This window comes from Sceloporus undulatus, chromosome 8 (assembly GCF_019175285.1).
Source record: "Sceloporus undulatus isolate JIND9_A2432 ecotype Alabama chromosome 8, SceUnd_v1.1, whole genome shotgun sequence".
Classification (NCBI taxonomy): Eukaryota; Metazoa; Chordata; class Lepidosauria; order Squamata; family Phrynosomatidae; genus Sceloporus; species Sceloporus undulatus.
The window spans coordinates 18933631-18998177 of NC_056529.1; the positions used below are offsets into that span (position 1 = coordinate 18933631).

A 64547-nucleotide genomic window follows, 5' to 3' on the forward strand; every position below is an offset into this window, starting at 1 on the left:
ATTTCCTATATGTTTCTTCCTAAGCAATGCATCCATCCTTTAAGGATCTGGCCAGTACCAAAGACCCCCTTCAAACCAGAGTCTGGTTTCTAGGGGTTGTGGCGATGCTCAGCTCCAAAGCTGGACACTTGTCCTCCATGCCACCTTTAATTTATTTATTTTTAAATCCAAAATAATAATAATAATACTGACCAAACCTGTACAAAACAAACATCAATATAAATAAACACCACTCTATTTGCATCTGCAGATCTTACAGTTCACATCCGAGCTGTCATCTCTCACCAGGTTGTACGCTTCTCGGCATGCTTCCTATCGATTTTCGTGGCCATGGTTTCTCGCAGGAGGCGGTTTCCGGGGGGGGGGGGGGTTTCAGGTCAAAGCAATGAAATGACATGAAATGAAATAAAATACAATAAATAGCAAGGGTATATGATGGCAACGGTTGATGTTCCAGAGCACTGGACAGAAGAAGAGAGAGACCACACAGAGAGAGTCAAGAAAATCTGCAGTCTTCTGTTTATGGAAGCTCTAGCAAAGCCCAAAAAAAGCAAAAGCAAAAAAAGAGGATCCCAAGGAGATGTTGTTTTTTGTGCCGAGTTGGGTGTTGCAAGATCGAAAGCAGGAGGGCACTTGGGTCAACGATCCAAAGGAAAAGGGGTGGGTGTGGAAGGAAAGAAAGAAAGCAAGAAAGAGAAGGGCTAATAATGATGTAGGGCCTCCTCCCCTTCTCTTGCTGCTGCTGCTGTGCTGCAGTTGGTCAACACTCCCGCCTTGCTGAAGGATCAGTCACAACACAGAGAGCAGATCGGCTTAACTCCTTCGCTGCCTCTCCAAGGAAGGAGAAAGGCTCCGTCCCTTTCAAGGAGGAAGAGGCAAAGCAGGCTCTCTTTCTCTCTCCGTCACAAACTTCCCTTTTGCCATTTATTATACAGAAATAAATTAAAAATTCCACCCTCTCCTGTGGAAACCAGTGGTCTTTGCTTAGCCGCCCACTCCGGCTCTTTCTTCTCTGTTCTGCCCAGCATTGCTAGGATTTCTGTGGGATGAGGGCAATGGCTTTTGCTTTGCTCTCCTTGAAAAGGGGGGTGTCTCTGAAACACTGCCAGAGCCCATTGGGACAGTCAGGCAAAAGTCGATAGAACATGATAGAGAGCTGCTATCGATAAATGGTTGATCAGTCGATAGACAGATGGATAGATGATATCAATAAATGGTTGATGGTTGACAGGCAGATATAAGATGTGATATCGAAAATGGTTGATAGGTCCATAGCTAGATAGATGACAAATATAGATAATAATAATAGATAGATTTGATGAATGATGATGATGATGATAGATATAGACCATGGTTGATAGACATCAATAGATGATAGATAGATGACAGATATGACAGAGATATGTGATCAGATAATAGATACAAGATAGATAGATTTATATAGTTGATCGTTATAGATAGATGACAAATCATAACAGGTTGATAGATCATAGATCAATGCTAAATTTGGGAAATACAGATGGTTTGATCGCTAGATAGATACGCTAGCTCGATCGATCTCTAGATCGATAGATAGATAGATAGATGTTTCGTAGATATTAGATAGATGATCGATGATATTAATGGTTGATAGGACATGGGAAAGTTGAGATAGCATGATTATAGAAGGAATAGATAGACAGTAGATAGATAGATAGATAGATCTTATATCGATAAATGGTTGATAGGCCAATAGATAGACAGATGACAGAGACAGACAGACAGACAGGATACATGATGATGATGATATAGGCAGATGGTTGATAGATATAGATAGATGATGGTTAATATTTCAGGATACAGCCAAATGCAACACAAGTGTGGATTTGGGGTTGGTCCCTAATTGGAACTGGGAGGTGTGACTTTGGGGAGTCAGAATTCCCAGAATCCCTAGACAGTGAGGAATTCTGGGTGTTGCAGTTTTTAGAAGTAATATTTCTACTTTGTGACCTTCACAAAGGTTAAGTATCAGCCACTTGGGGAGTGTCGGGGTTTTTTTATACTCTTATATCAGCCCTGCTGCCTTTTGTTTGCATTATGTCAGTTCCATACTTCATACTGGTGTGTGTGTGTGATGTGGGTATCGACTTGGATTTTTGCCTGATTTTTCTCAGCGGTTCTTTGGTTGGAGTGGAGAAGTAACTATGACAACTTCCCAGCTGCTGGCCAAATGAGGCATGGCTTTTGGGAGGGCACTCTCTGCTCTTTTGCGCAAGCAAACTCACAAAAGTGGGGGAGTCCTTTGTTTATACAGCAACCCTGGAAGCCCAGTCTTACACTACATTTCCTTCCTGTGGTTTTTGCATCATGGGTTGTACATTGGGGAATGCTTCCACAAGGGTCAAAGGCCCAGATCAACTGTGCAACTCTCTCGGGACTCATTCCCACTTACATTTAAACCGGTTTGCGATTCGCCTTCGCTCCGTGTCGGTGAATCGATTCCAAAAGGTCCGTCGTTCTTACTATGAAAGCGGATCTTTTCATTATCCCCTTGTAATTGCTTCTTTTTGGGCACATTTGTCGTCCCCACAAGTTTGCACCATTTCAAAGTGCATGTCAATCATCTGTGTGTCACCGGCGATGTAAGCAGCAGCCTGGGCAACCCAGCTTGGGAAATAGATAGATAGATAGATAGATAGATAGATAGATAGATAGATAGATGATTCGAATCACTGTTTTTGTAACTACTTGCCTCACTATGAGCTGCCATTGGATCGCCCGGGTAATTGCAAGTACTGTAGTTGTAAAACCAATGAATCGAATCTTCTACCAATTTATTTTTGAAATTGTGCGCCCATAGGTCACACCACAAGCACAAAGGCAGCGCTGAGAGTGGAGGGAAATGGTGGATCTACCAAAAATTGAAGAGGGATGGAAAACACCCTCTGTCATTTGTCTTTTCCCTCCAGAATGATGCGATTCAGATCCATCGTTCCCACTTGTCAAACACGCTTCCGAATCGATTCTTTCCAAAAGTACCACCAAAGAACTAATGTTGGAAAAGAGCTTTTTTTTTGCGTTTACCTTGCTTCATCGCAATTGAAACCGAACACAGTAGGATCAGAACCAGTTTCAAATGGGAATGACGCTCCATATAACCTGATCAGCAATTTGCTTTAAATCATCATGGGAATGCAGCCATAGAAGCAGCATCAGAGACTAGAGTTGACCTGAATAATCTCTTCTATGATTCTGGTCTCTTGGGTGTATCTATACTACACTGTGAATATCAGTTTCCTCCCATTTTAAGTGTTGTGACCCCATCCTGCCAAATCCTTAGAGGTATTCAGAAGTCTCAGAATTGCAGTTCGGGGAGGATACTAGAGCTTTCCAGCATAGAAATCTAAGTACCTTCCCAAGCAATAACATCCCAGAAATCTATTGGATGGAGGCATGGCAGGTAGAGTGGTATCAAAGTTATATACACACACACGCATATATACATACAGTGAAGACACATTCAGAAGCAAGAATCACAGAGATGGAAAGATATGAACCCTGGAAGATTGTTTAGATCCACCCTTATCTTGTAACTATACAGTATTTTGAAATGTGAAGAAAGTAAGGAAAGCCCTGGCAGGTTGAAACGTGTTCCATGTTCCAGGTTCAGAGTTTCTTTCTGTCCTTCTTTCTTTAACTAACATAGGAGTTTATCATACGAAGGAGACCGGGAGTTTATCCCATGAATACCCTGGAAAAATCGCGTATTTACGCGAAACCATTTCACATGACGTTGCACAAAACCTGCCCTTAAAGTGGTCACAAAGAAGCATTAATGTGCATCTTTTTACTTTCAGGATTCCAGCGGCAACGCATTTCCGATATCGCTTTATTTGCACAATTGCATAGGATAATCATCCGTGCAATTACTTGCCATTTGCACTTTCACAGCTTCTGAGCACGGACCTTTGCACAGCCTATCCATAGACAACAAAATCTTAACCATGTTTGGAATAGGGACAAAAAGAATAAAAGGCGGAAGGTGCTATAAAAGGTTGATTGTCCGAGGAAGAAAAAAAAGCACCCAGTGCCTATGAACAAAGGTCTTTATTAAGAGCTGGATTTATTATACATTCATTCTAGGGCAGCAGTTGGGGAAATTATCTGCAGCAGGTTCTGGAATGTCCAAAGTCCAACTGCCCAACCCAATCCATATGTTTGCTTAGACGCAAATCGCAACGGAGATTATTTGGGCCAGTTTTCAGGTAAGTCCCGATCTTGAGAAATTTGCTTTTATGGACTATGACTTCCAGAATACTCTGGCCAGCATGTATTTCCAGGCAGTATAGCTCTTTATTGTAGTCCGACAAAGTAATTTGGGATTAACTGCCGTCTAACTGAGAAGGCTGGGTCTCTCACCGGAAGTATTTGCCTAGTGTGCATCACAAGAAACGTATTCAGGAATTTTCTCTTTGTATTGCACACAGGGTTGCCAGTTCAGGATCTTCCCAAAGGTTTCCGGGCCGAAATGTGAGACCTAGGCTGCATCTGTACTGCAGAAATAACCCAGATTGGCACGACTTTAACTGCCATGGCTCAATGCTATGGAATTCTGAGAAATGTAGTTTTGTGAGACCTGTCAGAGAGTGCTGATGCCACACAAAAATTCCCAGAATTCCACAGCACTGAGCCATGGCAGTTAAAGTGGTATCAATATGGATTATTTCTGCAGTGTGGATGCAGCCCTAGAGGTGGCTTGGGAGATGTTGGTAAACACAGTGCATTAAGCATCAACCAAAGTTACTCACAGCTGTAATTCAAACAAAAACATAGAGAGACACCACATATTTCCCTGTTTGGAAAAGAAGAGCAAAATCTTAGCTAAAGAGGCTCTTTCCAGATTAAGGTAAAATAAGGGCATTATTCTTTTTCACCTATTTAGAAGACAGATGCAGAGTAGAGGGTGAGCAAGAAAGAAGAAGCTAACAGAGGCCCACAACAGACTTCTGGTTTGCGGCAGCCTGGGGCCAATTTTAGGGTTCCGGAGCGTGCAGCATCCGCACTCTCTAGAACCTGAACACATATGGACAGCACCATCTTTATGTGGTGCCGTCTATACATGGCACGCATGCATGACGCAAGCATAGTGCCACGTCTCCACCTCCGGGCACTGCGCTTGTGGCGTGGACGTGTCACAGTGCACCAATGGTGCACTGATGATGTCGTTCCCGTGCTCCAAAAAGACCCCAGTTTTTCCGGCTTCTTTTTGGTTTGGAGGGATGCCGCACAGTTTGGCTGCTGCGGCATCCCTTCACGGGAAAACAGGCCACTGCCAGCCCGGACTTTCCCACAGGTATGTACCAGGCCTAAGTATACATATAGACCACTCCCCGAATAGTCTTTACAGACTACTGCAACAAATCATTTGAGCCTTGCAAACTGTAGCAAGTGACTGCTTTACTAGCTGAGCAGGAGATTTGCACAGAGCCCTTTCATTCTTGTGTAGGTTGCTGAAATAATGCAATTTGATACCATTTTGTTGTAGTGCTATCCTATGGAATCTTGGGATACACAGTTTTACAAGATCTTTAGCCTTCTCCGCTGAAGGGTGCTGGTGCTTCACAAACCACAAATGCCAAGATTGTGTAGGATGGAGCCATCGCGGTTAAAATGGTGTCAAAATTGCAATAATATCTACATGGTAGATGAACCCCTTGAGGTCTCTGGCTATCCTAGTTGCACATCATGGTGCTTGGGAGATGTCAATCTGGTTAAACGCTTGTGTGATCTGCACCACTCCTGCATTTTATAGCTGTGTGACATTCACTCAGAGGTATCTGGATGTGTAATAGGTCCGACGTGTTGCAACTCATTGTCTTCCTCTGGAGCAATTAAACCTTACACAACCCATCTCTCTCTTATTGCAACTATTTAGAATCTAAGGCTTTGTGCCTCTCTTTCTTTCTCTGTTGGCACTGGAATGAAATGGGGTCTGACCTTTGGCGCGGCTCCCATCTTCTCCTCCAACTCACACAGAAGCAACATTGTCTCAGTGGTGTAGTGGTTACAGCAGAGGCTGGAAGAGTTATTTTTCAGATGAGGGTCAAGATCTTGCATCACATCAGCATAGTGTAAATATGTGTCAGAGGAATAGGGGAGTTATGCAGCGCCACAACTGAACATCAACACAGCACGTTGCATGGCTTGCAATCTATTGTGCAACGGCAACCTATTTCCGAGCTACAGTTGGAAGATGCCACCAGCTGTCATAGTTACCTCTTTGAAAATTATAACCCCTAAGGGAACTTGGAATAGAAGTGAACGCATGGATCTTCACAGTCATGGATCACAATCGGAATTCCTGGCATGTGTCAGCATCATGCCATGACTTGCAATGCTTTGAGCTAGAAAGACTCAGAAGAGAAACAGCTGAATTGGTTAATATTCATATGCCAATCTATTAGCAAGAGGTATGAACAAAGATAACATCCTCACAGCACACTACATATATTACAGATACACTAAATATGCTGACACAAGAGCCCTGACTATTGCGCATATAACAAAAGGAAGCTTCTCAGAGAGTACGGAGCCCAGGGAAGCTTGACTTTTGGAAAGGAGGCTTATTGCTTTTACACATCAGCACCAGCTGACCATTGTAAACATATGAAAAACCTATTATCATCTCACCCAGCCTTAAGAAAATTTAGGGCAAGAGACGTGATTTGCAACTTTCTGGATCCTCATATACTATCTCACCCCCACAACTCTATAAATATGCTTTATACTTGGAGCCTTAATACCATTTGGTTTTGCATCTGAAAAGATGGATTTATATATGCATGAAAGCTCATACTAAAATAAAAACCAGTTGGGTTTTAAGGCACTGCCATGTTTATTATTTTTCTCTCCTTCCCTCCCTCTTTCCTTTTTATGTTGCAAGAGACTAATAGGGCTATTTTGAAACTTATTTGAATGAAAGACTTACAATCCTGTTTCAGAGACAGCTGTCTCCCTCTGCTGGCCTGGAAAGTATCTAACCGCTGTAGTAAACCCAGAATGAATGGATGACTAAAAATACAAAATTCAGAATCACCCAGACCATAACATTTCCAGTTTCTAGATATAGTTGTGAAAGTTGGACAGTGAAGAAAGCTGATAGAAAGAGGATCCGCTCATTTCAAATGTGGTGCTGGGTTGCGAAAAAAGACAGAAACAGGTTGAGTCTCCCTTATCCGAAATGCTTGGAACAGAAACGTTTTCAATATTTGCTGATGATGACCTTCAGATCGGACCCAAGTCTAAATATGAAATCCATTTATGTTTCATAAACACCTTATCAATGTAGTAGTACTTGTTGTTGGGCCTTGAAGTGTTTCCAATGTATGGCAACCAAGGCGCATGGGGTTTTCTTGGCAGGTTTGTTCAGAGCCACAGATGCTGGCGAAACGTCAGGAAACAAACTCTCCTAGATCTGGCCACATAGACCGAAAAAACTCACCAAAAAACATAGACATAAATCTGTATTGCAATCCACATGCGTACCCTCTCAGCTTTCCAACCGAGTAGCCTTTCCCTTGCAAGGCCCCTTCTTGCTTTTCCTCCTCTAAGTAGCCCTGAGCAGATTAATGCAACCATGGCTCTCGCAGACCCCTCTTGTCCTGTTGCAGCTTTCCAACAGGAGCTTTTTTCTTTTGGCTTGCACTGGCAGCTGGGTCTAACAAGAAAACACACACACACGACACACACCATGCAGTCCCACCCCCATCCGCTTCTTTATGCCCTCCTCTTTGCGCTCATTGGTCCTCTCCCTTTCCATCCAGCCTGCAGTTCCTGGCTTTTAAAAGACATGGCTGCTGCAGCTGGGAGGAGGAGAGGCATGCAATGCTCCGGAAAGGGCTCCTGCCGCTGCCTTGGCAGCATCACTCTCCACTTGGAGCCTTTGGTAAGGCACCTCCTTTGGCTCACCTGTGGCTCTTGATGCCTAGGGATGCCTCTGGCGGGGCATGATGGGAAACTCCCACATCCTCGCCCCTCTGTAGCATCTTACTCCATCCCCCCATAGCCTTTCCTCTCCGGTTGTTCATTTATATTTCATTTATCAGTTTATTTTTTCTTTGCGCAGGCATGTTGCCCCAAAGCAACACATTTATCCTTGTTTGGTATGTTTTCATTTAACATTTTGTTTTACCCTGCTTTTCTGCCTGCCTCCCGCCGGGCCCCCTAGCCATGGCTTCTGCTAGGTTCTGCGAAGCTTTCATCGCCAGGTCCCGGCTAGTTTTCGCTCCAAGGTTTTATTCCCCCCTTTCTTTCTGCCTCCATAGTCATGTTTGTGCTTAGCTTTCTGCAGAAACTTATAATTTACCCCTTTCCTTTCTGCCTCCATAGCCTGTATTCTGCTTAGCTTTCTGCTGAAAAACTAAAAGCATGAATTTTGTGCATGAAATGAAGTTGGTGTACATTGAACCACCAGAAAGCAAAGGTTTCACGTATCTCCTCCTTGCTTTCCGATGGGCCGGTGTGGTGTAAGGCTTTGGGCATTGGACTAGGACGCGGGGAGGCCAGGGTTCGAATTCTGGTCTCAGGCGGCAGAAACCCATGGGCAAGTCCACCTCTCGCCTCAGAAGATGGCAATAGCAAACTCCCTGCTGAAGAAACTTTCCACATAGATTTGCCTTAGTTTCTCCGTAAGTCAGAAACAATTTCAAGGCAAGCAACGCTGGAACTATCAGAAGAGCAAAGGTATCACATCTCAGACACCTGTGGGCAATACTGGATTTGAGAGTATATCAGAACTCTGGATAAGGATACGTGTACACTTAGGAGTTTATCACACGAAGGAGATCAGGCGTTTATGCCTGAATATCCCGGGGGAAAAACTGCGTAATTACGCAAACTATTTCCATGACATCGCACAAAACTTCCTAACGTGGTCACAAAGAAGCATTAACCACACATTTTTTACTTTCGGGATTCAGCAACAATGCATTTCGATACCTTTATGTGCGCAACGGGGTGGATACCATTTTGCAATTGTTCGCCATTTCCCGCTTTATTGCGGGATCTCTCTTTACTGCTGAAATTAGCCCCAGTGTGATAAAACTCCTTAGAGAGGATGCCCTGGTTTGGGTTATTTGGTTGTTTTCTCCTCCTTATGGAATGGTGCTTTCAAAAACCAGTTGCAAAGTTGCGGATTTCCTGATCTGCTTCTGTTCTCTTGGTGTCCCTGCATGAACTCCTAACCATGTACCCATTTCCTTCTGTGCGCAGAAAACACAACTTTCCTGCTGAAACAGCAGGAAACACACTTGTACAGGTTTCCGTGCACAGTGCAGAGGTGCAAGCATGACCTATCAGGCCCTTCCAACGTGGTTCTAGGCTATTGAGATCCTTGGCTTCCCCCGTATGAGTCTGCCCAAGCTTTTAATACCATCAGGGGACACTTTCGCTTATTACGCTGCATCCGCGCGTTGCAGAAATAATCCAGGGTTGACACCACTTAACTGCATGGCTTAGTGCTATGGAATCTGGGACACATAGCTCTCCCCACCACATTTGCTGTTATCCTTAGAATCTATACAGTCTTAGACGCGTAAAGGGTTCCAACCCTTGTAATATGCAATATGCAACTACAGCACTCCTGAGAGATGGCTTTCCAGCGTCTTAGATGGCCTTCTAACCTTTGGTGTTTATCACACTATGCTCTTAAAGAGGTACTATTCCGTGTGACTCCTCTAGCAGCCCCTGTTGCATGCTGGGATTGGCAGTTTTAAGGAGCTGAACTCCTGCCTGAGATTCTAAATACCACTCCTAAAACTGCCAATCCCAGCATGCAACAGGAGGCTGCTAGAGGAGTCACACTGGAATAGTAGCTCTTTAAGAGCATAGTGTGATAAACATCTCAGACAGTCTATTCTGCTGTCAGAGAGTTCTTACAATAAAGATGTTCTTCCTAACCTTTACTGTCGGTGGAATCTCTCCGATGCAGACATTTTGCACGTGCAAAGAACATATGAAAGGATTTTGCAATAAAATAAAATAATATAGAAGTCCTGAAATGTGAAAAATCCTCAAAAACTGCAAAACTTTTGTTATCTTGTCCAACAGCGGAGAACAGTCCTCTGAAGTAGAAAAGAGCATCTCAGTGAGTTTCATGGGTAGAACCTGATCTCCCAAATCTTAATCCAATGCTTCAACCCCAACACGAAACTATTTATTTGGCCTCCAGATCACAGCATTTCTGTTCTTTGGCTAATATGTTGCTGCTGATGTTTGCTTCTTTGTTCTCGTTCAAGGACCTGTACAATAATGGAGGGAACGAAACAAGCAAGAATTTCTCGCCCGCATAAGATAAGTGAATCCTCAAAGGTGCGGAGTTATTATAATATCACATTTTTGCATTTTTTAAAATGTTTGCTTGTTTCATACATTTGCTAAGCTGAAATCCTTCTTCATTACTTAGGGAGTTTATCGTGCCTCTTCTTAGTAACTTGGAATGAACAGCTACGTCACTTGTGGCATTTAATGGTTCCTAAACGACAGCAAAAAAAAGAAACACTTATCGCAGCACTCTTGCCCAGGAAAAGTATTGTGCATGAAATGGTCATTAAAAGATCATTCCAAAGGTTTTGCTGGTGTTTGATGCACACATTGCTGGACAGTTACCTATGAGAGGCCCAAATGCAATTAATAATAATAATAATAATAATAATAATAATAATAATAATAATAATTTATTTCCTTCCTGCCTCTCCTCAAGGAAAGGTACAACATATTAAAATACAAATGCAAATACAAATGCAAGACATGCACCCAACTGCCTCTTCATCTTGCATTCCCAAACCACTGCTATTCAGAAGCCAACATTTTGCTCATATCAGCCCCTGATTTCCTTTGTCTCTTTCTCCAAAATAGACCCCTGTCCATTAGAGGCATTCCCAAGACCCACATGAAAAATTGTGGGCTTTCTTCTCTGAACGTACATATGTGAACTACTGAATATACTCATGTATAAGTCTAGAAATCTTAGCCAAAAAATTGACCCAAAAGACCTGGGTCGACTTATCCACGGAGCAATGCAAGTACTGTACTTTAACTCTTATTTAAAAAGGAACCATGCCTTGGTGAAAAGCAAGAACATGATCTGTCTTGGAAGCATTGAACCCTCTCTACTCTCTCATCTATCCAGCCCTTAGTCTGAACACAAACAGTTATGACTGCTGGAACTTTGTTAGTCCTTCGCCATTGTTTCCTTTGCCTCATCCTTTAGGTCCTTTGTTGCATGCCCCTAAGCTTTACCCTCGTCTTATCCACGGGTCACATCAAAATCCATAACTTTGTGCCCAAAACCTGCCCTCGACTTATAGTCAAGTATATATGGTATGTCTTTGGGATTTCATTTCAAACTGCAAGGTAATCCCACGGGAAAACGGGAGTTAAACACGATTTCAAGTACATTCGAATTTAAACAAAACTTGCAAATTCAGGGAGTTTATCACACCGAATTGCTTCTAAAACAAAATAATGTGAAGTTAAACCGCAGTTAAAGCGGAGAAACGCGACAGCATTTTACTTCCAGGATGTTCCAAAGGTAAAAAGCTGCCATCTTTCTCCGCTTTAACTGTGGTTTAACTTTGCATTATTTCACGTTAACTGCGACGTCACGTGATAAACTTCAGGCATTTCCAGGTTTTCTTTGCTTTAAATCATGTTCAACTCCTGTTTTCCCACAGGATCACGCTACTGTGATAAATTCTGCACTAGAGAATGGCTGATCTTCGATTGTAGGGCTTTGCACCTACTTGCTTAGAAGTCTCTTTTGAGCTACGCAAGTGCTTTGACCTCTGTTCTTTATTGCAGGTGTACAAATGTGCTGATCACTCTAGTCTGGTTCTGCGGAGCTTGAACGAACAAAGGCATTGTGGCCTATTTTGCGACATTGTCCTGGTTGTGGATGAGCAAAGAGTCCCTGCCCATCGGAACATTTTAGCTGTCTGCAGTGACTATTTCAACTCCATGTTCACCATTGGCATGAGGGAGGCCTACCAGAAAGAAGTTGAGCTCTTTGGATCCTCCTACAGTGGCCTCAAAGCCATAGTGGACTTCCTTTATGGGTGTGACCTGTCCCTTGATGGTGGAAATATTGACTACATTTTGGAGACAGCCCACTTGTTGCAGATCTGGAAGGTGGTTGACTTCTGTTGTGACTACCTGGAGAATGAAGTCAACGAGGAGAACTACTTGTACCTCCAAGAGCTGGCCTCTATCTATAACCTCAAGCGCTTGGATGCGTACATTGACTCCTTTATCTTGAGGAACTTTGGCACGCTGTCCTTCACGCCGGATTTCTTGCAGAGTGTTTCCCTCCAGAAGCTGTGCCAATACCTTAGTAGTAGCGATGTCCAGCAAGAATGCGAGCATGACTTGCTCCAGGCTGCGCTGCAGTGGCTGACGCAATATCCGGAACGGGAAAGCGAGGCCTTCCGGGTCTTAGAAAATATCCACTTCCCCTTGATACCAAAGAACGACCTTCTGCATCGGGTCAAGCCTGCCATCTGCTCCCTCCTCCCGAAGGAAACCAACTGCGAAGGCTTTGTCGAAGAGGCGGTCAGCTATCACAACAACGTCACAGCTCAACCGGTCCTTCAAAACAAGCGGACTGTCCTCCGTACGTACGAAGAGAAGCTCCTCTTCGTCGGTGGGGAGGTATCGGAGCATTGCTTGGAGCTAAGCGATGACACCTGTTTTCTGGAGGCCAAGACGGGGCAATGGGTGAGAGAGACGCCTCTCCCAGCAAGGAGGAGCCACCATTGTGTTGCAGTCCTTGGAGGGTTCATCTTCATCGCCGGAGGCAGTTTTTCACGAGACAATGGGGGGGACGCGGCATCCAATCTTCTATATAGGTATGACCCTCGGTGTAACCAGTGGATCAAGGTGAGCCTTGAGCTGTAGTATATGTGTACATACATCTGTCCTTTTGTGTATATATCTCTTTGCCTTTTTATGTGTCAATGGAAATGTGTGTGTCCTCAAAATACTAATAGAGAGTTAAGGCATTACACGTATAGTAAGGGAGATGCCATGAACCATGGACGCTATCTCCCAGCATGTAATATATTGCCTCACTTGGAATCCAGGGAAACCAAAAGTCATGGAGGTAAAATTGTTTTTGAGGGTTCATGGTAGTGTAGCAAAGTGTAATGGAGAAAAACTGGCAGTGTCTTCAAAGAGGTCAAGAAATGGCATGTGTTCTCAAGCAACTTCAGGTTTACTGACCCCTTCAGTCCCTCCTTTCACTGAGAGAAAAGTGAACCAAGAGTTTCAACCTTTTAAAGAGAAGCATTTCACCTTTTATTGATCTCTTCATTGATGTCTGTCTTTGTGTTTTTCCCCCTTTCCTCTGACTTATATTGATAAAAAAGAATAACTTAACCCAGCTTTTGTAGTCTGTCCTGTTCTGTTGTCATTCTGCTTTCCAGCATGGGAAGTTGTCATCCAAACCAACCTTTGTGTTGGTGGCTGAGTTATAAACAGGTAGTTGAAGGGCAGACAACTGAGGCTGGTTCAGGGATTGATTTTCTGCTCCTGAAACCATATAGATAGCAGCTGAGATTCACAGAAGTTTTGCAAAATCCAAACTTGAGAGGTTTTCGCATTGCTCTTATCTAGAGATATACAACTTCCAAATGTTGAGCTTTTGCCATCATATAGATAGCAGTTCCGGATGTTTTGTAAGATCTTTATTGGGACCATTGTTCCTGTTCTTCTTTGCCACCAAGTTGACTCTGGGCTGAAACAGCCATAAAAGGGCAGCCCTTTGGCACCCCTTTGAGCTCTGAATCGGGGCCGCAACAACTGCACGCTGTGACCCAGATCCAGCATTTTTTCAGCCCCAAAAGAAAATGCCACTCCTTTTTGGTGCAGAAAAAAGTCACCCTTTCCGCCACCGCTGTGGCTTTTCTGCATTTCTGCGGCACGGCACAGCGCATGTAAACACTATGCCACAGAAATGCCATAACACCGCCTGCTGTGTGGTCATTGGGGTGGTATGACACTGGCTCAGGGGTGGCATTGGGGCACGCACCATGTGTATACCAAGCCCCTATGCCACCCTGAAGCCAGCGTTTTTTGCTGGTCTGTTTTGACCCTTTGACAGAATGACCCTATGACTGAGAGACCTCCAAGACTTGCAAATTATAAACTACCCTGCTCAATAAACTTGTTTAATTTATATACATGTGTGTGTGTGTGTGTGTGTGTGTGTGTGTAGTCCTCTTTTCCTTTATTGTATGGTTTAAAATTTGCTAAGGGTCAAGTGAAATAGTCGCTCGTCTATTTTTGTCATCTTGGAATCTGCATCCATCGCCCATTTGTGGGCGGCAAACAGAGGGGTACAAAATGGGGCATGGGTTGCCATTGAAGCCAATGGAGCTTAAATATCGCCCATTTTCTGCTTTCACACAAGGAGGTTGGAAGCAGATCCCCTGTGAAAACGGAGGAGCGACTGTAGTTTCAAAGCCTGATTTTGGCCCAAGGGTTGCTAGTTGGCCACCTCTGACTTAAGTTATAACAAATAGGCTTTTGGTTTATGTGATAGATGGCTACCCAAAGATATTGATTTGCGTGCTTTAATGTGTTTTTCCTTTTTCAGCTTGCTTCCATGAGGCAGCGTCGTGTGGATTTCTATCTAGCGGCCATTGAGACAATGCTGGTGGCTGTTGGCGGAAGGAACGAAAATGGGGCACTTTCGTCGGTCGAAATCTACAGTCCCGAAAAAGATGCATGGTCCTTCGTTGCAGGCTTACCCAGGTGAACAGGATGTACAGTATATTGGGGAAAAAGCATCCATCATTGTTGTTGTAAAAGAACACAATTTCATTTTCCTATTAGAAGTTTTAACATTCAGGATTTTGCTTGTCAACTCTCACTCTCATCCATGGTTACAATTGATGTTTTGCCAAGAGTCTTTTGAAATTAAGCCAAACACTGCATGGAGTAATATGCTGCTAAACCTTGCCCTTTGGCATGGATGGGCAAAGGGCAGTCTTTGCAGTCCATGAAGCACTAGAGCTGTTTTTGTGCCCTTCTGGTAATGCACAGTTAGTTGAAGTCTTTAAAATGATCAAGGAAAATGCATTGAAAGCATACATGCATAAAATGAGGGACCATTTTAACACTGGTGCATTGCATGTAGTCTTTGCCTGCTTGCTTAAAATGATTTAGTATTTCATGACGTTTGTATACATGTGTATTTAAGATATTTCTGGATTGCCTCCACAAGGGCCCCCAAGGTGATGAATGAGTAAAAGTAAATAAAGCAGTACAAATATTAAAAAGAAATTAAAATTGCAATACTGCTTTAAAAATTATTTCAAAATCCTAAAATACAGTCAACAGAGAACAATTTCAAACACTGAAAGCTACGAGGAAAAGTACTACTTTAGGTGGCCTCTGGAAGCTCAAAACAACTTCCTTGGGTAGCTCCATAATTGGGATGCTGTTACCGAGAAAGACCTATTATCAATTCTGTAATCATTTCTGCACTGCAGAAATAATCCAGGTCGACACCACTTGTAAGTGCAATGGTACAATGCTGTGGAAATCTGGGATTTATAGTTTTGTGAGATGTTTATCCTTCATTGTCAGAGAGCTCTGGTTCCCACCAAACGACAAATCCCAGGACTCCATAGCACAGAGTCATGAAAAGTTAAAACAATGTCAACCTGAGTTATCTCTGCAGAGCAGTTGCAGCCTGAGATAAGCTTTACTGGTGGCAAAAATGCACCAGATGGTATGTAGCAGAGAAGCATTCTAGCCTTTTCAGCCTTCCTCCAAGGATATTGATAGAAGTGTGCTCTTAATAAACCCAATTCTACCCAGACTATCCCTTGCTGGCAATTCAGTTCCTCACTGTAGGCTGAATGAGGGCAAAGGAAGGTGGGCTCCGAAGGTGTTTATAGTGCAGAAGCAAAGAAAATCAACATGTGCAGACGTGACCCATCTCTACATACCCATAGCTGTGAGCATTAAATCATGTTCTAGGATGAGCAATTCTCCTTTGACTTTTTAAAAAACGTGGAGTGTTACAGTGAGCCATTAGTATCCAATGGAGGTTGGTTCCAGGACTCCAAAATTCATGGATGCTCAAGTCCCATTAAATACAGCGGTGTAGTAAAATCGTATGCCTTATTTTTTAAAAATGGCAAATTCAAGGTTTGCATTTTGGATTTTTTAAAAAAGAAAAATCACATAATTTCAAGCCATGCATGGATGGTTGAATCCATAGGTGCAGAACCCATGGATATGAAAATCCAACGGTGCTGCCATTCTGACTAGTAGCTCATTATGGCCTCATGGACTTACCTAAAGTCATTTTGCTTTTTGGAATTTATATTTTAAAAGACTGAATATTTTCAAGCTGTGGACAGTTGAATCTCCAGATAAAAAAATCTGTGGCTATTGAGCGCTGATTGTATTTTTGAAACCACAAGTAGACTTTCGGTTGTTTTCAGTTTCAACACAAGAGGGTAGGTAGTGTGGCCCATAGTTGGTTGCGATGCATCTTCAAAATCGGACCTTTCCAAGTTTCCCACCTTGATTGACCATATCCTTTTCTTCTGCTTCGTGTCCTAGGTTTACCTATGGCCACGCCGGTGCTGTCCACAACGAATTTGTCTATATCTCCGGAGGCCACGATTACCAGATTGGTCCCTATCGCAAAAATCTGCTCTGCTACGATCACCGTACAGACGTCTGGGAAGAGAAGCGGCCGATGATCACCGCTCGCGGCTGGCACAGCATGTGCACCCTGGACGACAGCATCTACTCCATCGGTGGTAGCGACGACTACCTCGAAACCATGACCCGCTTTGACATTTTGGGCGTGGAGTCCTACAGTCCTCAGTGTAACCAGTGGACGAGAGTGTCCCCTTTGCTGCAAGCCAACAGCGAATCCGGAGTGGCCGCGTGGGAAGGCAAAATCTACATCCTTGGGGGCTACAGCTGGGAGGACACGGTCTTCTCCAGAACCGTCCAGGTGTACGACAAAGAGAAGAACAAGTGGCACAAAGGGGCAGACCTACCCAAAGCCATCGCCGGGGTTTCGGCTTGCGTGTGCGCCTTAAAGCCCAGATCCGAGGACAGGAAGAAAAGGTCGAAACCAAAACGGCATCAGGATCAGGGAAGGTGACAAACTGGGTACAACCTCAACCTTGGAAAAACCGAGTATGCATAACAAATGTCGTCATTGACATCATATTGACATCATACCTTCTTCTTGGAGAACAGTTTTGGAAACGTCAATAAAGCTATTTTTCCCACCATTTGGGCACGGGAATTTCCACCTGATCACTTTTCCCCAACTTCTCTGATCAAGGGAGAGGTATTTGGATGTTACCCGTATCCGCATACAGCCTCCAGATGTGATTGCTTTGGTTGTTTCCATCGTTGCTGTTATAGGACAAAGCCTGTTAGGAGAAATCGTGAAACATCAGCACAAAAGGTGGCTGCAGAAGATAAAGACAACTTGTATTGAAGGCAAAGGAATAAACTGAGAGAGTAGAAAGAGGGAAGTTATGCTCAAACCTGCAATGGGATTAAATTTAAGCTGGTCCTCATTTTAAGTTACTATGGAATTTATCACACTGGGGCTAATTTCAGCACTAAAGAGAGATTAAAGTGCATTTAATGCATCCTGCAAATAAAGCGAAAGCGGTGAGTAATTACTAAGGGGTTTATCACACTGGGGCTAATTTCAGATATTAGAAAGATATTAAAGTGCTTTTGCATCCTGCAAATGAGGCGGAAATGGCGAGTTATTGCACGAATGATTATCAGATGCAATTGCGCAAATAAAGTGATATCGGGAACGCATTGTTGCTGAAATCCCAAAACTAAAAAGATGTGCGTTAATGCTTCTTTGTGGCCGCTTTAATGGCGGGTTTTGTGCGACGTCGTGTGGAATCGTTGCGCGTAATTATGTGATTTTCTCCTTCGTGTGATAAACCCCAAAGTCTGTTACCTAGAACTAGGGGCCTTAAGTCTTAGTTGTTCCTTTTTGACCACCGACATCCTCTTCCACTATTTTGGAGACCTTGTTCCTTTTTTCAACCCACATTCCCTGCTTGTGACTATTGGATATTACCTCCTACTTCATCTTTACCATGACTTTAAATGGCATTTTGATGGGAGTCTAAATTGCAAGGTGTGGACCTTTGCCTCCAGACAAAAGTGTCGATGTGTGTGTGTGTTTTTAACAAGTTTTCGAAAGGTTTTGTACCATTTTTATGACCTATTTTTGCTAATACTTAGAGCTCGAAACTTGTCTTTTACAGTGTATTATTTACTCTTTCATGTCTCTATGGCTGCGTAATGATAGTCCAGCCCTTTCCATCTAAGGGTTTGGTAAGGGCTGTGTGTTCGTTCTCCAACCTGTTTGTGTAGCTTTGTTGTGAAATCTTTATGCTCCTTTAACATTGCCACACTCCACAATTAACGCAGTTTGATGCCTCTTTTAACCGCCCTGGCGCTGTCTATTGAAATCTTGGGATTTGTAGTTTGTTGTGGCAAACTATAATTCCCAGGAATCCAGAGCTTTGAGCCATGGTTGTTAAAGCGGTGTCCAACCGCATTAATTCTGCAGCCGTTATCAGTCAGTAGGCATTTGCAGTTTAGGGGAAGGTAGTGTGGTGCAGTGGTTTGAGTGTTGGACTAGGACTTTGGAGACCAGGGTTCGAATCCTGGCTCCTCCATGCAAACCCATTGGCTGGACATTGGGCAAGTCACACTCTCTCAGCCTCAGAGGAAGTCAATGGGAAACCCCCTCTGAAGAAACTTGCCATGAAAAACCCCGTTGTCGCTTTTCCTTTGGGTCCCCATAAGTTAGAAACAACTTGAAGGCATGCAATAACAGGGAATTCATTAGCATCCATATTCTTTGCTTGTCGATTTCATGTAGAATGAAGCATTTTTATTGTTTTAACACAGCCGGAGTTGACTGCTTTTATAAATTGGGTTTCCTTACTAACATGAGCCTATGGCGGTTTTTTAAATTGTCCTCCTTCGTTCTGTTTGGGAAATAGGCTCTCCGGTCGGATATTCGGTTCAAAAAGGACATTGAGAACCTGGAGCCATGTGTCCAAAGGAGGGTGACTAAAATGGAGAAGGGTCTGGGAACCATGAAGCCCTATGAGGAAGGGCTTAGGAGCTGGGGATGTTTAGCCTGGAGAAGAGAAGGTAAAGAGGGGATATGAGAGCCATGTTTAAATATTTTAAGGGATGTCATATTGAGGAGGGAGCAAGCTTGTTTTCTGCTGCTCCAGAGAACAGGACACAATGGAGCAATGGATGGAAAGTACAGGAAAAGAGATTCCTCCTCAACATTAGGAGGGACTTCCTGATGGTTAGAGATAGCAGAAGATCCTGCCTTGGAGGTCTTTAAGCAGAGGCTGGATGGCCATCTGTCAATGGGGATGCTTGGATTGAGAGATCCTGCACGGCAGAAGAAGAAGAAGGGGTTTGGACTGGATGAAGGCTCTTCTTGGGGTCTCTTCCAACTCTATGGTTCTTTGATTCTTTGGGGTTTAACCAATGAAGCATTTGCAAGGAAACTGCTTGTTTTTCAGGAACCTGTGAGTTTAGCAAAAGCGTCTGATGATGTTGACGCATGTGCTTAATACGTTTATAGTTGCCTGCTGCTCCTAATGGAACTTCTGCTTTGTATCTTCCCTGTTGTTATTAATAATTAATATTTTATTATTATTATTATTGTTTCTATTTCAGAGAGACACTGGCATAAAGACATCAGTTAAAACACACAAAGCAGTTTAAAAGGACAAATAAGACCCATACATATTTAAAAAAAGCAATCCACATCTATTTTATTTAGAATCCCATCATTTAATTTAATCTAAATTACAATCCTCAATCTTGCAAGGATTATTGCCAGGATGACAGGGTTAAAATAAAAACGCAATCAGATTTATTGATGGCTAAAATCACTGGACAGAAATCTCTCTCTATTTAAAAGATGATGATTTAAAACAAGAAAAATAAACTCTTCCATTCATTCTTCCAAAGCATGCCTACTGCATTTCTACTGCGCCTGCGCAAAAGGAGAAGCCGAGAAGGTGCCCTTTGCGCACGCGCAAAAATATTCCTTCCATGCTGCTTTTTTAAAATCCGCCCCTAACCGTGTACGCATGCGCGGGCGGCCTCACGCGGTTGGAGAAAAGCCGCCTATTTTTTTACGCCTGCGCAGTAAGCCCGAAGACGCGCATGCGCAGTCACACATCGTCCCTTTCCACTCCCAGCCATTCCCTTTCAGCACACAATGATCTATCTCAGTTACAGCTCCGGAAAACGGACATGCGCAAACGAGCTCTCCTCTCTTTCTCCCCTCCACTCCAGGAGCCTAAGCAACTGCAGCTGAAGGGAGCCGCGCATGCGCAATATACGCATCGGGGCGTGGCGTGAGCCAGAAAAAAGGCTGAGGGCGGCCGCGCATGCGCAGTATCATCAACGCCCGAGCTTGGGGGGCGTGGCTGGGGCGCGAGCGTGAGGCAGAAAAAAGGCCGAGGGCAGCCGCGCATGCGTAATGTACTCAACGCCCGAGGTTGGGGAGGCGTGGCGGTGAGACGGAAAGGGGGCGAGGCCTGTTCCGCGCATGCGCACGGGCCCCGCCCCGCCGCCGCCTGTCTGTCTGTGCGCGAAAAAGGAGACACAAGATGGCGGCGGCGGCGGCTCCTGCATCGTGAGGAGGCGCTGAGGGGAAAGGCCGACCGCGCCGCCGCTTCCTCCTCCTCCTCCTCGGGAGAGGAGCCTCCGGGGAGCGCCATGGCGGTCCATAGAGCTCAGGTAAAAGGCAGCCCCTGTGAAGGCCAGGCCTGGCTTCTTCCTTCTCCGCGGGGCGGGAACACGTTGCCTGGCCGCTTCCTTCGGGCAAGGCCTGGGCCTCCCTCGGCCTCATTCATTCGCCGAAGGAGGAGGAGGAGGAAGGGCCCCGAGATACAGACTATTGGATCGCTTTCTCTCCAGGGATCTCTGGCGGAGGCTGGCCTTAGAGCCGCCCTGGAGGCGCCTAGAGAACGCGCCTTTGGAAGCTCTGAGCCAGGCCCTTCTCTTGCACTTTCTCCCCAGGGACCTCTTGCTCCTTCGGGCCTAGAGCCCTAGAGAAGGAAGGCGCTTCTCCGCATCCGACGGTGATGCGGGCCTTGGACCATAAACGCCCCTCTCTAGGCCTCCGGGGCAACTCCGCCAGAAGCTGCCCATAGAGGCCCCAGACAGAGAGGCCAAAATCAAGCCGCTTCGGGTCACTTTGGAGGGATGCTGCTTAAGAGCGGGCCTTTGGCGCTGCTTCCAGCCTCTGAAATGCAGCATTGAAACAGCTTACCTCCAAAGTGACCCGAAGCAGCTTTCTTTGGGCCTCTCTCTTTATTTGGGCCCAGAGTCACTCTTCTTCTTTGGTAGCGTGAGCCCAGCCTCCTCCCCCCGATGCCTCAGTCTCACCATCTTGGCTTCCAGGAGGAGCTTCTGCTCCATCTGCTCAAGGACCCATTTGTCTGTCTTTTTGGCCATCCGCAGCCCCTTCGTCCCTCTGGGTTGTCCTTCTGCCTCATCCATCCACAGTGATGGGGATACAATGGCTTGGAGGAGTCCAACTTTAGTCCTCAGTTGCAGATCTTTACTCTTTAGGATCTTGCCTAGTTCTTTCAAGCGCTCCCCTTCCTCTTCCTAGCTGTCTCCTTATTTCTCCTCTGCAATCTCAGCTTAAAATTATACACGTACACCACAAAAACCTAATTCCACACACCGTTCGTTGCCAAAAGGTTCCTTCGTAGTACATAATACATATCCACATACATACATACATACACACACATATACTCCTGGTTAATATCTTCTCTTGATCCACAATACCTTTAGTTCTGTCTGTGCAACCCTATAGTGATGTGATATACTAGCAGTGGTGACCTTCAACTCTCTCGCTCCTTCTATTCCTTCAACTCATAGAATCGTAGAGTTGGAAGAGACCTCAAGGATCATCCAGTCCAACCCCATTCTGCCATGCAGGAACTCTCAATCAATGCATCCCCATTGACAGATGGCCATCCAGCCTCTGTTTAAAGACCTCCAAGGAGGGAGACTCCACTACACTCCGAGGAAGGAGTGTGTTCCACTGTCGAACAGCCCTTACTCTCAGGAAGTTCCTCCTAATGTTCAGGTGGAATCTCTTTTCCTGGAGCTTGCATCCATTGCTCCGGGTCCTATTCTCTGGAGCAGCAGAAAACAAGCTTGCTCCCTCCTCAATAGGACATCCTTTCAAATTTTTAAACAGGGCTCTCATATCACCTCTTAACCTTCTCTTCTCCAGGCTAAACATCCCCAACTCCCTAAGTCAATTTCTCCTCTTCCCAATTGCTTTCCCTTCATCTGACTTCCTCATCTCTCCCTTTTTACTATTTCACTTTCTTCGTTTTCTACGTTGAATTATGTATTTCTTCCCTAGTCGTCATTTTGTTTTCTTTATGTTCAACTGTAAGCCTGGCTTTGCACTTTCTTTGGCCTCATACAGACAGGCCAAAATAAAGCTGCTTTGGGTCACTTTGGAGGCATGCTGTTTAAATGATGCATGCGTCCTAAGAGGCCGGAAGCCACGCCGAAGCCATGCTCCAGTCCTAAGGACTAAAGCGCAACTTGGGACACATGCATCATTTAAACAGCATACCTCCAAAGTGACCCGAAGCAGCTTTATTTTGGCCTGTCTGTATGGGACCTTTGTTGTCCTTCCTCAGTAGTTGTTCTAGGTCTTTGATTTTTCCTCGCTGTTAGTATGGTGTCTTATGCATATCTAACATGGTTGATGGTCCTCCTCTCTTCGCTCCTTTTCCTTCTGAATCTAACCCTGCTCTTACAGCTCAAATGAATTGATTTTCTTTTTATCTTCTTTTTTCACTGCCCAGCTCCTACATTCGTACACTGCGGTGGGAAATACAATTCCTCGTATGATCTTAACTTTAGTACTCAATTGTATGTCTTTACTCCTAAGGAGCTTGACTAGTTCTTTCATGGCTGCCCTTCCCATTCCTAGCCCTCTTATGTCTTGACTGCAGCCTCCTTCCTGATCGATATTTGATCCAAGGTGACTAGAGTTAGGTCTCCTGAATACTGTACGTTGTTGGTATTGAATCCCATTGATTCAGTGGCTCTGTTCTTGCTAGGACTGTTAGTTGGATTTTGGCCTTAAGCTGAGGAAGAAATCTCTGGCCTCGGTCTAGTTGCTAGTTCCAAATGGAGTTAGGCCTCCTTGAATCAGTTACTGAAGGAAAGTCAACACTTATGGAAACTTCATTGATCCAATGTGTTGCTTTTTGTCAGCTGCTTCATTGCAACCAACAGTAGGATGTAGAGCCCCTAACTCCATATTATATATATATATATATATGAATGAGACCAAGGGGGAGAACTGTAAAATATGTGTGTGTGTATATATGTGTGTGTGTGTGTGTGTGTGTGTATATATATATATGAGACCAAGGGGGAGAACTGTAAAATAATACAGTATTGGGTTCATTTTTTCCTTAGAGGCTTTTTGTTTTGCGGCAGCTTTAGAAACATTGACTCTTCTCAGAGGTGGTTTACCTAAGATAAAGATCCCTTGAGGGTTTCAGTCCTCCTGGTGTTGAAATACAGTGTGTTTTTTGTTTCATGATACTTAGTTTTAAAGCAGAAGTAAACTGTCTCCATGCAGAACGGTTGTACAGTATTGCAGTTTTCCCTCTTTTTGCAACTTCTACTGCTTGATTGTTTTCTCTACTGAGAGTAAACTTTTTAGAGTTCACTTGTGTTTTACTCTCACGTAAGTGCATGCCTAGGATTGCTGAAGGTTTACTTAGGGATAAGTATGTCAGGTAAGTATGTGTAGAGTCATTGCAGCTTTTCAGCCTACTATGTTCCTTACCGGGGAGTGAAGCTCCTTGGCTCAGTCATAGACCTTTACTCTCAGATAAGTCTATCTCTGTGGCTGCTGCAGCTTTACAACCAGATCCTTGAGCAGATTGGTTGTGTTCCTTTATGGGGCTCCCAGGTAAGCATACATACTGGTGCAGCCTTGTCTTTATCAGAATGGCGAAGGCTGACACATCCCCTCCCCATCAGATTAATTTAGAAGGAAAGAAGTAATATCTGGCAGATGATCTGGCCAGCAGAAATGTAAAGGTTGAGGAAATCCTGGAAGTAGGTGAAGAGAGCTAGTGGGGTGTAGTGGTTGGAGTGTCCTGGGTTCGAGTTCCCTCTCAGTCATTAATTATACTGGGGCACCTTGGGCAAGTGACATGCTCTCACCCTTGGAAAGCCAATGGCAAACCTCCTCTGAACAAATCTTGCCAAGAAACTCCCATAATAGGGTTGCCATAAGTTGGAAATGTGTTTGAAAGCACACAGCAACAGGTACATCATGCATTCTCTAGACAAGGTACAGGGAGAGGACGCTAAGCATTGCACAAAGCAACAACTTTTCTGCATTTGCTGAGCTAGGCAGTGTTGTGGTTGACTTTCATTCATTCATTCATGTGGCTTTTCCTTGCTCACAGTTATAAATTGCCAGGCATCTTTTTAGAGGAAGGAGTTGTTTAAATATTTTATTTTAACAATGTGACAATGCTTTTTTAAATAATATCGGGTGGTTTAAAGTTTTGATTTACTACCCCCACCACCTTTCCCTTCTCCTTTTATGTCATGTCTTTTTAGATTGTAAGCCTGAGGGCAGGGAACCGTCTAATTAAAAAGATTGTATGTACAGCGCTGTGTAAATTTACAGCTCTTTATAAATAAAGGATAATAATAATAATAATAATAATATCTGAGAAGCACACAGCCCCATCTGATTTGCTTTTAATAAGAACAAAAGTAAGAAGCTGTACACAGTAATACTTTGTGGGCATTCACACTATGGAAGTAACCCAGCGTGAAACTGGGTTATATCCTTGCCATTCACATTCGCCCTGAATGCACTTTGAGGGATGGGCTACCTAAAACCCCACTTAGCCTGGGATATTCGATACCCATGGTTTTTTTCCTCCCATGTCTTTTTTAAAGAACCGCATCGATCCACATCTTCAGCAGTGTGAATGCACAACCGAATTGGTTCAGATTGCTCTGAACCAATTCGGGAATGGAGGCAACTCGGTTCTATCACAAAACAATTGCATGTTTAAAATGACTCAAAGAGATTCAGGAACACAAAATGTAATGGGAACAACAATCCCAATATGCATTGGTGCGGTGATCCGCATCTCTCAGGACAAAAACCTAGTGTGAATGCCCCCTTTGTTTCGTACTTCATAGAATACCTAGGATATGTACAATTACGAACAAGTAATTGGGAAGATACCTGTTGGTCATTGAATTTGGTTTTAAAGGTTGTGTATTTTAATGTGGTTGTGATGATAACGATTTAATAAATAAATGTGTTAGGGCAGGATTGTGCAGCTCAGATTCTTCTGAGGATATTTCAATGGAGGAATTCAGCCCGCAGTCCTCCTCATTGAGCATTATGTGCTGGAAGAGCCAGGAGCTTCACCAAACTGAAATTGTATGCTTTGCAGAAGCAGTTACATCACACTCTATGGATGAAGGTGATATTTTCCATTCAGAACCGAGTCGTAGGAAGAAAATCTTACTAATGGAATAGTAGTAAGCCTGTGGACCCTGACTGTAAGGACTCGAACCGAGTTATCTCCTTTTGAAAGTGCTTATTAAGCCACTGTAACCTGTCTCCTACTGCATTTGCCTTTATGAAAGTTGTTGATGTCTTGCTTTGGGGTTGAGAACGGAAAGGTATTTGCTTTCCATTCTGCAAGTCTGATAGGTAGCAAAAATAGCAAAGGTTGCAAATGCCTGAGTGAAACTTTCCTATGAAATTAGTATTTTCAAGGCAAGGAGGTAGGATCCTTGAGGTGGAATAGGGGGGAAATGGCACACAGAGAGCATTTTGGATACGCACATCGATGTGCATGCTGAGAACCTATGCCAAAACTGGAATCCTGTGTAATCTTGGCTTGGTTATTTGGTCTGGAAATCTGGATTGTATTTTTACGCTTGCCATTTTGGTAAAATTGGTTCTTTTGTTTACGTCGTCAATAAAACCATGGAGTATATTAGCCTTGAACAGTATAGTAAAATGGTTTTAAAAACTGAATCCGGTTCATGATTAGGTTACTCAGTGTTCTACTGTTGCCGCTGCGTAATTTCTCTATTTCAGCTTCTAAAAATATGTTTTCAGCCTTGGGTTTTGCCCTCTTCAGTGGTTTGTGAAGTATATAAGAGGGTCCCCTTTTACAGATAGGCCACCAAGGATGGAGAGTGACAGTGTGTTCATTATTATTGCTCCCGACAAACCCTGTGGTGGTTTTCTGTACATCACCTAAATAATGTAGTGGCCTGAATGATGGCTTTTGATAGCCATAGCTAAAGCTCGCCTCCTTGCCCAGCTATTAGGCTTCCCTGACGGCTTTAGATAAGATTCATTCTCTCAGCCTAATCTCTTTCATATGGTTGTTAGGTATTTGGGGTTTTTTTGGGTTGGGTAAATATGCAGCTTTGAGGTTTGGATTTTGTAATACAGGTAAAGAAATGTTCAGGGAGAGATGCCGCATGTGGGCCTGATGGTAGCAAAACTGACTGACGAATTTGCAGATCTCTGCCGCTCCAAGGAATCATTATAATTTAAAATCAGTTGCTTTTTAAAACTTCTTAGTTATGCCAGTGCTATGGATAAGGTTTTTTTTAGCTTGCATGAGTAACTGGTGTTTGGAGATGACATTATTGGGTGTACCTTGTTAAGAGTCAAATAGTAAAAGAAGGAGGGGGAGTTTCCAATGTGAAGGAGATAGGCCTCTTGTGTGTTATTTAGTATTTGGAGCCTTAGTTCCAGAAATGTCAGTGCTTCTTTTATGTATAGCTGGAGGGTGCAGCTTCTCTCTGTGGTGCAGATAATACACTACTTGTCCAAAGTTTGCCACATACATTACCTTATTCCAAACAGCAACCTTGTGAAGTCAGTTGCTACTCTTTCAATATGCAGTTGAAAGTGCATGGCTATCTAGCAAGTGATATTTGAACAAACAGAGGGCCAGCTTACATGCAACTCAATCTGTCTGCTAATGGTGTGCTTTACATGAGCCTCAGCCAAGTTATATGGGGATGATGTGAGTTGTAGTTCAGCACATCTAGAGGGCTGCTGCACATTAGTCCTTGTGTATTGAATATGTGGTTCCTGTACCAAACTAACATATTGGTACTAATTATATTGAATACTCTTTCCCCTGATACTAGATCTGTTCTGACAATTCTTATTTTTAGGCTATGTTGAAGATATACCTATTTTTCAAAAGAGGTTCCAGGTAGAATTGAGCTTACTATGCGTTTATCTCTTGTGAGCCATCTGGATTCTATAGGCTGATTTTATGTGTTTGTTTTGTTGTCGTATATTGCTTTGAAATCTTCAAGTATAAATAGTTTAATACCAGTAAACAATAAATGACATTACAAAATGGTGGTTGCCGTTCTTGCCTCTCTGTAGAGTTTCATCTATTACCTGTTAGCTCGCATATTTCTTCAGGTCACATTGCTAGAAACATCAGCATGCTTTTCATACTAACTTTATGCAGTAAGTAAGATTGCCTTTTAAAAGTAAGTGACAGACGTCCCTTTTAATAAACTAATTTTCAAATTTGGCAAAGCTGGATGTTTTGCTTAACAGTTGTTTATTTCAGTGCAATGTTTTGTTTTGTTTTACATTTGTCTTCCCTCTAATTTTACAGCTTTCTCTACGAACCCTTCAGTGGCTCCATCCACATTTCAGAAGTAATCCAGTTTGACACCGCTTTAACTGCCATGGCTCAGTGCTGTGGCATTCTGGGAACTATAGTTTGTTTTGGCTCTAGAGCTCTCTGACCGAGAAGGCTACATGTATCACAAAACTACAGTTCCCAGAATTCCATAGCACTGAGCCATGGCAGTTAAAGTGGTGTCAAACTGCATTATTTCTGCATTGCAGATGCGGCCAGTATTGAAACATGAGCATAGATATTTATCGAACTTAGCTTTTCTGTCCAAATAATATTAATGCAATAGGTTGTTTTAAAAAGGAAAACTATATTAAGGAATGTATATGAGAAGTCACTCTTATTCTATTCCTTGCTAACATTCAGATTTTTTCATTAAATTAAAAATAATACATTCTCAGTATTCAAATAAGGCTGGACTTGAGACCTCTGGAAATTGTCAGATGTGCAGAAGTTCTCATTCCATCAATGACCAACATAGGAAGGTCTGTTTGTGACGTTTGTACAGCACAACTAAATGAAGCAAAATATTAATAGCAGCATTGTTAGAATTAACTGCAAGACGCTTTTATGTGCAAAAGAAGTAATAATTTTTGGCATTTTAAGTCTAGATAAAGTGGAGTCGAGATGGAGATGTTAAAGCACAAAGCCACAAATTGAATTTAGGTCAGTGCCCTTGAAAATCTGTTGTCTCATTCCTTGGCAGGTACAGAAAACCTGGTGACAGATTGAGAAAGACTGTCCGGTTCATGCTTTTGCAGCAGTTCAAACATACAAAATGATTAGAGAATAATAGTCGCAGTCTGAAATTGATGCAGAATTTTGCTTTGTGCTTCGATCTGCAAAGCAGTCAAATTGTTATCATTTGGAGTCAGGCTGTTACCATCTTCAGATATGTTAGCAAAGGGGGACTTGTCCACAATTTCCTATCCTACCTATTCAAAACATTTTTGCAAGTCAGCAGCCTGCAGATTACATTCTTCCAGTTATGTGCTGTTAGTCTTTGCAGGTGAGTGTCTATTTTTAAGACTTGGAAATAAGACCCTTTGGTTTCACTGGAGCTTAACTCTCAAAGAGGTGTGTTAAGATTGCAGCCGGAGTTGAAAAGGCCACATATCCCTTGTCGCTTACCTGTTGTGGACAAAGTAAAGTCTTGGGCACAGCTTCTCACACCGCTCTGAGAAGGAACACGTTAGGCCTTGTTTAAAACGGCTTCAACTATGAGGAGGGAGCAATGTTTTGACCTCCATTTCTCATGGCAATGACTTCTTTCATTGCATGGCTTAGTGGTCTCTAAGTTGTTGTGTACCTTCAAGCCATTTCCGACTTATAGTGACCCCAAGGCAAACCTGTCATGAGGTTTTCTTCCCAAAATTTGTTCAGAGTGGGATTTGCCTTGGTCTCCCTCTGAGGCTGAGACAGTGTCACTTGCCTAAAATCAGTGTTTTTCCATCACCAAGTGGAGATTCGAACCCTGATCAACAGTCATAGTCCAACATTCAAACCTCTACACCAGCCTTGCTCTCCAAGTACACTGCATTATAGCTGGGGCTATAGCCTCAGTAGTTGCAGCTGGGTTCAGCACTTCATAGAAACCAGTCCTAACCCAACCCACTGCTTGCAGTATTAGCTTTTTATTTTCTAGGAACTCTTGATGCCAAAGGAGCATTCAGCAACATGGTTTCTTACCTGCATTCGACTGTGGCACAGTTAATTCTGCCTCTGCGTTCTGCTGCGTGTATAGGCAAGTCTTGGGTTTTGTTTCATTGAATGCAACACAGGAGTTAAAGTTTCTGTGGCTTTACTTTTAACAGTTAGGCCCTCGTTTCGATTCGAAGTGTTGCTGCAGTTTTAGTGACACAGCCTTGCAGATTATGATAGATTTGTTAGCAATTGAATTGTCTCCATTTTTGCACCAAAGAAAAGTTAGAAAGTGCAGAAGTATGTCATGCTTCAAATGAGATTTCTTTTTTTAATTTAATGCAGTTTTTTATTAAAGCTTTACATTCTCATTATAAGCATCCACCAATGTAATACTTCATCTATATTATGCATTGTATTCAAAATATGTATTTAAATGTGGAAGCAGTATTGCTCAGCAAACAATGATAGACTAGAATGCAGTTGTGAGATCTGTAAGGAAAAGACTGAAGGCAGTAGGAGCAATATCTGTGTTCTCTTCTGTGCAAATCAGTTGGACAGAATGATTCGAATGAACCTTAGTACAAGTTAAAAGCAAAGATTGTGTCTTTAGCAGGTAAATCTTTATGGTTCTGTTTCAGTTTACTCCTGTATACATTCTGTTCGCTGTTGTCAGTGTTGCACAGGTTTGTTTGTAGTAGAACTTGCTGGCTTTGATCCATGGGATTATGGTCATTTGTCACATTAATGCTGTTTCAGCAAAGTAGATATTGAGTCTGAAAGAACCGCATTGCTAGAGCTGCATTTCTTTTTTCCCCCTGTTCAGTTGAAATGCTTTATATATGACCATTTGACATACCACTAAGGATTAAGGAACTTTGTATGGAACAATAGTGTGTCATGATGGCAGGAGAGCCTCTTGCGGTTCTAAACTGTGCTTATAATTGGGGCCAGAAATTCCTGCTTTTCCTGTACATGTTCTTCAAATGAAGCAGCTTTTGTAAAAGGTATAGACTGGGTGGCAGAAGTGCAGGCTGAAGAAGGAAAGCCAGAGAGAACTAGAATATTAATTCTTCTATTCCCCCCCCCCCAAATCATATACAACACAACAGTTCTTCAGTTTCAGCAGCGTAAAATGCCAGAAGCTAATCCTTAATATTCGGTTTTTGTTCCAGGTGTGGAAACATCCAGGACATGTTTACCTGTTGCAATAATCTCGCCTTTTCCTTTTTGGAATGGGATGGGGCCCAAGCTATAGATAAAAGCTTGCATATTGTTTCTCTGAAGTTAGAAAGGCCCTGCACATTAGAAACTGCTACTTCTTTTGTGAGATAAGAGGATTATTAGGTCGTTTAGTAGCTGATTAAGTTGAAGGTGGCCTGTGTTTGATCTAGATAGAACAAGAATCAAAAGATGGGCTGGAAGGGTTGCATGCCCAGGGAGGGCTTTTTACGTCCCAAGCTAAACCAAGTTGTCATGCACTGTTCTACGAGGTCCGCATTTCCAAATGAAGGTTTGAGGTGTGTCATAGATACAACCCACTGGGCCTAGTTTATATCCTTTAGCATTTTCTTGCATCACACTGCAGTTATAAATGAGCTAATATTGCTGGGAGCTTATTTCAGCTGGTAATTACTTCATGGAAAGCCCTTATTACTCTCCAGAAACCACCAACGCTTTGACCCTTTCCCCAGGTAGCTGTCAAACCAAATAGGTAAAAGGCATTTTAACTTGTTCTTGCGGCAGCTGCCCCAAACCGTCTCCATTATCCTGACTACTTGCCTTGCAGGATTTGCAGGTTTTGGAATGCAATATTGTAGATGCTATCTGCCTGGAGTGAAGCTTCATGGGACAAACAGACTCATCCCATTGCCTTATTTTGTCCCATCGCCCTCCGATTATCCTGTTATGTTCCCCCTTAGATAATACTTTTGAGTTTTGAAATTGTCACATTACAGATGTGTTTGGTTTGTGATGGGAACACATTCCAGGTAAATTCAGTTAGATGGTAGTTTGTGTGTCTCCCTGCCCTTATAATGTACTTAGATATACATCATGTCAAGACATACCTTTTCATAATAATGGAGGCTATAATGCAGATAGCTATAAAATGCTTGTAGGAATGGATACCATTTTAGGATCTTCCAAACTAGAATATAATTTAGTACAAATTCATATATTCATGAGTAGAAGGGACTAGTCTGGAAGCTGGAGAGTATCCAAAATGGAACTAAGCATTCTAGGTGGTGTAAAGAGCAAGAGAGTTAGCTGATGCGCGTAATAAATTGGTTTGAATGATGCCCATGTCCTCAGTTAAAGCCTTTAACAATGAAGCTCCTTTTTTACAAAGTCTGTTTAGGGAGCGCAATTCCAGCCCAGCCCTCCAGTTTTCTCCCATCTAGCTGGAAGGTTTTTTTTAATTGCAGCATTGGCATTAGTAAAATGGAGAATGAGGTCTGGAGAAAGATTGACATCCAATGTCAGGTTGCAACCTGGGAAAGAGTGCTCTTCTGCTTCAGGTGATTGTACTGTTGCTGCTTTGCTTACATACAACAGGCAAGTTAAACAGCAGCTTCCAAAATCACTTTGAGAGTGTGTGGGCTGAGCAAAAGAAAGAAAAGGGAAAGCAGAATAGCCTGCCTCACCAGCTACCCTGACATGTTGAAAAAGCTTCATTTATAAATTTCGTCACCAAGTGGAGACTGGTGAAAGAAAAATAAATTTTGGAAGACGTTTTCAGGCGACCTCTACAAGATTCAGAATGTGTTTGCTTATGCAAGGCTTACCTGGCTTGGTTGCTTCATTTCACATGCACCTGATGTTAGTTTTGAATAAATTGTTTGTTGAAACATCTTGGAACTACACTTGTCCCTCCATATTTGCTAGGATTAGGGGCACAAGACCCTTGTGAATATGGAAAAAACGCAAATAACAAAAACACCATGTTTTTACTTGAGAGGACACCTCTCTAGGAGCCTCTAGGTCCTTCAGTGGAACTCTGTGGTCAACGTCCGACAGACACTGACCATAGAACTTTAATAGAGGAGCTACAAAGGTCTAGAGTATCCTCTCTAGGAATCTCTAGGTCCTTCAGGGCAACTCTGTGGTCAACCTCCGACAGACACTGACCATAGACCAGCACCAGAGGAGCTACAAAGGGCTAGTAGAGTAATCTGTCTAGGAATCTCTAGGTCTTTCAGTGCAACCTTTTTTTAAAGTTGACCATCGAGTTGCACTGGAGGACCTAGAGATTCCTAGAGAGAACATATTAATCAAATCCATGAATAGTCAAAGCCTCAAATATGGAGGGATGAGTGTATTCATCTTTCTTGTGGAGTAGGAAGCTGTCCCGGCTCCTTCTGTGTGTTTTCTATCTCTGGTACCAAAAATAAACGCCAGGAAGACATCTACTCCATTAACTAAAGCACACCTGTATAGAAATGACCAATTAGTTCAACAATTTCAAACCTTAGGTGAAAAATAAAACTGCAGAAAAACATTCATTGCTGGGTTTTAATTTGTGCCACGGTCACTGCGTTGGTAGCAAAAAATAGCCAACACTGATGTGCCATTGGCTGCGGTTTGCATCCTAAAAAAAATCAGCCAAGATTTGGTTGGGTGGTATATTAAGCGCTCAACGTATTGATTTAAGACTCAGAGTAATGTGTGTGGGAATGGGTTTTATTTGTATAACAGAATTTGAAACTGCATGATTGCGTTTCGTGCTTTGCATGCCTTCATCCAAAATAAATTATGATTCATTACGTTTTTTGTGCAAACAGATATTTTGTTAGTATAAACTGCTTTTTGAATGTATTTGTGTGTGCTGTGCAAGCTTTCCTTCTCGATTAGAGTTGCTGAGAAGGCTATTGAAATATGAGAACGGTTTCCAGCATGCTTCAGTTGCCTGCTTACTCGGAGGTGTTGCATAGCTGACATCTGCCAGCTGCTTAGATGGTCCTTAACAGATTAACAATACTTTTTAAAAACGTTTCAGAAGCAATTTTCCTTCATAGGCCTATATTTGACTTCAGAAAAAAAGTACTTGAATGTGTTCATTTTGTCATTTCCAATCTGTTTGATAATGGCTCTACATCTGTAAAGTAGTGTAGGCATTAGAGGACAGAGCTTCTTAAAAAATAGTTGTGTTTTAAGTTTCAAGCTTTAAAAAGCTTAACTTCTGGAAACCATTGGTATTTCCAGGACCACATATGAGGTTTTATGTACTGAGTGAAGGGTGGGTAGAAAGTATTTTGGCATCTGTATATAAATTTATTGGCTTCTAGAGAGAGCTCTAGGTTGATTTCCTTTAGGAGCCATTTGTTTGTCTTTTTGTCATTACATGGTATTTGTAGACTTCTCTTCCAGCATATTTCAAATGAGTTTATTTTCTTCCCATCTGCTTTTTTCACTGTCTATCTTTCACAGCGATACAAAGAAATGGGAAATACAATGGCATTGACAATCCTAACTTTTGTATTCAGTGTTCAGGATCTTGTCAAGTTGCTTCCTAGGTGCCCTTTCAAGACCTAGTCTTCTGATTTCTTGACTGCATCTTCCACTTTAAATAATGGCTAAACCAAAGTTTTCTTAATGTTTAACTATAAGCCTCTCTTTGTACTTTCTTCCTTGACTTTCTTCAGTAATCGTTCCACATCTTTGCTATTTTCTTCTAGTAGTATGGTGTCATCTGCGTATCATAAATCGATGATGTTCCTTCTTCCAGGTTTTAGCAGTCTAATCAATCTTTACATATGATACATTCATTCTACAAGTTAAATGGATGGAGTGATAAAATGCAGCTTTACCTTTGCCAGGTGTTGGAAACCATTGCACTTCTTTTCTTTAAAAGTGATCTATAGTTTTTCATGGTCTATACAAACAAAGGCTTTGCTATAACCCATAAGACACAGTGCGATTTCTGAAATTATTCAGTGTGCTCCATTATCTGTCATACGTTCGCAGGATAAGTCCTGGTGCTTTTTCCTTTCCTGAACCCTAGCTAGGACAATATTCACTTCATATATGGTACAAGTCCTCATTGCAGAGTTTTGAGCATCACTTTGCTGGCATGGGAAATTAATCCAACGATCCTGTGGTTACTGGAATCCCCATACCCTTGTTAAAAATTAGGACGCAATTTTGCTTCACTGGTGGGGGAAAAGATGCGATGCCCACAATTGAAAGTCAGCTTTACACAATTGGGGAACAATCTTAGTTGAAGTAAGAACTTTTGGGGGAGAGTATAACCATATCTAAACCTTTGTAGCCTTTTAATCTCCAGATTCTACTCTGTAAGGAACACTGTTTATCACAGGCCTAGTGTAGAGAGATCTTGTTGCTCATTTGGATGCATCTGAGGAAGTAGATTTAAATCTACAAAAGCTCATGCTGCCAACTTCTTTCTTCATTTAGTCTCAAAGGTGCTACTAGATCTCCCTACATACTGATTCTACAGTCTAACATGGCTATATCTTTGAATTCTACCACAGACCACAGGCTCAGAATGTTCCTATAATCTGGGTTTTGTGTAGTCCTTGCATTAGGATTTGCTCTGGTGCTACAGCTCTAAAACAGTTTCCTAGCTTTGATTCTTTGAGGTATCCAGGCTTGTCTACAATTCTTGGTGCTAATTGTCCATTTAGTATGATCATTGCGAATAAAGCTGAAAGAATAAAGCTGAAAGTGGACAAAACAAAAGGGAAGCTGTGCTGAAAGGCTGCTGATATTGTGCTGACTGACCATTAACTTTTCCCAGAGTGCACAGAAAATTTGAGCCAGGAAAAGATTTGGCAGAAGAAATGGGCATTGGAACAAATGTAAAGAGGGAAGAAGGGCAACTTGAACGAAGAAAGAAGAGCATTTAGGATTAGACAGCAGCAAAGAATGAGAAATTTTGAATGGGGAGATGATGAATGTATGTGAGTTTGCTTAGAACAAGCAATGAGAAGGAGATTTGCAAAAGGCTTCCTGCTTAATTACGTATTCAGAAATTTCTTTAGAAAACTTGCCCTGCCTTATGAATTTTCTTGTGTCATTTGATAGAATAAGGTTAGCAACAGCAGATAGTTAATGGAGAGACAGACAACAGACAAGACAGTAATGAAACTGAGGAAGTAGTTATTGCATTGAAGACAAAACTCTTCTTCAAGAGCTGATTGTTTAAGAACTTCGAATTATCTGCAACTTTAGAAAGCAGAGGTTATCTATCTGGCTCTTAGTTCATTTTATTCTTCCGATTGTAAGTGAAGGGACTTGTCAAATAAACGTAATTTTAAACAAATATCATGAAAATTCCCAGAAAGTTGAACGCATTCACTACTACAGTTAATCTAACTATTTGCAATGTGTTTTGCTTTTCAGTACATCTTTGGAGAATTCAGCCCCGCTGAATTTAATGACTTCTTTGTGACGCCCCGTTGCTCCGTTGAGGTATGAACTACTTTAAATTCCTCATTGTGAAGAACGTTTTCACTATTGCTCAGAGTAGTGAGTATTTCATAATGTTGGAAGGGCATCCTGGGGCACTTTTAAGACTTAATTTATTTCAGCATGGCCTTCATTGATTCCCATCTGCTTCTTCAGATGCATCTGAAAGTTTGTGCTGAAATGAACCAGCTAGTCTCCCTTTTCTATATTGTATAAGTACAATAAATAAACAATAAATATAAGCAACTGAAAGGTGCCATAACTTTTTTTATAATGAAATATAATAGCACAGCCATCTCTTCTAAAATTGCCCCTATAGCGTTGCCACACAATTTTTCTTAACTTACGTTGTTGTGTGTTGTTATAGTCATCCTGTAGCTAACAGTATAATTTTTCTTCTCGATAAATCAGATCTGTGATTTTTTTTTATCAGTCTTCTCCAATAAGAGTCTGGAGTCCAATAAGTTACTTGTGCTTAAATAATTGTTCAACTCCCATTTAATTTATTTCCTGTACAGCTGCCTCCCTACAATGAAACAATTTCATGTGGCCTTAAGTCCACAGGAGACCTCCGTGATGGTAAGAAGCCATTCCTTCACAACTGTTTCTCCAACCTTTTGGAAATCCAATATATATTACAAGTTTATTTGAGTTCAGCTTTGGAGATTTGGATCAGTTTAATGCTTAAATGTAGCACAGTGAATACCTTTTAATGACTAGATATTGTTTTTAAAGCTGGCTGCTTTCAGGTTACTTATTTAAAGTGTTCCTGGCTTTAATTGAAGTAGCCATTTTTGAATGTCTCTATCAGATAGTGGGATCTCTAGGTTGCCCAGTGCTTTCAAATTCCCCAGCCTCTGAAGAATGACACTGGTATTTTTATTTATTTTACAGGAGATGTCTGTTAGCAGCAGTCACTTAATTCTTGCATAGTATCAGACATATGAAATAAAATGTTAGATGTCCTGTTCAAATTCCTTTGACATCGCAATTAGTGTTGACATTGTAACACTATAAGGGTTGCAGATAATAATCCATCTATTTTCAGTTTTCCATTATAGACATTTCTTAATCAGAAGCCATAATCTTTGGAAGGGATCTGAGATGCTTGCAAGCTTTTTTTCTATGTATACAAACAGTAGTGGGAATTTTTCCTGGTATTCTTTTCTCTTTCATTGCTCACCCCTCAAATATACTAATATTTTTTCCCCTTTTCCAGGGGAAGAATATCAGAGAATTGAATTTGGTGTTGATGAAGTTATTGAGACAGATTCCTCTGTGCTGAATAACAGTGATTACAGTATTTCAAGTACTCTGAATCCACAGGCACCAGAATTCATTCTTGGTTGCACACCTACCCAGAAAACGCCAAGTGATGTACTCAACGAAACCAACTACAACTCCATTGACTGCCAGTTCACTGACCCTGCTCTCGCTTTGGATAGTGGTTCTAATGCTGAGAATGATAGTTTACCTGGGAGCCTTGGGCAACGGGAACGAAAAAAGAAGAAAAAAAGACCTCCTGGATATTACAGTTACCTGGAAGATGCCAGCGATGGCATTGTTCCTGCTGAGGCTTTGGTGAACGGACATGCAAATTCAACAGGACTTAATAGCTTAAGCACAGACGATGTAGAACTTTCAGGTGATGCCCCGTCAGTCACTCCAAGGACTTGTGACAGCCCTGAAAATTCTGTGGACTTTGCTAGTGAAGCCGCTTCTGAAGATTTGGTTTCTAATGCTGTAGATGCTACAAGGACTGCAGGGCAGCCTGAAGTGTGCAGCATTGCTAATTTAGAACAGTCATGCGTCCCTTCCGAGACTGGGAGGGATAGCCCCTTAAGGACAGCTGTACAGCCTTACGCTGGTACTGATACTACTGAAACCCTTGGCGTTACCAATGGTCAAACACTTGAATCCTCTAATGAGGGCACAGCTGCCAATGGGGTAGACTTGCATACTGTGGAGAGCACTGACTCAGACCAAGTGAAGCCTGAGGATGCTTCATCTACTACTGAGGCAGCCACCCCTGTTTCAGGATCTGCTGTGGTTAATCAGCCTGCGAAATCGTGGGCAAGTCTCTTTCACAATTCCAAGCCCTCTGTTTCCACACCTATGGCTTATGTGGAGACTAAGTATACCCCTCCTGCCACATCTCCTGTGGTCCCGGAGAAACAGGTTGAAGTGAAAGAGGGGCCTGTTCCAGTTTCTGAGGATCCTGTAGCCATAAAGATTGCAGGTATCATTAACACACTGCAGGTTTAAGCTGGAAGGATAAGCAGGGCTATCCTAGGAAGCTTGGAAGGCCTGGCTCAAAATGTCGTAACACTTTCACATGGCACTATTGCTGACTTCAGTAGCGTAGCAATCAGAAAATGATTAACTGGGTGTTACAGCAACATCTCTTGACTTTGCTTAGAGCACAGTTTGGAAATGTGTAGCCATTTAGATGTTATTGAACTGTACTCCTTGTGTACTCTTGCCAGCATAGTCAGTGCTGAGGGATGAGAGATGCAGTTCCACAACATCTGGAAGGATACATTTTCCCCATTTGTGGAATAATTAGCATCTTGTATGCATCTTGTACAGATGGATGCATACATCTCTTTCAGCATGTTTGTGGTGAAGGATGCTTGGCTCTTCCATACACATACATTAGTGCAGTGGTACTCAAACCGTGGCCTGGGACCCCTGGGGGACATGAGAGTGCTCAAGGGGGGATGGCGAGACCTCAAGACCCTGATTCCTCCTTCTATTCCCAAACTTTTTTATGTGTAAAATTTGCACATTAAGCAAATACTGAATTTACTTAATCAAAACGGTTCTAATTTGAACAATGTTATTTCCTTATAAAGTGTTAAAATATGAATATAGATGATTGTGCGAATCAAAATACACACACTAAATAAAATATTTTTATTCATCTGCTACTCTGAGTGGAAGGGGGAGTGCAATGTAGATGCAAAAGGGGATCCCAAGGGTAACAAGCTTTGAGTACCATTGCATTAGTGAAAGGCGGAGTTTGTCTAGGCTGGAACAATTTAGTTCTTTCTTCTAGAGCCAGCCTCTTACTCCTGGTGTTGTGGTGGGTCAGCCTCCATTTCATAAGCCTTGCCAACTCAGCACTGAAAGTTTGCTGTGTCAGAGGGTCTTTACTTTCAGCACCCCCCCCCCTTTCCACCTACAACTGAGAATGAGGGAGATTTATCCTCTCCATTGGGAGAGCTGAGTGCTATTGAGGGAAACACTGAATAGAGCTGTCTACTTTCTTTACCATCTGTCTAATCACGAAAGGAAAACATTTTATTGCTCAGTAAGCCAGAAGTCAAACACTGGCTTCATTTACACATAAATGTAAACCAGGCTGCCTATCTCCCCCCTCCCCAGTTTATTATGAATTATCATTTATGCACCCATTTTGCTCCTTCCTCCTTTGTATTTCCCATCAAGTGAGTGGGTAAAATTAACTAGGTGGCATTCACTTAAATGAACCTGGGGCTGTAAGCCAGCACCCAAGCCAGCCTGCCAAATATTGCTTTACAGTCAGTCACCGTGACAAAGTAGACATGTTTAGCTTGGCATTTTGCTCATTGTGTCTAATGAGGTGTTCTGTATAACAGAGAAGTTTCCTGTGTCATGAAAACAGGACAGAGAATGATACTGAAAGTTATTTATTCTTCTGTCTGGTGTGTGAAATTAACTCTTCTGGCTAGAACAGTTTTCCTTACGATTCAGGAAATTTCAGGCTATGGGTATTCTTGGATACTAGAATTACTTGTCAAAGATGAATTCCAAAACTTGTCCTTTTCTGTGCCATGCAATTCCTTTATAGTTTCTTCTTATTTCTTTTTAGTGGTGTTCCTGCTGTATTCCTTTATTACTAAATAGGAGATGCTTTTTCTTTTCAAGCATTAATGCCTAGTTCCCTAAAACAGTCATACTTGGTCACATTTGATTCTGAAGTCTAAGTTTAGTAATCTTTTATCTACAATTCGGTAGAAGGTTTGGAAGAGTAAATTACATATAAAAATGATGTGCTTGTAATGATAGGCAGGCATACTTCAGTTATCAAACCCTCTGATAAAGAAACATCTTTTTAAAATGTCTTTTTATGTCTGCCCAGAACCTCTTTTCCTCATCTTCTGCCTAGCAGGAACCTTTTTAGTAGCATCAGCATGCGGAAGGATGGCCAACAAAGGCTGGAGAAGCACATACTTTGTGTGTGAAACAACTACTTGTTACTACAGTATCAAGTCTAAGCACATACTCTGTGTGTGAAACAACTACTTGTTATTACAGTATCAAGTCTACATTACTGCAATAAAGTTAGGGCTGGGAAAGAATAGGTTTCTACTATAGGTGATCCTGCTATAGCTGTATGTGTCTGCCTATGACAGGCAAAGTAAACAGCAACAGTCCTCAGAATCCCTTACTAAGCAAACACAGTCATTTCATTTCACTTGGGCATGTTGAATTAACAGATTGCTGAAATATACTGCTCTTCTATTTTGTGGTGTAGGAGTCTACCTCTGTCCTTTCTATGTTATTTCTGCCTCTGGCATCAAAATTTCTGTTAAAGAAGTAATGCTCAGGTACACATCTGCTTGTTAGCTGAGGTATACCTGTACTCCATATGTGTTTGTAAGAAACAGGTTGAATATCCCTTATCTGAAAATACAGAATGTTCCACACACTCACGGGTGGTTGAGAGCGTAGCTACCTTTCCTTTCTGTTTAATGTACGCAAACTTTGTTTCATGCACAAAATTATTAAAATATATTGTATAACGTTACCTTCAAGCTGTGTGTATAAAGTGTATACGAAAAAAACGAATTTCATGTTTAGACTGGGGTCCCATCTCCAAGACACCTCATTTCATGTATGCAAATGTTCCAAAATCCGAAATGCTTGTCCCAAGAATTTTAGATAAGGGATATTCAGTCTGTATTCTGTAAGCTCACAAGATCATTTATCTGAACTTTCACTGTATTTTCATCAAATGGTGGCAGTCATAGCCGCATTATACTATTCCAGTAATCTGAAAACAGGAGGACTGTGGAAGGCCTGTGCATAAATGTCCCCCCGTGTGTAGCATTTTCTGAGCAGAACAGTTGTTAGGCTATCATCGTGCAATTCAATCACAAGTCTATGACAGCTCTTGGTAATGTTGATTATATAAAACAGAGTTGCTTGGATGTCAATCAGGATCTAGCCTGTGGAGCTTCATGCTGCTGAGTAAGCCTAGTCCTGCTTATTTCCTAATGCAGGTGAGGTCAGACATTTCAGAACAGACTTGAATATTGGCTTAGAGTAATTCAGCCGTCTACTGCATTTTACACTCTGGTGTCATTCCTTTACAACACACTCAGCCCTTTCAAAAGCAAAGCAGGTGTGTCGGTATGTTGCTGAACATGTGTGTGGTTAGAATGGAAAGAAAGCTGCTACCTAGTTCTTCTCTCCAGGGGGAAAAATACTTGCAAGTATACACATACTGAGCCACAGAGTTCAGCTGGGTAGGTGGTATCATTAAAACAATTGTACAAATAGTATAAATAACAAATAGACAACTTAAAATACCCGGGAGTACTTCTAGGTAAAGCTGTACAGTGAAGTTTACCTCACCTCTAAATCCATCTAAAAATGAGTAATGGTAAGTGGTGATAAAGCATAATGAGGACCTTGCTGCAAGCAATTTGTGCGTCTAAACTTCTTTATTTGGCCACAAGGGGATGCTCAAATTCTGTTTTTCCTTCCTCTGTTTTGTGTAATAGAGTCTGTGTTCAGTTAAAAACAGATTGGCTTTTGTTGATATGTTTGAATGTGTTCTTCATTCAACAGAATTACTGGAAAATGTAAAACTAATACATAAACCAGTATCCTTGCAACCACGAGGGCTGATCAATAAAGGAAACTGGTGTTATATCAACGCTGTATCCTTACTTTGGTGAAATGCTTTCCATTTTTATTGTGGTTCTTGTTATCAGATGTCATCAATACATATAGCTGATTCTTGTACTGTTAAATTTAAAAACTCAATTTCATCCTGTGAATGGGAAAAGGTACAAAGAGCCACTGGATCTTATTATGACTGTTAAATTGCTTCCTTGTACCATAGTGAGTTGTAAGTTTATTTTGCCAAAGATTGATGGGTGGGTGCATGAGAAAATGTGAGAGAACTCCTTCTGGCTATCTTTATTAACTGACTCCTTAATGCAGTTCTGTAGACACTGCAAGCTTTGGTGGCTTGCCCTCCAATGTTTCACCTCATGAAGTCCATTCCAATGTATTCGAAATCACAGCGGCCATGTACATCAACACCAATGATAGACAGCTTGTAAGTAACTTGCAAGACAGTCATGATGACTGAAATGAGGTTTTACATCAGTATGCCTTTTGGTGGTCTCTCTCCCGCTTTTTGAAAATTAATAAAACGTTCAAGTTACACAGTAGGCCCTTGGTATCCACTGGTTTTTGGTTCCAGGAGTCCCTTGTAGATAACAAAATCCATGGATGCTCAAGTGCCAGTTATGAACAATGACGTAGTAAAATAATGTCCCTTATAGAAAATGGGAAAATCAAGGTTTGCTTTTTGGATATACTGTATATTTCAAGCTGTGCGTGGTTGAATCCTTGGATGCAGAATCCATGGCCTGTTACAGATTGCCTAAATAGAGCTGCTTGGGGTCTCTTTGGAGGTATGCTCTTTAAATGATGCATGGGTCCTAAGAGTCAGGAGGTCGCGCCAAAGCCACACTCCATTCCTAAGCACTGGAGGGCAGCTTTGGTGCAGCTTCCGGATTCTTAGGGTGCATGCATCATTTAAACAGCAGACCTCCAAAGAGACCCGAAGCAGCTTTATTTTGGCAGTCTGTAACAGGCCCATGAATATGAATTTGAAATTTACCTTTTATAGACATCACCTGGCTTTATTTGTGTTGAATCCGGTAATTGTTCTGTTACAGAAGAGTGTCTAGGACGTGGCATGGAGCTAAGTTAACCTCTAACTGCCATCTTGTTATGTCTTCATTTGCCACTGAAACAGTTCCAACTCCCATCTGTATTACTCTTACTCCTCCAGTAATTTGAGAATATACTTACATTAATACAAAGGTGAAACACATTATTTCCCCCCACAGTTGTAAGAAAGCTGTAGCTTCTTACTTGAATGGATAGGTTTTGGTTATCTTTCTCACTACTAATCTTTGTTAATAACTAAAATTAGATCCTGGCCTGTTGTCTTACTCTGTTGACTTGACATTAAGCCAAAATTTCACAATTCGAAAGTAACGGGAAACTTTGTTTTAATACAAACCTGGAGAGGATGAGGAAGGAGCACTTCATCCCATTGTTTGTTATGAGCTCTGTGTATTTGTGTACAGAACATTGCCTGTAAGAATTTGACTTCTGCCACCTTTCCTTGTCCTTTAAGAATTGTGCCCAGGTCATTTCATGTACCTTACCTGGAGCAATTTTGGAAGTTAAGAAATTACTGTCTTCCAGTTTTGGCCAAGGGAAGAAAACATATCTAAGGTTCCATTCCCTGAAAAAGATAATTAGTAAAACAGGTGTATATTGTCTCCCTTAAGTGAAAATTCCCTTAAATGAGCGATAAATTAGCAGTTTTGGTCTTGAAATATACTACTGAAGAATACTCACTGGATGCAGCTTGTCTTACTTGAAGCTTGTCAGTTTCAGCAAGTTCCTCATTAAGTGCGTTTTGTTCTGTTCTGTTTATTTTGGCTGGAAAGCTTTACCTGTTAATATTTGCTGCCCCTTTAGCTGACACCAGTTTCTTTTTGTTCTGCTTTAGTGTCCGCCTAATGAATGAGTTTACAAACATGCCAGTCCCTCCTAAGGCAAAACAAGGTGGGTAGAAAATACGAGCTGTTAACTGTCTGATCACATATGGGTTGTGTGGAGGAGCTCAATGTAGCCTTTGTATGATGCAGCCCAGGTTCTAGTGCTCCTACAGCACAAATGGGCTCACATCAAGAAACATAAAATACAAAGAGCTTTTCTATTTCTCTTTAAAAGCCACTCAGCATCTCCTGGGGCACTCCTCCCTGTTACACTTATAAACTCTTACAAGTTTAACAGTTTGTAAGTTTACCTGCATCCTATATTTTTAAGAGCAGGAAGAGGCCCAGCTCCTTCACCAGTCGCCTCTGTCAATTTTGGAGGCACAGAGAGACTTCAATGTTTGTTCAGTTGTATTTTGTTGATTTCATGTGTCTTCATATGGTAGGGTAATCACTCCTGCTCTGTTCACGGATTATCTATTTGCATTCTAAGTTTAATCTCTTCTATAGTATCCATCAGACAAAATACTTTCAGCCCTTTTTAAACAAAGGAGTGTCCAAAGCTAAACAAAGGAGTATCCAGGGTTCATTGAGTATTAACTTAGGGCCCATACAGACAGGCCAAAATAAAGCTGCTTCAGGTCACTTTGGAGGTATGCTGTTTAAATGATGCATGCGTCCTAAGAGGCCAGAAGCCATGCCAAAGCCACGCTCCAATCCTAAGGACTGGAGCACAGCTTTGGCACGGCTTCTAGCCTCTTATGATGCATGCATCATTTAAACAGCATACCTCCAAAGTGACCTAAAGCAGCTTTATTTTGGTCTGTCTGTACAGGCCCTCAGTTTCATAATAAACTAAGATTGACCTCAATTCCTGACCTATCATCATCAGCAGTTTCTTCTGCTTTTGATACTTCACTATTGTCATTTCTGTGAATGTCTTAAAAGCTGAAGGTTTGCCCAGATTGAACACACTTCTCTACTGTTTCACATAGCAGGTTAATTTGTGATTGGGTCTGACTATTTCAAAATACTGACCAGTTTCTGCTACAGAAAATGGAGGGATCTGGTGACAAATGATAGGCATCAGATATCTATTGTGCAAAAGACCTCATTGTAGAAATTGCTGTCCTTGGCAGAATTCCCACACTGCATTCCTGAATATGTTCTGTATTAGAAAATTCCATTCCAACATGGCATCCACACTATGCTTAGAAATCATTTGTTGGGAGTAAATACCCGGTAGCATGAACATCTTGTTATAACATCTTTTTAAAAGCTCCCCCCCAACAAATTATGAACAAAATGAAAGCAATATATTTCTTTTAAACTTAAAAAATTGGGAAAATTTTGTCCCCCTCCTTGACTTTCACACTTCTATTCCCACTTTTTAGGTTTGGTAAAGGAAATAGAACAATGGCTACTCGGAATACGAACACTACATTTTTCTAGTCATGAACTCAGAAAGGAAGCTTCAAAAGTTTTAAAAATTGATTTTGCTTAAACTAATTCCTTTTGTCCAACTTTTTGTTTATTTTTCTTGCAGCTTTAGGTGATAAAATTGCAAGAGACATCAGGCCAGGAGCTGCATTTGAACCTACGTATATTTATAGATTGTTGACAGTTATCAAGTCAAGTCTTTCTGAAAAGGTGAGGTAAAGCTGTATTAAGACACTTGTTCCTCTCTTGGTATAGGATGGAAGCAGCCCTGTACAAGAACCCTCTGCAGACATTCAAAACAGGCATACTTGGGGGGATGAGCGGGTGAACTGTACTCATTAGCCCTTCACCCTTCATTCCTATCCTTGCAAGAGAAAATTTAAGACCTAATTTGTTTAATGTGAAGCTCCAAAGGGAGATTTAGAGGATGTTCAACTGCATGTGTTTTCAGGCTTCTCCTTGGCAGAGAGCCCTATCTTTCTAGGGCTGTAGTTGCAGGGAAGATTTTAAAGGTTAACTAAACTGTACAGAATTGCACTACTAACCAGTACACTGAACATACACAGGTCAGAAGTGGAGCTTGTGTGTGCAGGAGCTTTGCAGGATGAAGGGGAAGGGGCTAGGTGCCTGTCCTCTTTCTAGCTTAATTTCACATGTTCAACAGGATGCTCCCATAGGAGTGATCTTGTACTAAGGTCTCACAGAGGTTATTAAAAAAGAATACAGAGCTGAATTGTAAACTTAATTGAACTTTGTTGTGCTGTGTGCCTTTGAATCATTCTTCAGATCATGAATAATAACAGCTTGCTATTTATTCAGGGGAGACAAGAAGATGCTGAAGAATATTTGGGATTTATTCTAAATGGCCTACATGAGGAAATGCTGATCCTAAAGAAATTGCTGTCTCCACACTGTGAAAGTAAGTTCTTAAAAAACAAATTAAAGAGCTTAAATCTATTTAAGTATAGACCCTGAATAGGCAGGATACTTAAGCATGGTTTGTTCTCTCCAATCATTATGGTTTATTATGTCTCAGTGAGCAAACGAAGGTTAATAATTTGGCTTTGAGCCACGTTGTAAAATAATGGTTCGGCATAGGTTTGCAAATTGTGGTTTGCATCAACTGTATTTAAGCACTGTTTGTACTACAAATTTTAATTAAGACAAGCTCCCCCTTCTTCACCCTTTTTTGTTTATTTGTTTGCTTTTGCAAAACTTGCAAATGGTTTTCATTACTGTTCCTTAGCTCCTCTACTTGGTTAAGATAAAATCATAGTTTCCATGTCTGAGTTGAGGAACAAACTATGACTAGTGGCAAGCAATGTTAAGTGTCTATTTTAGCATTAAGGTAGGAAAGAATAGTGGCCTGAGAGCTAGGTAGAAATATTGACAGCTGACTTTAATGATAGGCTTCCTTTTTTCAGGAAATGCTTCCTGACCGTTTAGATTGCTGTCAACACAAAAACAACCCATCCCCAATATCTTATAGAGATCATGTGCAAGTGTGAACAAATGTATGCTTTCCTCTTCTAAGAACTTGCAGTTTCCAATGGCCCAGAGACTCAGCCTTTAAATGAAGAGGAGGAACAGGAGAAGCAAGGTGACGGCAGTGAGGATGAATGGGAGCAAGTGGGACCACGCAACAAGTCCTCTGTTACTCGGCAGGCGGATTTTGTCCAGACTCCAATTACAGATATATTTGGTGGTCACATAAGGTATACTACATTTTAATTATATTTAGTAGAACGTGAAGTGGGGATATTTAAGTGGGAGGGAAATGGACAGACATGCATTTTTCTTAATTTTTATTTCCGTTTCCTATCTTACCTCCTTAACTAGTTCAGTAGAATTGGAAAGCCAGGTTAATATTGTTGTTTGCCTTCCTTATGGTAACTAGTAGGATTTTCTTGGAAAGATGTATGCAGAGGGGATTTGGCTTTGCAGAGAGAATGTGGCTTGCCTAAGGTCACCCAGTGGGTTTCCATGGTTGAATGGTGGGCTCAAACCCTGGTCTCGAGAGTCATAGTCCGATGCTTAGACCACTACACTACAGGGCTTAAAATAAACAACTGATGAGTTTGACCTATTATTAGAATGTGAATTGTTAGAACTGTCTGCTGTAAAAGCAAGCTGTTGAACCGTTCCACTATTCTCAGTAAAACTCTTAAGTTGTATTTTTAAGCAGTGCTTGAGTGGTTATAACTACAGAGGATCCCCTATCTGGCATGCTTGTTTCATGTTCTGGATATTATGGGATTTTGGAATATCTGCATATACATAATGGGGACATAAGGAAGATGGAGACAAACAGAATATGTGAAATGATGGGAGACATGGATTCCCACCATTTCACAGATCCTCATGTCTCCAGCCATGCAAATACAGTACAGATGTGCTCTGTGCCACTTGTGTTGTAGCTTAAGCCTGAAGAGTGGTTCAACTTTTTTTAAAGTAGTTTTGGATTTTGGAATTTCTGATAAGGGATAACACAGGCTGAGTCCATATTAATATAAATGAAAACAAGCCGGAAATTGAATTATTAACTACAACAAACTTGGTGAGTCAGCACTGATGTGAACGCCCATTGATTCAGTGTGTCTGCTTTAGCTGGTGTTAATGACTGCATACAGACTGTAGTTGTGTTTTATTTAAGAGATATAGGAATCTTCTGTCCCCAAGTTGCAATTTCTTGGGCCACACTCAAGCAGAGCTATGTTGGGCTTCCAACTGTGACTTGATCAATTTATACATAGACAAACACTTATTTTTTGACAAAATTGAACCACCCTTCAGGCTTATGCTCTGGGCACTTTATATAGAATTCAACAAAATAAAATATGTGGCGTAGAAAATAAATTCCAAACAAAAATGCACAGAACCACAGCTGCTGAACTATAGTAGTTAAACTTGAAACTTTCTTGTAATTTGGGTCAAGGGCCACATGGAGCAGGAACTGATTTTTGTTTTTAGAGACATGCCTCTTTCCCCAGAGTAAGAAAAGAAACATATTCTATTTGATAAACCATAATGCAATGTTGAAGGAAGTGGACGTTCAGTTGTAGCGTTTTGTTGATTGTAAAAGTACTTCCATAAAGCTGATATAAGGAAATTGCTGTAAGATAAATATCATCTAGTGCCTTCATTGCCTTTGAAGTACTGTATGTCTGAATATTTGGAAGCTGATGGGCCTCAAAAGAACCAGTTCGATATATTTTGAGACCTCCACTTTGTATGTTTAATCTGGTAGCAATTATTCATGTCGAGTGACATCCAAAGGAAGCAAGATGATACTGAGGGATTCCTGTTTTCTTTTCTTTTTTAACAAAACCCAGAATGTCCTGCTGAATGCAAGAACCACAAAGCTCTAGTCCCACATGTGTTGTCTGCTTTCTGCCACGCCTGTCCTACTCACTGTACAAAGTAGGTCACCGCAGAAACAAGATCCCAGGTTGGGTAGCTTTCTCTTGTGAGGCCACTGTCAGAGATAGGAATTGTCTAGTAGTAGCTAACCAAGCCTTAGAAATAGCTGGTTTAACACTTTCTCCCTCCCACTGAAGTTGTTGGCATCTTTAGATATTGTTTTGTTTTGTTAGTGTTTTGGTCTTCATTCATGATTTCTGGCTCAGTTGTGCCTTGCAAAGAGAAACAAATGCAGAACTTCTAAAATGTAAGCACGAATGTATGTGAATTTTTCATGCCAGAACATGTACAACATTTTTGTGCTTACCTGTGGAGATTATCATCAAGGTGGAATTCCCCAACCTACTATTCTTCACATATTATGAACGAACCTTCCGCATTCATAGCCACTGGCCATACTAGCTGAGAGTTGATAAGAGCTTTAGCCCAAAACTTCTGGGGTGCAGCAGAATGGGAAAGGCTGCCCTAAGAAGACAGTTTTGGGTTCTGCTGTGATGGATATGTGTGTTGTTTTTAGTTTTTCATATAGACTGAAAGAGAGGGAGGAGAGGTTTATGGCATCATGCATGGTGAAGAGAAAGTGGATAATGTACTTCTTCTGATTCCCTCTCCCTTCTTCTCCCTCATTTGACTGTTGAGGAAAATGCCCCTGCAGAATGCTAATCTGAAACATTAGCTGTGTTAAGAGTGGTTACTGACTCAGAACAGTCACTCCTACTGCTGTTCAAGTATAGTAAAAGAGTACTTCATCTGGATAAGTCCCTTGCCAGTTCTCTGTGGGGAAACTGTGGCAGACATGGCAGTAATGTAACAGAGTGGGTGGAGCAGCTTGTACCTTGCAACCATCAATCTTGCCATTATGGAGGCTTCACATAACTCAAGAAAGAGCCAATTCTTACACTAAAATAAAGATGCTACTGTGTAAAGAGGTGTGTGTGTGTGTGTGAGAGAGAGAGAGAATCTTGAGGAGGAGCCGAATGTCAAGGCCATTAAACTTCAAGGAAACTAGTTTTTTATTCCTCATTTCACTTTGAACATTTAATGGAAAACCTCAACAAGTTCAGCACAAGCTTTGCTAAGGATCTGAATATGCTGAAGTCTTCTAATGGACAATAAAGCAGAAAATCAATTAGATGTGAGAGACAGATTTGTGTGTGTAGATAGTTTCCATTCCCTCCTAATTACGGTTAAAAGTAGGCTGGGCAACTGGGTACCACATTGAAAAGTAAAACAAAAAAAGCTGCTAGAAATCTACTCCTGGTTTCCAAAACATGATAATTTTGATGTTAAATGCTGCAGGAAAGCCTTGCCACCTATTTAAAAGGTAAATTGTTGTGCCTAGACATATCCAGTTGCAACTTTGCTGCTCACTTGGACTATGAGGCATGCTTTTTATGGGGCTACACTGTGAGGTGTGTGAAAGTGTGCTGGCACCCTGGTCTCGCCGACAGTCCTTGCTGGAGTCACATTATTGAACAGTTTTCACAAACACAACTTTTAACTCTTCCTCATTTCTTTAGATCAGTGGTTTACCAACAGAGTTCAAAGGAATCTGCAACTCTGCAGCCATTTTTCACTCTGCAGTTGGATATCCAGTCTGATAAGATACGCACGGTTCAGGATGCACTGGAAAGCTTGGTGGCAAGAGAGTCGGTCCAGGGTTATACCACAAAGACTAAGCAAGAGGTATGTTCTTTTCTAGCTGGTTATAAACTTCTGCAGTCAGATACTACACCTAATTATGGCGTGGGTGTTTTGTCAGGCAACAGATTCACATCTATGAGGCTGCCTTGTTCCTTTGGTCCACCTGGCTCTGTATTTTCTACTTTGTCTAGCAGCAGCTCTTCAAAACATCAGGGAGAAGATTCTTAGCCATGTTAGCTGAGTTACTTTAAACTCAAAGTTCCAGGTATTGGGCTTTGGACTTTCTGTAAACAAAACATGTTCCTGCACTGACTGCACTGCAGCCCCACAAAACACCCATGATAGAAAAACAGCATTTGTTCACTGTCTAGAGAACATGAAATTTCACATTTAAGGAATTCCATCTCTAACCTAGTCACCAGTTGAAGGTATTCCTAATCAGGACAATTTATGGGGCAATGTGCCTTAGAGAGTTGGAAAACAGGCTGTTTATCCTTTCTAATACGTTCTTGCTCCCTTTACCTGGCAGCTTTGATAGGAGAGTAGAGGTTTTGGTGTTGTAGCAGTTTTTCTGTCCTCGTGGTTTTATTTTAAATGTTGCTGATTCAGTTGACTCAAAGTATTCCCCCCTAATAAGATATTTTCATCAATAGGGCTCATTGCCTTAGCATATTGTTGTATTGAAAATTGATTCTCAAACTTCATGTAATGCAAATCAGGGCAGTGCTTGTTTCACAAGGGTTAAAGGACTTGAATATATTGCCAGTAGTAATCATCAGTTCGTCCATAGATATAATCAGAAATCAAATTATAACCACTCATAATGCAGGAAGTACAAGAAATCTTTGTAAACAGTGGTGTACCATGTGATAGAAAAGAGGTGGCTTAGATATTTATAAGTGGGAGTGGGGAGTGCAACCTGGAGGAAAGACTAAGAATGTGTTGCCATGAAAAATTATGTGTAGGCAAACTTAGCCCGTCTGGATTTTATGTCTGATACATTGTGTGGGAGTGAAGGTGGTAGAATATGCTTTTTGGTTGTCTGAGAAGCGTCCTTGTATGGGAGGAAAATTTGCAGTACAAACTCCCTGGCTTCACCACATGGATTTTGTTTGGCTAGCCACTCACTTTTGGTTTTTGGTACATATAAGGTTTTAGTCTCCTCTTTACTTGACAACCCAAATGTTCAATTATGGCTTCTAGAAGAAATGGGTGTTCACTTGAGGTGCTAGTCTGGTCTGGTTTATATTTCAGTGTCTAGTCTGGGAAGAGTACAGACATCTCAAACTTCATTTTTAAAAGTTTGCCCTAAAATGATTAGGAACGTAGACCTTGATCTCTTATATTTCGCAGCATCCATTAGCATGTATCCTTAGCTCATGTACATAATGTCCTAGGTATAGTACAGAACCAGAGTTCAAGACTGAATTGAAGGCCAGTTTTGGACCAAGGTTAGGAAGAAATGGCATCGGTACAGTGATCAATAGACTGAAAACTGTCATTACTATGAAACCGGAGATACTGAAAATATTCATTACTATGATGGATGGATGGATGGATGGATGGATGGATGGATGGATGGATGGATGGATATTCAAGATATTATTGCATGTACTGGCTTAACATAATTTCTTTCCCTTTTGTGGTGGAGTTCCAGCATTTGTTAACTCTGCAGTAGTTAAGAATGGAAGATGGACATCTGTTAGTCAGACTCATTCAGTACTAGTTGAAGTCTAGTAGAGATGATGGTTCAGTTTAAAATTCTGCTTTCTCTCTGTTAGGTGGAGATCAGCCGAAGAGTGACACTAGAAGAACTCCCTCCAGTTCTTGTCCTACACCTCAAGCGATTCGTCTACGAGAAAACTGGGGGGTGCCAGAAACTCATTAAAAATATTGAATATCCTGTCGACCTGGAAATAAGTAAAGGTGAATCTTCTGAACAAAGCATTGCCTTTAATAGTGCTTTATCTCACAGGGGTTCTGTTTAAAAGAGATCTTACGTTGAGACCTGTGTACACTTGCAGGGCTAGTCAGGTAACGCACAATGACATAAAATACATTTTTAAAAGTTGGTAACTACCAACTCTCATCACATGCTTAGTCTCTCTCAGCATGTTTCTCACAAAAGGATTTCAACACTTAGTTCCATAGTTTGTCTTAAATCAGAATCTATACTGTTCTTCACTGAAATGTCACTAAATGTTTTGTGGTCAGCCTTGCCATTTTGACAAGTCTGACATCTTTTTTAAAAAATGCTCATCCTGAAATCATGGATATTGATTTCAAATTGCCTTTGAATTTTTTCAATATTTTGACATAATTGGTGTTTTTTTTAAAAAAAAAGATCTAAAAAATTATTTTATTTTGATTTGATTCCCATTTGACCATAAAACCCACTGAATGACCTTGGGCAAGTCGCATGCTCTCAGCCTCAGGGGAAGACAATGGCAAACCTCCTCTGAATAAATCCTGCCAAGAAAACTCCATGATATTATGGACACAACTCCTTAGGGTTGCCATAAGTCAGAAATGTCTTGAAGGCATGCAACAACAACAACAAATGTTACTCTTATACCTGTAACACCTAAATCTTGGGCAAGGATCCAGTCCAAGCCTAGACATAGACAGAGATCAAAGACAAGCCCATGCATCCCCAGGAATGGTGGCTATACATCCTGAGCCATTTCAGAAGCATAGAATATTGTCAGCAGATTCAGCTTTCAATAGTTCTCGTGTTCCTTCTACTGGGTGGTTTTTCTTTGGTTGCTTACGTTTATAGTGGAGAGGAAGTAACATGGTAATACTAAAAGAAATAATTCATTAAAATGTTATGTCTTTTTTCAGAGTTGTTGTCTCCGGGTGTCAAAAGTAAAATTTTTAAAGGCCAAAGAACCTACCGGCTCTTTGCAGGTATGTGCTCCCTTCATCTCAGATAAATGGATTTAAAAGCACCTACTATTCTTAAAACACTTCAGTTTCCTTCAAATCCATCATATATAGAAAAAATATAAAAGTGGTCCCTTATTGTATAAGCCAGGGATGTACAGCTGCGGTGCTCCAGAGAGTTTGGGGAACCATTGCCTTCTCTGGTGGAGGCTATCATCTATGGAACAATGATTCCAAGAATTCCATCCTCTCCAGAGTCATTCCCAGACAACACAAAACTCCACGGTGATGGTAGCAAAATAAGAAATTAGCCTTGTGGAATTCAGAATTTGTCTCAGGAATGACATTATTAATGATCATGTTAGACAATGGCTTAGAAAATATTGGGGTGATGGAGAAAAGGAGGGTCTCTATTTATAGAGCATACAGTTGCATGTCAGTTCCTTCACAAATGTGATTAAATAAATTCTGTATAAATGCCAGCACCCATTTCCTATTCAAGCTGTCCAGACTAACTTAGTTATAATGAAGTCTGGCTTGGTGGGTGGGAGAATCCAGCAGAGTTCTGGCATTATCTAAAGCTGCATAAGAAAGAGGAGACACCACTCTTTACTCAAGTCCTTGCAAGTGCAGATTCTGAGGAAGAGATGGGAATTTCTCTTACTTGAGCTGGATTTAAATCAGGAACTTCTCCTGCTGTTTCTTTCTCCATATTGCAGCACAAATGTGACTTTTTTTCACCTCTGCCTGAAGTCCATGCTTTGGGCAAACCCATCCTCTGTCCAAACTTGCTGCTCTGGTTTTGCTTTCCTGTTCATCGGTCCATTTCATTTTCTCTGTGTGTCTTGGCAGTTGTCTATCATCATGGAAACAGTGCGACTGGTGGACATTACACTACAGACGTCTTCCAGATTGGCCTCAATGGCTGGCTGCGCATAGATGACCAAGCCGTCAAAGTGATCACGCAGTACCAGGTGGTGAAGCCGTCTGCCGAGCGCACAGCCTACCTCCTGTACTACCGCCGAGTTGACCTGCTTTGAAACCTCCTCTTTTTTTTCTGCTGTGTTTGCCAGATTACCTGCTTTCTAGAACGCCAACTCTCTCTAACCCTTAACTCTCCTCCCCTCCATGCTCTTCCGAGTGAATCCTCCCCTTCCCTCTTGCAACTGTGGGATAGAGTGAAAGGGATGGCTTTCTTTTTGGGGTTTGTAAGCAGCCCGGGTTGTGTTGGCTTATTGACTTTGCTGAATGAAGTCTTTTGGGTTTGAAAGACTTGGTCTCACAAATCACACACACATACACACAGAGAGTAATTCCTTTTTTTTTTTTTTTTTGTGCTAATGCTGAATCCTAAGAGATTAAAATAGGATTTGCAGCTGATTCCCACTTTCTAATTGCATAGTAGAAACAGCCCTGCACCAGCAACAGAATTGTAGATTTCTGTAGATTTTACTTAAATGAAAAAACTAAAAAAAATCCCTCTACCTAAGTTCCCCATTAGTTTTTCCCTTTTTACTTTCTTTTTTTGGATAAATGGTAAAAATGAGCCACTGTCTATCAAGGAAAAATGGTCCTCATTTAAAAAAAAAATACTCTACAAAAAAGTATAATATACAGAGTTGCTGGTTCCTGATAGGAAGAGATACACATTTTAATAATTGTGCGATGAGAAACTGCTTAAGTACACATTGCAGATCAAAATACTTGGAGTTAAAATGTTAGTCTATATAGATGGGTGATTGTAACTTTATTGCTATTAAGAGATTTCAAAACTGCATTTATGCTTCTGTGTACATGGGATTTTAAAACAAAAAAAAATATGGGCAAAATGATGAAGGTTGATATTTCTTTCAGTCTGCTTTGTTTAATTTTGCTGTCTGCTCTCCTATAATGTTGAGTTCCTAAGTGTACACAGTCTAGTGATATCTAGGAGTATAAAGTTGTCGCCCATCAATAAAAAAAAAAGTCACAAAGTTGGTTTTAAAGCTCTGAGAGTGTTCTTTGGTTAGGTCGGTTCATACTTAACAGTTATTAAAACATTTCTAAATCCATATCAGCAATCTCAAGTGGGAGTGTTTTAAAATAAACCTGCAGTCTTGAGAAATGGAAAATCAAGATGTTGATTGCACTATAGGCCCCAAATACTCATGTGAGCAGACAGTTTAAACATGGTTTCAAAATAAGGGCAATGCTGACACTAGTCCAGCCTCTTGAAACGCCGAAACGTCTTTCCCTGCAGGTCTTGATCAGGCAAAGATTGTAGAGCAAGGCACTCCTTCAGAAGTCAAGATCCCAAACTATTTAGGGAGAGTCATGAACAAGAGAAGGGTTGGAGACGCCACCACTATGAAGGTTAGACTTTGAAGCTAAGATCCATGATAGGTATAGAGAAATGGCTTTTCTACTTCTTACTGGAGTGGGAAAATGGGTAGGTAGAATCACATCTAGTAAAAATAGTGAATCTGTTAAGATACTAGGCTGCTGAGTTTTAAGTCCTGGGGAACACAGTGAGGAGAGAGGGGCTTTGTGGATTTCTCCAGAAGTCTTAAGGTAGTCACAGAGAGCAACAGGATACTGGACATTGTGTGGACCTTTGGTTTGATTCAACAGGACTTGTACATGATCACTTGTGACAAGTATAGTGGGTTAGGGGTGAAAGACCCCTATGAATGTGGAAATACCATAAATAAAAAACACTATTATTACCTAAGAGTACACCTCTCTAGGTCCTCCAGTGCAACTCTGTGGTCAACATCTGCTTGACATTGATCATAGAATCATACTGGAGGACTTACAAAAGCTTGGAGAGATGTTTTCTTTGGCAATGTTTAGATTCTTCAGCACAACTCCTATGGTCAACTTCCAGCAGAATTGTGCTGGAGGACTTAGAGATTCCTAGAGAATAATATATTAAAGCCACAATTGTGGAGAGACAGCTGTATAAATGAAATCCAGTCAGGGCAAACAAGGTATTTGCATACCAAGAAAGTTGGTCTTTTTGTTCTTTTGTCTATGTGCCATAAAGGAGCACTGCTGCTGTGAGTGTGTATGCATGTATAGTGTAGCGCAGTAACTTCTGGAAAGAGTTTATAAAGTTGCCACATCGCTCTCAGTGCTTTCATGAGCCTAAGTATATTCTAAAATAATTATATGATCCTGTAGGTCCCTGTGTTTTTTGACAGGGGAGGGGAAAGGATTTGCCACTCATCGCCAAGCTGGCATCTCTTAGGATTCCACACATACACTTTTCTGTGAGCCACATCCCACCTTCCTTCTGCTTAAAGCATCATTCGGCGTGTAACTAGGATGATTCCAGTCCACAAGTGAGATAATTGACAGGTATACAGTATCATTGAGCGAGGGCCACGTCAAGATTCTTACACATCTAAGCTGTGTTGACACTGGTTTTTTTGTTTTGTCTTGCTATCCCAAATCCCAGTGCCAAGGAAGGGTCTCTAAATCCATGAACCCGAGTAGCCGTTGACTGTAGCTATGCAGTGCTTTGAAAACGCTTCTTACCATTTTCCCTTTACCTCTGTCATGTTAAATGTTTTAAAAATCATAACAGTGTATCATGGGATACAGATGTTTGCCTAGTGCTTTGGAAATTTACTTTTTTGGACTATGGCTCTCAGAATTCCCCAGTCAGCATGGCTATTGGGGATTCTGGGGATGTAATCCAGAAGGAACAATTTTTCTAGCTTCTGGGTTTATATTACAATAGAACACAACTTGAATGAAAATAATCTCTAGATTTATTTATAAGGTGGGTGTAGCATGGCTTCATTGAGTCCTGCCATATTGTGACATTTGGGGTTTGTTCTGGTTTCAGAAGGTCAGTGAATCCTCCCTAAGGTTTATTGTCTTAACTTCATTAAGTTATTTTAAGATGATGGGAGTTGCAGTCTGGATGACCTTGTGATTCCCATCTGGAGTTATGGACGGTATCCTTGGAGAAATTTTGGGATTTTTTAATGTGAAGATTTAGAATGTAGGCAGGTTTAGTCTTAGCTAGATTAATCCTAGGCCAAATTGTTCCTTAGACTACAGTTACCAGAATCTGCCAGCCAGATGGATTCAGGAGTGGTAGTCCACTTGGCCAACATACAGTTTTCTCTTTGTGGTCCGTAGCTTTTCCCCATCTTCCTGTTGAGATTTCGTTCTCTGGGGACAGAGCACACAATCCCTTTGGTGGTATGTGTGTGTTTTGTTTTGCTTTTAAGTTTAGCTCATTCTGTCCTTTTAAAGCTTGGGATGTAGGTAAACAATGCTTCGGATCAAGATGTCCACTTAAAGTCTCTGTTTATCTCAAAGGCCCATGTTGAAATGTCTTAACAGCTGCTGAAAGAAGGTATTCTATTTAGCTTGCTTACATTTCTAGAGCAAGGGTGTTCCAGATCCACAGAGGACAAGATCTTTGGAATGTTTAGAACAAATGTGGTCAAACTTCTTCTCCCAGAATGGCCCATCATTGACTGTGATGTCTAGGGACAATAGGAACTGCAGTTTAGCAGTACTGTATATCTGAAGACCTGTGTTCTACCCACCACTATGTAGAGGCCGATGGTCTTCAGGAATCATCTCATAATAAAACCACAGAGCTACAGTTTTGACATTCTGGATCACATTATGTAGGACAGAGCAATAAAATAAGATATGACTAAAGAGTGGAGTGGACTGAGCATGCCGTATAGTTTGTCAGCTGGTGTTGAAAAGAAAAAGATGAAGTGAGATTTTAGTGTCCGCAGCTAAGGACCACAAAGAGAAAACTATATGTTGGCCAAGTGGACTACCATTCCTGAATCCACCTGGTTGGTAGAGAACTACAGAAACAGGGTGCCAATACGGTGGGCACTTGGTATCTGCTAGGGTTTGATTCCAGGACCCCCTGCAGACACCAAAATCTGTGGAAACTCAAGTCCCATTAGATGCAATGGCATAATGAAATGATATCCCTTGTATCAAATGGCAACGGATATCAATAGCTCCCTGCACCAGCAAGTATCAAGCAAGTAAAGTGAGTGAGGTGGCTGCAGTCAAATAAGACTAGGAATGGGAAGGGCAGCTATGAAAGAACTAGAAAAGATCCTGAAGAGTAAAGGCATACAACTGAGCACTAAAGTCAGAATCATTCAGGCCATTGCATTCCCTATTGCTGTGTATGGATGTGATAGCTAGACAGTGAAGGAAGCAGACAGGAGAAAGATCAACTCATGTGGTGCTGGAGAAGAGTGTTTAGGATACCATGGACAGCCAAAAAGACAAACCAATGAGTCCTTAGACCGATCAGAGCTCTCCTTGGAAGCCAAGATTATCATGTTGAGGCTGTTGTACTTCGGCCACATAATGAGAAGACATGGACCTCTAGGAAAAAACAATAATACTAAGAAAGGTAGAGGGGAGAAGAAGGAGGAGGGGAAGATATGTGCCGGATGGATGGATCAGAGGGATCATGGGCATGGGTTTGCAGGACCTAAGCAGAAAAATGGAAGATAGGGGATCTTGGAAATGTCTCATCCACAGGGTCGCCATGAGTTGAAATCGACTCAAGCTAGCAACAACAAAGCTATACCCTTTTAAGTTAACATTTCACACCATGGCAGACAAGCTGAGTGATGCAGCTCCTGACACCCTTTGACCAAAGCCAGTATCTCAGTGACTCCAAAGTTCATTTGCTCCCCAGTTGGACAATGAGCACCAACCTGTACCTATTTTCCATCTGGGGAGCAAATACACTTTTGATGTCAGGTAGCGTTACCAAGAGAGCCAGCATGGCTTAATGGTTAGAGTGTTGGACTATATGATTCTGGAAGCCAGAGTTCGCTTCCCACTTGGACATGAAGCTCACTGGGCAAGCTTGGGCGAGCCACACTCTCTCAGCCTCAGAGAATGGCAGTGGCAACTCCCTTCTGAAGAAACTTCAGAAATGATAGGTTTGCCTTAGGGTTGCCATAAGTCAGAAATGACTCGAAGGCACACAACAACAAAGTGTTGCTAACCTTTCGGAAAGGCAGGGCAAGAGAGGTCTGAGTCCTCCTGAGGAGCAATTCTCTCTTCTCAACATCACAACACAAGATGCTTGGGGATGCATGCATGCAACATCTGTATGGGGTCTTTGGCGACTTGGAGCCCTGGAGCAACTGCGATAATTGTCCCATTGATAATCCGGCCTTGACAACAATCTTGGACTCCATTTTTGGACTGTATCTTTGATCTTGTGTTTTATAGCCACTGCTGAAAAGCATCTGTCCAAAGCACAGCTGTTTCTGGAATGTTCATTAAGGATTCTCTGAAAGCTTTTCTTCTCGTGATGAGCAAAGTTAAGAAACGGCAAGTTATGGCTTTTAAATCGTTTGTGCAAGCCCTGTCCTCTTCATTGCCAACTGGTTTCCATTAGCCCTCTCCTTTTTAATTGCTGATTTTGTTTTTACAAGGCGCCCCTTCCCTGCCTGTGAAGGTGTTACTCAGTTCTTTGGAGATGTGTTAAATTAGGAGGAAATTGTGAAAGAGGAAAGGAGTTACGTGTTTAGAAATGAAACATCCTGCCTAAAAGAGAAAACTTCACAACAAACATCTGCGAATTGACGCTCCTTAACTAATTGGACAGGTTCGCCACCGTGCAACTGGACATCACATTGGCATGATATTAAGATTTTTGTTTTAAAACACCCTTTTTGTAAAAGAATGCCGCTGGGATTTAATTATGGTTTTGGAAACAAATGTCGAAATGCTTTTAGGATAACTTGAGTGTGTGACTGACTTAAATTGGTTGAATTTTCAGTGTTGTTTTCACACCACAGGGATGTGCAATGTGCCAGCTGATTGCCAAGCATCCATTTTGGTCCCTGCCAGGGCTTAGCCAACTCGGTTGAGCAACATCCTATCATTATAACCTAACCACAGTTGTAGTTTCTCTTGCGTGGGCTCCACAGCACCACATTCCACGACAAGGAACAAACTGTGTGTTGCCTTTAGAGAACATGGCCGTAACGGTCTGTCCGGATGTCAGCCAAACATTACAGATATGCACGCATTGGGGTTTGGGCTGATAACAACTGGTTTGAAGCACTACTGGAAGCTCAGCTGTTGGAAATAGGAGGACCCTGAGCCAGAGAGTGTGTCTCTTTCTCTCATGTTTGCTTCCAGCATGCAGTGAGATCTCCCTTTTGTGAAAGGATCCGCTTCATGTAACACAAGGAAGGGAAATGTGCAACACAAAATGCACACTGAGATCAATTCAGGGTGACCAGACATCCTCTCTTTCAGCCTTCTGTTCAGGAGGAATTGCAAAATGTCCTCCATTCTGAGCCTAAGATGCAAGAATTTATATTTCTATGGTCCAAAACACACTGCAGAAACAATCCAGTCTGAGACCACTTTAAATGCCCTGGCTTAATGCAAGTAAATTCTGGGAACCTGTTACAGACTGCCAAAATAAAGCTGCTTCGGGTCTCTTTGGAGGTATGGTGTTTAAATGATGCAGTGGGTCCTAAGAATCCGGAAGCTGCACCAAAGCTGCCCTCCAGTGCTTAGGAACGGAGTGTGGCTTTGGCGCGACCTCCAGACTCTTAGGACCCATGCATCATTTAAATAGCATACCTCCAAAGAGACCCGAAGCAGCTTTATTTTGGCAGTCTGTAACAGGCCGTAGTTTTGTTAATCTTCTCTGTCAGAGAGCTCTGGTGCCACAATAAACCACCGTTCCCAGGATTCCCTAGCACTAAGCCAGGGCAGTTAAAGTGGCCTCAAACTAGATTATTTCTGCAGTGTGTCTTGGACCAAAGAGTGTCTTTAGCCTTATTTTGTGATGTCCTACATTTTAAAAAATGTGCTACATTTACCTTGTCCTCCTTTGTGATTATGGTATCTGGTCACCCCAAATCAATTGGCATCATCATGAATGACCATTAGATCTCAGGTTTTCTTCCTCATTATGGAAATCATTGGTGTCATCATTTTAGCAGTCTATGGTTTTATTCACTTCTGTTCATGGCTCTGGATCGCCGACTGTCCCTTCATGTGTTAATAACACTGTCCTTATTTTTCCCCATCCTGAAATTCAAGAGAGGGAGATTTTTCTTGGATTCATATAATGTCCTTGGCTTGTTCTGTCCCTTGGATCTGCTTTCATAGAGACACACCCTTCCAACCCAGATTTCTCTGTGTCCCTTTGCTAAGGTCTCACATCAAAGTTTGGTGTGGCTTCAGAGCTCTGTCCAAAAAGCAGATTATGGAGCACATTTTACAGTGCATTAATTACAGGGTCTGCTAGTAACCCATTTATTTTATTCCAATTTTTTAATTTCTTAAAAATAGGCATCCAGAAATTATTTTCAGGGCCAACCATCTTCTGACTCAGCTCCTTTGCTGGGGAAAAAATCCACTGCTGTCTTCTTTGAAATCCTCTGACAGTCATTCAAGTTCAATGGCTCATGTTTAGGAGGCCAGAGTTCTCTGAAGACTTGTCTGTTTTCCTCATTTTTATGGCCTATAAAGCCCTACATGGCTTGGGTCAAGATTATCTGATGAATAATCTCCTCTCCGTTGTCTCTGACAGCATCCACGCTGCGGAGATAACCCAGTTTCATTGATATGACTCAATATGGCTATGGGATTCTGAGATTTGTTGTTTCCTGAGAGCTTCTCTGTCAGACAGCTCTGGTGCCCAAACTACAATTCCCAGAACTCCAGAGCATTGAGCCATGGAGTTGAAGTGATGTCAAACTGGGCTATTTCTGCAGTCATCATGCAGCCTCTGTCTGAACTTTGAGATCTTTAAGGGAAACCCTTCTCTTGATCCTATCACCCTTACAAATGCATCCAGTAGGAACATAGGAGAAGGTCTGCTTGGTGGCTTCTCCCAGAAAAAAAGGGCCTCTCCTGAACATCTCAAAGCATGTGCGGGTTCATATGGGGAGCAGCATTGCTTTAGATTATCATTTGTTGTTAACTGCCCTCAAGTCGACCTCGACTCATGGTGCCCCTATGGATGAGACATCTCCAAGACCCACTATCCTCCACTGCTCTGTTTAATTCTTGCAACCCCATAAAACCCATAGTGACCTCCTTAACAGAGTCCATCCATCTGGCCTGTGGCCTCTCTGCCTCCTTCCCTACACCTTTCCCTGCATTATTGCCTTTTCCAAGGAGTCCTTCCTCCTCATGATGGGTCCGAAGTATGACAGCCTCAGTTTGGTCATCTTGGCTTCTTCCAGGGAGGTTTCTGGCTTGATCTGCTCTAGGACCCATTTCTTTGTCCTTTTGGCTGTCCTTGGGATCCTCAGCACTCTTCTCCCCAAGGAGTTGGCTTTCCTCCTATCTTTCTTGACTCTCCAGCTCTCACATCTCACATAGAAAATACAGTGGCTTGTATGATTCTACCTTTTGTGCTCAGTTGTAAGTCTTTGCATTTTAGAATCTTTTCTGGTTCTTTCATAGCCCCATTCTTAGTCTTCTGATTTCCTAACTGCAGTCCTCATTTCTATCAATGTTTGATCCCAGGTAGGAGAACTCCTTTACTGTTTCTATTTCTTCCTTGTCTAGGTTGAACTTGTGAAGGTCCACGGTGGTCAGTATTTTTGTTTTCTTTATGTTCAACATTCAGCCTGCCTTTGCGCTTTCTTCTTTGATCTTTCTTAGTAGTGGTTCCAAGCCTTTGAGGTTTTCTGCTAGTATTATGGTGTCATCTGCATATCTTAGATCGTTGATATTTCTTCCTCCTATTTTCACTGCGTCTTCTTCTGTGTCCAAGCCTGTTTTTCTTATAATATGTTCTGCATACAAATTGAACAGATAGGTTGAAAAATATCATAGAATCACATAGAATCCAGAATAATAGAATCATGGAGTTGGAAGACACAATCCATGCAGGAAGACACAATCCAAGAACACCCGACAGATGGCCATCCAGCCTCTGTTTAAAGACCTCCAAAGAAAGAGACACCACAACTCTTTGACGGAGGGTCTTCCTTTGTCAAACTGCTCTCACCATTAGAAAGTTCCTCCTAATGTTGAGGTGGAATCTCTTTTCCATTAGTTTGCATTCATTGCTCCAGGTCCTAGTCTCTGAAGCAGCAGAAAACAAGCTTGCTCCCTCCTCAATATGACTTCCCTTCAAATACTTAAACAGGGCTATCATATCTCCTCTTAACCTTTTCTTCTCCAGGCTAAACATCCCCAGCTCTCTAAGTCTCTCCTCATAAAGCATGGTTTCTAAACCCTTCACCATTTTAGTCGCCCTCCTTTGGACACGCTTCAGCTTCTTGAATTGGGATGCCCAGAACTGGATACTGTAGTCCAAGTGATGCGTTTGAAACTGTGTCTTCAGTATTTCACTTTTTAGAAAATCCCATCCGTGGTGAACTTCCTTTGCTTTTAATATTCCTGGCCATGCAGTATTTCCCTAAGTTTACTGAAACCAGTTCTCGTAAAGTCTAGAATGCATGGACTTTGTAGACAATGTCGAATGACTACACAACTCTTTCAAAATCTTAGCTCCAATGCAGTGTTACCTAGTTGCATAGATAATGATAAAATTACATTCTTGGCCAAGACCATATACAATAGTTAATCCTTTTTTATGTTTTTTTTCTGAAGATGCCAGCCACAGATGCTGGCAAAATGTCAGGAATAAACTCTTCTAGAACATAGCCACATAGTCCCAAAAAACCCACAAAAAGCTATGGATGCCAGCCGTGAAAGCCTTCGACTTCACAATAGTTAATATGTTTGCCAAATCAGGATTGTTGAAATCTCTCCATGCAGAGTAACTGTACCACACAAACCTTGTGTTCAGTAGCAATACTGTACAACTGGATGCGTAGCTGAGCACACAGCCAAATGGACAACCAGCCACATCTGCGTATCCAGAGGCACAACAGGCACAATTGCAACCCTGAATTGAATGCGAACATTTTACATTGGACTGCATGCCCAGCCATTTGCACACAGGGCAACCTCTGCGTGCATAAATCGCCACGAGGATCACCGGCATTATAAATGTGTGTTTTAAGTTAGGGATGAGTAAGTCTGGCCTCGTTGCTCACTCTCTCTCTCTCTCACGTTTGATTTTCCATAAATACTAATAAAAAACGGAAAAGGAAATGAAATCCTGACTCATCCGGAGCTGAAGCCGGATAGCCCTTTGGTGTAGAATCAGAGCTCCCTCTAATGTTCTTCTATATAGTACATTGGCTGAGCATTATATTTGCACTTTCAACAGGAACAGCTGCTGGGCATGCAATAAACCCTCAGTGCCTGTTTTCAGAATTATTTCATCATGCCCCTCTTTCGTGATTCATTTCTTTCATGATTCATTATAATATTGGCCCATTTCTGGAAGGGGGAGCTTGCAGAATTGTGTCACTGCATTGTAACAAATGGATCATGATCCAGGAGAAAAAGGGATCCAGACAAGAGAGTGGGTACACAGATCTATCTACTTATTCTGTTCTTCTGTTCTTCTTAA

At 41.7% G+C, this 64547-nt stretch overlaps 2 protein-coding genes across 2 annotated transcripts; both read left to right on the top strand.

Moving 5' to 3' along the window:
- Window positions 1–5107: 5107 nt before the first annotated feature.
- KLHL36 (kelch like family member 36) lies at window positions 5108–18625 on the top strand. The gene is made up of 6 exons (XM_042437784.1): window positions 5108–5332; window positions 7824–7924; window positions 10275–10347; window positions 11839–12912; window positions 14630–14787; window positions 16612–18625. Exons 1-6 carry the CDS (start codon window positions 5108–5110, stop codon window positions 17165–17167), a joined length of 2187 nt encoding a protein of 728 aa, XP_042293718.1. The 3' UTR covers window positions 17168–18625.
- A 1925-nt stretch (window positions 18626–20550) lies between these two features.
- On the top strand, window positions 20551–55053 carry USP10 (ubiquitin specific peptidase 10). Its single transcript, XM_042437613.1, has 14 exons — window positions 20551–20832; window positions 35826–35894; window positions 36410–36470; window positions 37111–38130; window positions 41730–41821; window positions 42116–42225; window positions 43702–43757; window positions 45237–45340; window positions 45950–46049; window positions 46665–46845; window positions 50071–50236; window positions 51976–52120; window positions 53039–53104; window positions 53933–55053. Exons 1-14 carry the CDS (start codon window positions 20566–20568, stop codon window positions 54118–54120), a joined length of 2625 nt encoding a protein of 874 aa, XP_042293547.1. The 5' UTR covers window positions 20551–20565; the 3' UTR covers window positions 54121–55053.
- Window positions 55054–64547: the final 9494 nt, after the last annotated feature.

Coding starts and splice junctions, on each gene's coding strand:
- KLHL36 (XM_042437784.1), top strand. CDS start 5,108: ATGCATGACGCAAGCATAGTGCCACGTCTCCACCTCCGGGCACTGCGC. Junction 12,913..14,629: donor GGTGTAACCAGTGGATCAAG/GTGAGCCTTGAG, acceptor TTCCTTTTTCAG/CTTGCTTCCATGAGGCAGCG. Junction 14,788..16,611: donor TTCGTTGCAGGCTTACCCAG/GTGAACAGGATG, acceptor TTCGTGTCCTAG/GTTTACCTATGGCCACGCCG.
- USP10 (XM_042437613.1), top strand. CDS start 20,566: ATGCGTAATGTACTCAACGCCCGAGGTTGGGGAGGCGTGGCGGTGAGA. Junction 42,226..43,701: donor ACACCAATGATAGACAGCTT/GTAAGTAACTTG, acceptor GTTCTGCTTTAG/TGTCCGCCTAATGAATGAGT. Junction 50,237..51,975: donor CCACAAAGACTAAGCAAGAG/GTATGTTCTTTT, acceptor TCTCTCTGTTAG/GTGGAGATCAGCCGAAGAGT.